General features: G+C 35.9%; 1 protein-coding gene across 1 annotated transcript; it reads right to left on the bottom strand.

Moving 5' to 3' along the window:
- Positions 1-671: 671 nt before the first annotated feature.
- Positions 672-31482, bottom strand: LOC109021866 (probable LRR receptor-like serine/threonine-protein kinase At1g56130). The gene is made up of 24 exons (XM_035688013.1): positions 31318-31482; positions 29774-29960; positions 28100-28171; positions 27882-27953; positions 25732-25803; positions 20660-20731; positions 20479-20550; positions 20299-20370; positions 20110-20181; positions 19895-19966; positions 19728-19799; positions 19550-19621; positions 19339-19404; positions 10513-10578; positions 10099-10143; positions 9591-9652; positions 7784-8166; positions 7452-7647; positions 7190-7351; positions 6734-6852; positions 6384-6594; positions 2989-3220; positions 1600-1750; positions 672-1484 (listed from the first exon to the last, which is right to left on the bottom strand). The coding sequence occupies exons 1-24, from the start codon at positions 31475-31477 to the stop codon at positions 1077-1079; spliced, it is 3168 nt and encodes a 1055-aa protein (XP_035543906.1). The 5' UTR covers positions 31478-31482; the 3' UTR covers positions 672-1076.
- Between the last annotated feature and the right edge of the window lie 29466 nt (positions 31483-60948).

Below are 60948 nucleotides of genomic sequence, written 5' to 3'. Positions count from 1 at the left end.
CCGACAAGTCGGAGTCGGAGTCGGATCGGATAATATACATCGCGGAGTCGGAGTCGGAGGTCGGATTCGACCTCCGACAAAGTCGGAGTCGGAGTCGGAGTCTGGGCCCTCCGACTCCGAATAGGTCGGTGCTCAGCCCTAAAATCAATGCATCTCTTTATGTAAAAGGAAGACATCAAAATTTTCTGGTAATCTGGCATAGGGTGTAGTGCAAAATGTTGATTCACATTGTATACCCATCCAGTGGGATTTCCCCAATAAAATCTGGGAAAATCAAGCTTAATAGAGTGAAACTGCATCCCCCTTGAAGCCCCAAAGCCTTAATGTAATTCTTCTTCATTGTTTCTGCTATGAGGGTGACATGAGTGGGTGTGTGTCCATTCAAGATTTCTATTAATAGATCCATTTTTTTTAGCAAGATCATCCAAAGATTTCTGGTGACTTTCGACTCTTTGTTTTTGCAGGTCTCTGTGTTGCCTCATTCCAAGCACCAGTTTCTCCAACTCCGTATACCTTGTGTCATCCGCCATTGTTGCTTCTATACGTCTAGGATCCAACTGCTCTGATACCAATTGAACCCAATTGATAATTTCAATTAAAAAAGAAGAAGAAGAGATTGTAATGGGAGATGAGATCTGATCGTTTGAGGAACCAGAAACCTTCAATTTCGGCAAATGCCTTTGTGTAATTCATTCATAGCAAATACTGGAACATTCTATTGGTACTAATATCCCATGCATAACTGAATTATCGAGAAATGATAGTAATGCCATTAATGGGCTGAAATACTACATATATACTAAGGGGCTAAATTAACTAAAATAACCTCATAACATAGGCCCACATCTGAAGTAAACCTAGGCCACTCGACCCTGACCCACGACAACAACACAACACAAGTAAAAAATCAACTAGGTCTTTAAAGTTATCCCTTCAACTCCATGCTGACAGCTTGAGATAGAGAGGGAGGAACCCTACATCATAACATACCTTTTGTAGAAACTTAAAGGCAACTGTGATTGGTTATGAGGCAAATTCAATACCACCAAGATTGACACAATTAGACAAGATACTGTTCATCTTCCTTCTCCAATAATATTAGTGATCATCGATTTGGTGACATTCATAGGTGAGGGTGTTGGATTAGTCGGGCTCACATCAATTGTGTTGCCATCTCGGTTTTTCTGCTGTCTCTTAGTACTACTCGAGGTAGTTAACATGGTGTCACCTTCATCTAAAAAGTTGCTTGTGATGTCTTTGAAATCCAAGTCTGTTAAATAACTTGGCTTTGTTGTAACAGTGCCCACTTCAATATCTCCAGCAAGCATGGCAACAACACGTGACATGGGGGGGCGCATCATTGGTGATGCCTGAGTGCACAAAAGAGCCACTCCTATCACTCTAGTTGCTTCATTTTCATCAAACTCCAATAATTTAGGATCCGCCAATTCCAAAGTTTGGTTATGTTCATGAAGAGTCCATGCCTAGAAAACATAATAGTGATTATCACAATAAGAAACGAATAAATATCAATTACATAGTAATTTGAGAGAGAGAGAGAGAGAGAGAGAGAGAGAGAGAGAGATTCATTTCCAATACCCATTCAAGTAGATAAATCTTTTCAGTATCCAAGCTACTGTCTGAGTTTGCCCTCCCACTAAGGATCTCCAGAGCAAAAACACCAAAACTGAAAACATCTGCCTTTTCTGTTAAGTGTCCACGCATTGCATACTCTGGAGCTAGATAGCCACTAAAAGAGTGAAAATGATATAAAAATAAATTGCTTAGTGAAGAACCCTAGACGATATCTCCATGACTGCTCAGTTTATCAGGAACAATAGGCTCACAAAAGAGAAAGTGTAATGACCAAATTAAAGAATATATGAACAAGTATGGTATAACTTTGACTTGGGGTCTAGTCAACAGATTATGTTGGCAAATTTTGTAGGCGTGGTTGGCACGACTAAAGGCTATGCTAACTACTTTTATTTATTTTTGTGTTTCTTGACATTAAGCTTCTGGGTAATTCTGATTATATTTCCTTGGGTTTAAGTGGCTGGATTATTTCCTCAATTTCTAAAATTTACCGGACATGGGCCGGCCATACTCGCCCAGGATCATATTTTAGTCATATTTTACTTTTAGCTTCTCTTTGTTGGATTATGGGAATTCTAGCATGAAATGTCAAAGAGGCTTCTGTTTGTAAGCCACTGTGAAGAAAATACATCCGCCACACAGTTAACAAGGCAGGATTTGATTTGCAAAAGAATTTAAAATCATACTCTCCTGCAAATCAAAATTCTGCCATGTCCGCAGTGTGGAGGATATGTCCTCTACGTTGACTTGCAAATATAGTTTTCAGCATAAGAACTAACACCCTAAACACTTAAAAAGGTGCTCACAATTTCAGAGAAGTACACAGACTAGTGTTGTTGCTCTCTTTCTTGCTTATTTCAAAGCCCAAACTATGCCCTCTCGGGCATCATAAAATAACCAACAAATACTCCCAACCCCCAATAAAATCTAACCTAGATATCCTAAAACCTAACTGCTAAAGTAGACAATTCCAACAAGCTCAAAGCTTTCTTTTTTTGAAAACCAAGGTTCAATACCTTTTCAATTCGTAAATATATATACTCACTTTTCTCGTGTTTAAAAGTTATAGTAACAATATCTTCCAATGTTATTGGCCACCATACAACAATTTGTTGGAACCTTAATAAATAACTAGTGTTGTCCAGCACCAGTCAGATTCTGCAGCGTCCTTTTCTTTTTTAAAAAAAAAACTCATGGAATTAAGACCAATGTGATAAGGCAATGGATCCAGCTAAAGTAGTCATTCTTATTCTCAATTCAATCTATTAGTAGCCTAGACATAATACTCCAAGCCCTTAAGTTTGTTTGTGATGGTTATATAATCATGCTTATAAGAAACTATTTTTCTTCTTCCTTCTCACATTTAGAAAGGAGTTGAAAGATATAGCTTACATGGTCCCAGCTACTCGGGTGCTGATGTGTGTTATCTTATCATCGTATAGCTTTGCCAATCCAAAATCTGAAATCTTGGGGCAAAGTTCTGCATCAAGCAAGATATTACTAGCCTTGACATCTCGATGTACGATTCTCGGCCTTGACTCCTCATGAAGATAAGCTAGGCCTCTTGCAGTTCCTATGCATATGCTGATCCGGGTAGGCCAATCAAGATTCAGGCCATTTTTTCCTGTATAAATAGCGGTTACCATCTTATAAAACTTAAACAGTTACAAAGTGGTGGTTAATATTCATAACCAAGAGTAATTTGGGGCAAAAAAATATATGTTAGCTACAATTTTCAACCACTAACTACAACTTATCATACACTTTGCATCCTAAACTACAAAGGTTTGAATTTGCACCCTACCAATAGTTTTCACTTTCTACCTTCTATTCAAATCTATCTGTTAAGATTGTGTTACGTTGCCAAACAAATTTAATTATTCACAGTTAGTGAGTAATGTGGATTGGCACAATCTTAATGGTCATATATTTGAATGGAAGGTCCAAAGGGAAACCTATTAAATAGTTTATGGTGCAACTAATTGTAGTTTAGGGTGCAAAATATATAATGGGTGGTATTTTATGGGTGAAAAGTGCAATTTCCCAAAACTTTATTGTTAATTAATTTCATCTGTGTATATTAAAAATCACTATAATTATCGTAGAGTCGAACTGCTTCAGATCACATGGAAATACTCCAGAATGTATAAAAAATGCCTACGATAGTTTAAAAATTTTGAACACCCTACAATGAAGGCTTATTCATCTTCAAATGGTTCAAAAATTTAATGAGATAACAATAAGACAATCAACACAAAGCAATGAAATAAGTATATATGATTAAAACTTTGGCCTGCATCCACGTTCAAAGCAAGAAATTTCACAATGAATTGATCGAGGTTACAACCTAACTCTCAAGAATTTCAATCATTAAACTCTAGATGATTCTGTGTTTCTCTCCAGGTTTAGCAAGAACACCACATCCGTCTCTGGAAATAAACCCAAAACTTGACCTGAATGAATCGAATCAAACTGTATAAAGTTCGGCAAGGCAAGAGCTTCATGACCCCACTAGTTATGAGGTGTATACATGACAAACGGGATTCAGTGCAAATGTTAGAACACAGTACGCTTCCAGCCATAGTATTGAATGATAGGTGGGTGACAAGATCTGAATATATGAATTAGTGTTGTCTTTTCCCACAAAACAAACTAGAAGGAGAAAGTTTGTATGTTAACAATTCAATGAAAGTAAAATACTTCTCCTTTATTGTGTATCGAAACCAATTTTAAGTGGCTTGTTCTTTTAAAAAGGTTGAAGACAGGTTCTCCTGAACTTTTGCAGGTGTTTATGGGCAAGAAAGTGATAGAGGGTATTCGTGGGAGGAGCTTACTAATATTTGTAGTTTTTAGTTCAAGGTAACTACTGCAAAGGTGGGATTTCAATCTCACTTGGTTTCTAAGTGAAAAATAGGGTGAAGCTCATGATTGTTTTGCCAAGGTGGATTTCTCGTACTTCATCTTTGAGAAGGATATCATGGACAACGGAGGGGAGGCCCTTTCATGTGGTCTATTAGCTGGGACACTTCTTGTTGGTTTGGAATTGATAGATTCCTTGCACAAACAGATTGGGAAGTGCACTTTCCTGATCTATATAAAAGGTTATCCCAACTTTGCTTGGAACATTTCCATGTTTTATTGACTGAGAAGGCATTCAAGGGGTAACATAAATGATTTTCAAAGCAATAGCTCTGCTCCTATTGAGTCATGTTTCCATTCAAGTGTTAAATGACTATAATTTAATATAGTTTGAAAGATCATGGAACTTTATTGGTTAGGAAACTTTGTTTGGTTAGGAACACTTAGTTTTCTTTCATTTGTTAAATTTCGTCTTCTTTCCTTTATATGTGATTTTTGAAGCAATAGTTTTCTTCTTGTTGGGCCAATTTTTTGTGTTAAATGATCTTAAATTTATTATAATTTGCAAGATCATGTAATTTTAAAAGTCAAGAAGAACATGTAGTCTTTCATCTATAACATTTGTCTTCTTTTCTCTATACATAATTCATTGCAATTAGTAATTTAAAAGAGCTAGTCAAACAACTTCACAATCAAGTTTTAAAAAAAATTTAAAATAAAATAGAACTAAAGACTAAACAATTTTTCCCATCGAATGTGTAGGTGCACAACTGGTTGTGGTTAAAAGTAGAAGATTTTGGTGATAGCATTAGACAGTGGTGGTTATCCTACCATTTCCAAAGAACTATAAGCTTTATCTTAGCTCACAAACTAAATGCTTTAAAGAATGTCCTAAGGGCTTGGAATGAGCAAGTCATTGGTAACATATAGCACTGGAGGAGTTACAAGGTCAGATTGGTATGGAAGAAGAGAGGGTACCATATGAAGAAGATAAGCTAAGAAAAACCTGTCAATCATTGATCTAGAAAGGGTCATTAAAATGGAGGAGTGGTCTTGGAGGTAAAAACCAAGGGCACTATGATTAAAAGAGGGCAATTGGTGTACAAAGTTGTTCCATCAAGTAGCTAACTGAGATTAGACATAACTATTGAGATTTGAAAGGGGAACAATGCTATTGAGATGCTTTTGGTAGATGGTTCAATCTCCTCTGATCAAAATGAGATTATAAATCATATTGTGAACAATCCTATTGAGATGCTTTTGGTTGATGGCTCAGTTTCCATTAGCGGTTTGCTTGGACGAGCTTGATGGATTAGCACTTGAGTCCATATATGAAGCAATGGTCACATTGGTTGAGAGACCATTTGAAGAGAGTTAGGTTCTCAATGTGGTAAAAAGTATGATTAGTGATAAAGCACCAAGACCAGGTGGTTTTGCAATGGTTTTCTTTAAGCTTGCTAGGTTGTGATCAAATAGTGTATGGGTATTCTGGGATTTTCATTGTGATAAATTGGTGTTGTATGTGCAGAAAGAGAGGGAAATTTGTAGGCCGCCTTTTTTTTATCAATAAACAAAATCTTATTGATCATAAGAATAGGGAAGAGCCCAAGTATAAGAGACATAAGAATAGGCAACCTTAACGCCATTGAGATTGCTAGTACCTTGTGGAATGTCGTTTTCGGTCAAGTTGGATTGGCAGGGGTTATGCCTAGAAGGATAGTGGGCCCTTTTTTATATGGCAGCCCACACATTGAAACAAAGTGGAAAATTGTCTCTGATCATATAGTGAGATGTATTTCATGTCTAACTTTCTATTTCTAGTCAGATGTTCCCTCTAGTACTATTTATTCTTTTGTGTTTTATTCAAAATTTTAGAATTCTGTTTCTATGGTAAAAAAAAAAAATGAGATGGTTATTTAGTATCATACCAAAGAGTGCTTGATCAAGACTTTTGTTCTCAAGATATTCATAAACGAGGAGACGCTTATCTCCTTCGATGCAGCATCCGTACAGTTTCACAAGATTGCGATGTTGTACAGCAGATATGGTAGCAATCTCAGCAATAAACTGACTCCTCCCCTGGTGAGATGCAACTGAAAGTTGCTTCACGGCCACTACCCTCCCATCAGAAAGCGTACCCTATAATGTACCACAGTTAGCAAAAGAAAAAAAGAAAAAAAACCCTCCTTTGGTGAAGAAAAGTTAGAATCACTTATTTATTTTTAATATTGAATCGTCATTGTGTATTAAATGGATATGTAGTATTAAGAAAGTTTACCTTGTAAACCGGTCCAAATCCTCCCTCTCCTAGCTTATTAGAAGGTATAAATTCTTCTGTGGCGGATCTGAGCTCAGCATAACTAAAAGTATTTGGTCTAGGACCAATACCAAGAAGCTCTGTAAAGTCAAGCAAGGATAGAGTAAGATATAAATTCTAGTATAAGATACAAAAAATAATATTTGTAGCACCCAAGAAGATTCAAAGACCAATATGTGGTTCACTTTAGCTTAATATTTAAAGAAGTTAGATATTGACTGGTACTTTTAGGAGATATCGGTGCCAATGCCATTATGAGGTTTTGTTAAAATAATAATTTCATACTTATCAAAACAAAAATGGTTTTGTTGAAATAACTTTTTTTGATCCGTAAATAAGAATTTTATTAATGAGAAATAATAGGCATAGCCCAAGTACACGGGATAGGCTTTGTTGAAAGAACTACAGTGCGCTTACCTTCCTCGTCATTGCTGTCTGATTTTCTTTTCATAAAACAAACTGCAACTATCAGCATTAAGCTAACAACTCCTACGGAGACAGAAATACCAACAACCAACCCTGTCCTGTTCTTCCCTTCTGAAGGACTTGGTGGAATCCAACTTACAGTAGGCTGGAAATCTGAGCAATAGAAGCCAATGATCAGTAGCAGTCAAAGGTAAAGAAGAACATTATGCCATTTGAAATTGAATCGAGACCTGTAAATCATTACAAATGGTACCTGAAACAGCGCGGAGGGCCGAAATCATTGGGCCATAGTGACCATGCACTGGTACGCAGCAGGTCCCTTTACCAGCCCAAAACAAATGAACTTCAAGGTAGTTCTCCGAGACAGTAGCATTGAAAACCTTTTCAAGTGCTCTTTCAACACCACCTGCCTCCTGTGATATGTCAAAGTCTTTCTGTCGGAGACTCCCCTAAAAAAGCAACAGAGAGGGCATAGTGATATATTCTATCTGAAAATAATGCACTGAAGGTTTAGCATGTAGAAACATTTTAGTGGTTCTACTTTAATGAGGGATAGTTTAGAGTTTTGCTTTATACAGTTCTTACCTGAATATAGATATCAAACACTCTCCTCCCTAGACTCTTCCATGTTTGTGAGCTTCGATCTCTAAAAACTGTTTCTGCAAATAGCATGCTTACAGTATAAGGTCCATTCTCAAGACCCAGGCCATAGTACCTAAGTGATCCAGGGGATATTCTTGATCTCTGGAAAAGCTCTGGCGTATTCGTCCTAGTTACTAGTGTCAAGGTAGTCTGTACATAAGATGGTTCAGTGCGGTCAAAGAACAACCCCACATTGCTCACTGCCCATTTGTCAAAACTGGTTACATAGAACGAAGCTGCACCAAGAGATGCATTTTCAGCCTCATACACTGTGCCATCAGCAGTTCTCATTGTTGTGCCACCGCATTTGATTGAGAAGTTTGCATCTGTAAGATTAAAAATGAAAGCATTTGTGTTGATGTATACATAGTAAACCGAGGGGGGGGGGGTCGACCCTCTAAGAACCGGATATAAGAAATCATTTCATTGACTGGGATACTCTTTTAAGATTAAAATAAATAATAAAAAACCTCATGTTCATGGTGGAGCCGAGATGATTGAAAATAATTCGAAGTGGTTCCAGTAAGGTTGTCCCTAGAGAAGGAACTAAATTTATCGGACTCAAGTTGGAAGTTGAAGGAATGCTATAACATATAGGCAAAACACTTAAAACTACTTTCTCAATAACGTGCTCCTCACTTCATTGTACATCTTCAGGCAGCAATGAGTATGTGGATAAATGTGTAATTTGAATCCCTTCCCATGTTCTTCTGAAGTTCCTTCATATCTCTTTTGCATTTTTTCATCCAAGCCCAATTTGGTTATAGACATGGTACAACTATATGCATTTTTTTTTCCCTCTCGTTTTCTCTCTCGCCTTCGTAAACAAATTGCCGCCTCTAGGAGTTTGCTCCGTTCGCTGGGGGGAGGAGGGTTGAAGCTTTGGCTTCACCCACCTCCCTCCCTTACCAGCCTTAGTCTCTGTTTAGGTTTTTCTTTCATTGGCTTTTATGTTAGCTTTTCACCGGTGGCACCGAAACTAGTCGATCTGCTGCTTTCCGGCAAGCAAAGTCCGACACGCGCCTCAGGCACCGATCTTCAAGATGGCAAAAGAAATCTGCCCATTCGAGTGGCGCGTAAACCTCACGCGTGGTCTATACCGTGAGCGAGTTTCACGCACCGCTACGCCTGCGGAAGCTTTCTGCTGCCATGCGCGGCACCGTCGGGATCAGCGGCGTCAGATCTTCCTGTTCCGTCCTTTCAACCCTCTCCAGGTGTGGCTCATGTACTGCACGCGCCACCACAGCCAGTGGTGGCCCCTAGCCGGCGATTCGTCTCAGTTTGGTTGCTACACTATGTTCCCGCTTTCCCTAATCGAAGATCAAGTGATAGTGGATGTGACAGTTCCTTCCAGCCTGTCCAGACCAACACGTTGCAGCACACCCCTTTGTACTGTGGCTTCTAGCTGCAGGTTAATAGTCTGTTCATTAGACTATTCAAAAACCGTCTTCAAGCGGTCTCCCCTTGTGGGAATTGGGTGGGAGTCAATTTTTTGACTCCGATCACCCCCTTTGTTTTCTTACTTTTGTGTTGTAATGTATATTGGCTTTGGGAAGACTGTAAGGGACTCCCACCCTACTGAACTTGTGTCTTGTATCCGTTAGTTTATCTATAAATGCTCATTGCTTACTTGCCGAGAAAAAAAAAAAAAAAAAGAGAAAAAAAAACTACAATAGAAATTCTTTTACTTTTTCCATGAGTTGGTGAAATTACCAAACAAAACAAGAAATCAGAGAACCAAAAAACTTACAACGTGGAGAATTCCTAAAGCACGGAAAGTTCTTCTGAAGACAAACCAACCCTGGCAAAGTACTGCAAGCACAGAAAATGATAGATGCTCAATCTAGACAGAAATTTTATCATCTGCAGGAGTAAAAAATTGCAGCTAATTTGGGCTGGTAGGGTTCTTGTTCTTAAAAGCAGTTTTTGTATGTCTTTAAAAACTATTTTCAGATAAATATTGTTGAAGACAGCTTATTCTCTTAGAATATCGATGCAATGTGTTCTATATTCTTTTCTTGTTTTGGAATTAGGATTGCTGGAATAAGTATGATGTATTTCTGAATCAGTGTGGAAATGTGCGTTACCATACATAAGGTGTATTATAAACACAGGCCTTCTAAACTTTCTTCTTGTTTTCTGAACACACAGAAGAAAGGCTTGCTCCTATTGTTTCTTTCTTTCTTTTTTTCTCATTCCTATATTCAATAATGGGTTTATAATGAATGAATAAGAGATACCATAATTCAATTACTCACCTTACGTTTGAGCTATCAAACGTGAAATTGTTGGCCACCAAGTTCCTGTATAATTCCATGAAAAGAACCTTATTATGTTTTTGTCTTCATGTACCACCCAAACCCAATGCGCCACACACACAGAATCACAGTAGGGATTCAAGAATTCAGAACAAGTGGAATGTTTAAAATAACTATCTGGAAACCCAATGATAGGCGGACAAGCAAGAGATGCTTTAATATTTGTATAATTGGTTAATTAAAATATGTAGTTGATTCTTTACATTTGTTCAAGAAAGATTATGCAAGTCATGTTTGAGAAAAGATAGAAAAGAAGCTCTATATGAGCACCAGAATATCTAATGTTTCAAAGCAAAATGTTAGAGCCAGCAAAATTTGAGTGAGAAAAGATGTATAAGAATATAAGAGACATACAGTTGTAAACCAGAGGTAGTTACCCAACTTGGAAAGCTTCCTGACATATCATTGTAAGATAAATCTCTGCATCCAAAATCATATTAACAGGAATGAATAAGTAATGCACCAAAAACTCACACTTGCAAAAAATTAGAAAAGCAATTAGATTGATTTCATGCTATCACATGGAAGATGTCCTCCTTCCATTTATTAAGGAGATATTCAATAGGTCATATAGGAAACTTAGCATGAGATGGATCTACTTATCCAAAGAAACAAAGGGATGGATTTATCCAAACTTAGCATGGGAATGCTCATGAGTGTCCAGTCACAGCAAACTACAACATTCTACATAGTTGTTGAACAGATTTTCCTTCCTGTGAAATATAGTTTTAAAACAGCCACATCGTCATGGTTTATACTGCAATATTGGAGAAAGAAAAGCATGCCTAGGACACTCATCATATTACAAGGATATTTAAATTGAAGATGAGATGGAAACACATTGATTGCCAATGAAATTCCCCAATAATGATCTCTCAGGACCTATTATAGACATGAAACCGATCAGAAATGTAGCAATGGAATCTCCAGCATTTTTATATCCTTGATAATCGAATAGAAATCAATGCCACAGTTTTTTTCTTTTATTTCTTGCTTTTTATTGTATCATAAGCAATTGAGTCACTCAGCCTGACTGCCTCTCTCTCTCTGTCTCTCTCTCTTCCTTCCTCCTTCTCTTCAGCTCTAATACACCAGTTATGACTTAGAGCGATGCCCCATGCTCTAGGTAACTGACCCCACCCTTGACAAGTCTCTTTCTCCCCCCAGCAGTCTCTCTCTCTCCCCCTCACACACACATGCACGCACACACACATTTCCCTCCCTTGTATATATATACCTCTCCATCCTTCACTTAAACACAATCATACACAACTTTCCCTTGTGCCAAATGGCAACCCACACAAGTACCAGCTGCCTCATACCCTGTGCTGTCATCAGAAGACGCAGAACTAACAGTTTTGGGAAAACCTCCAACAGAACTGCAAACAATGTCCCACTCCTTTCTCCAGTTTGCTCAGCAGCACCACCTAGACCCCAAAATGCAATCTGGATCATCTATAGATCAACCCACAGATGAGTTGGTCAGGAATGTCGTATAAACCACCGATATGATCTAAACCAGACTAATTATGATCTTGGTGATTCTAAATGAATTGAACCATATCAGGTACAAAGGCCAAAGTTTTCAGACTAAGGGGATGTTTAGTAATCATTCTCATCCTATCCAATCTCATTTCATCTCATCTCATCTTATTTCCTTCCCAAACATCACTCAAACACAAATACTTTCAAACTAATCATTCAACATTTCCAAACTTCCAAACAGAAAACAAAAACAATTCAACTTTTTCAAATCTCAAAACAAAAATAATATTAAAAAACTATATTCTAACAATATTTTAACTTTATAATATTTTTTATTCAACGTTTTCTCTCTCCTTTCCCAAAATCCATAACTCAAACTATCTCACTACTATTTACAAACCATCTTACTACTATTCACAAAATTCTCATCTCATCTTATTCTCCAAACATCCTCTAATTGAGCTAATTTTAGCTTCATTTCAATTATATTGAGGTGTGTAGAAGGAATATTAAAGTTAAAAAGTTTCAATTATGCATGATTCTGGGAACTTATTGGTCCAATCATGTTTTCTGCAAATTAATTGTGCAACTACAAGAAAACATCTAAAAATATAAGCTTGAATTCTCAATTAAATTTGGTTGTGATTGGATTGAGAATAGTCGAGAATTATGTTTTTGGCTTGCAAAATAATGTAGTGTTTACGAGATCACAGATTACATTGTAAATTACTATGAGAATGTGCTCTCAGTACAATTTTCTTGGAAACAAGATTAGATGGGCTTGCTTTTGACGTCCTTGATTCACAAGAAATGGAACTCCTCGAAAGGCCATTTGACAAGTTAGAGGTTAGGCAAGTATTAAAACGCATGGTGGGTGACAAAGCTCTAGTTTTGGACAGCTTCTCTATGGCTTTTTTTTTCAAACATGTTGGGAAGTGCTTAAAGAAGACATCATGGGGGTCTTCCATGAGTTTCATGAAAATGGAAGGTTTGAAAAAAGCCTAGATGCAACTTTCCTAGTGCTCATACCAAAAGAGTCTGGCGTTGTAGAGGTAAAAGATTATCGTCCCAATAGCTTGGTGAGTGGTTTGTACAAATGAATATCGAAGCATCAGAATGCCTTTGTCAAAGGTAGGCAATTCCTTGACTCGGTGCTTATTGCCAACGAATGTTTGGATAGTAGACTCAAGTTAGGAGAGCCGGGGCTTTTGTGCAAGTTGGATATGGAAAACACCTATGATCATGTCAACTGGAGATTCTTACTTTACATGCTTGAAAGATGTGGCTTTGGTAAGAAATGGTGTACATGGATCCATCATTGTATCTCTACGGCTTGTTTCTCTATATTGGTGAATGGCACACCAAAAGGCTTCTTTGAAAGTTCACGAGAATTGAGACAAGGTGACCCTCTATCTCCGTTACTATTTGTTTTTGTGATGGAAGCCTTTAGTAAGATGATTTTAGGTGTCGTGGAGGGTGGATTCATATCTGGATTCTTAGTGGGGGAGGCAACTAAGTTGAAAATAAGACAGAGAAATTAATTCTTACGGAATTATATTTCCTTCTCTTCAGCTTCTTATTTTTACTAAGGAGGGCAAATACATTAAATAAGTGGTACAGTAAATGCTATAGTACAACTAAGGAAATAAACAACTCTCAACAACCTACTGGCATGTTAATCTTTTGTGGGGCCAGCCATAATCAAACTCGAGCTTGGAGGGCTCTTCAATTATGCTTTGAAGTTGTATCAAGCTTGAAAGGAAAACTTGGCCAAATCAGAAGTAGTGTCAGTGGGGAATGTTCCTAATGTGGAAAGTATGGCTTCTATTTTTGGATGCAAGATATCTCAGTTGCTCATGAAATATCTTGGCCTCCCGTTGGGTGCTACAATCGAAATCTATTTGGAATGATGTTCTAGAAAAAATGGAGATGAAATTAGCTAGTTAGAAGACGATGTATTTATCCAAAGGTGGTAGGGTTGCCTTAACAAAAGTACTATTTCCAATCTGCCAACTTATTTCCTCTCATTATTTCCACTTCCCGCCGAGGTGGCTCATTGTATGGAGAAACTCCAACGTGACTTCTTACGGGGGGTATAAATCACAAGTTTTTGGGCCACAATATGCTCTCCCATCAAAGGAGGTTTGGGTATTTGGAACTTGAAATCTTTTAACATAGCATTGTTTGGTAAATGGCTATGGAGATATCACTACGAACAGGGGGCCTTGTGGAGAATCTTCATCGAATTGAAGCATGAGGAACCATGGGGAGGATGGTGCTCTAATGAGATGAATGGGACTTGTGTAGTGGGGCTGTGGAAACATATAAGAAGAGGTTGGGATACATATGCAAGTAATATCCGTTTTACTGTGGGTAACGGAGCCAAGGTCAAATTTTGGCATGATGTAGGGTGCAACGAGAGGTCACTCAAGGAAACCTATCCATAAGTTTATGGTATAATAAGAATGCAAGAAGCCTTGATTGCGGACCTATTAATCATCTCCAATGGTATTCCCTGATGGAATGTTACATTCCTCAGATATGCACAAGATTGGGAAACTGATTTTTTTTTGGCACTTTTTTACCTTGTGTATTCCACCCGTTTGTCGGGGGGAGTTGAAGACAAGATGTTTTGGGTCCCCTCTAAGAAAGGAATATTCACATTACGCTCTTTCTACCAAGCCATGGTCACGCACAACAGAAAGCCATTCTCATGGAAAAGCATTTGGAAGACAAAGGCAGCTCTAAAGGCAACATTTTTTTATGGACGGCTTCCTTAGAGAAGATCCTCACTCTAAAACATTTGAAGAAACGTCGAATCATAGTCATAAATTGGTGTTGTATGTGCAAAAAGAGAGGAGAGTTCGTTGACCATCTACTACATTGTGAGATTGCCAGGACTTTGTCGAACAAAGTCCTTGCTCGGTGGGGACTAGCTTGGGTGATGCCAAGAAGGGTAAGCAACCTCCTAGCTTCTTGGAGCGGCATTCGAGGCAACTCTCCAATTGCATCAATATGAAAGATGGTCCCAATATGCCTATGGTGGTGCAATTGAAGGAGGAGGACTGAATGATGTTTCGAGGATCAAGAGCGGTCAATGGATGGTTTAGAAACTTTTTTTTTTTTTTTTTTTATAAGTAAGAAATTTCATTGATTGAACAAAACTAGGCAAAGCCCATGTACACAGGAAGTATATAAAAGAGACACCTAGTTACATACTACATTGTGAGATTGCCACGACTTTGTCAAACAAAGTCCTTGCTTGGTGGGGACTAGCTTGGGTGATGCCGAGAAGGGTAAGCAACCTCCTAGCTTCTTGGAGAGGCATTCGAGGCAACTCTCCAATTGCATCAATATGGAAGATGGTCCCAATATGCCTATGGTGGTGCAATTGGAGGAGGAGGACTGAATGATGTTTCAAAGATCAAGAGCGGTCAATGGATAAGTTTAGAAACTTTTTTTTTTTTTTTATAAGTAAGAAATTTCATTGATTGAACAAAACTAGGCAAAGCCCATGTACACAGGAAGTATACAAAAGAGACACCTAGTTACATACTAGAAAGCTGAAAAGGAAGCAAAAACTCATGAACATTCCCTCCCTGTAAAACTATAGCAGAAAGCCAATGAACCAAAGAAAGTACAAAAAAATTCCATAATTCCCCCTAGCTCTCTCCTTCTTGTTGAAGCACCTCTCATTTCTTTCCATCCATATACACCACAATAAGCACAAATGAGCCATCCTCCACGTCGCAGCCAGTTGAGGACTCTGATGATGCCTATTTCAGCATGCTAAGAGCTCTGCCACACTCTTGGGCATAACCCAAGACAACCCGGCTCTACTAAGTAGGCCATCCCATAACTCCCTTGCCACCTCGCAATGTAGAAGAAGATGGTCAATCGATTCGCCATTGTTCATACACATATAACAACACTCTATTACGATTATCCCCCATTTCCTTAAGTTGTTAGCTGTCAAAATCTTTCCTAAAGCTGCTGTCCAAGTAAAAAAAGCAATTTTGGGAGGCACAAGAACTCTCCAAATACCCTTCCATGGAAACGCAATGGGCTGATAATTTGTCAGCACCTTGAACAAAGATTTAACAGAAAATTTTTTACTCCCCAAAGGTTTCGACAACATTCTATCGCTCCCATTACCTACTATCCTCTTGGACTAAAGCAAGCTGAAAAAACCTGCTATCTCCTCAACTTCCCAGTCCTGTGCATTTCTAGAAAAGATCACATTCCAATGCACTGAACCATTGGCTTGACACAGCATGTCTGAGACAACAGCCTGCTGATTTCCAGCCAATCTGAAAACACCTGGAAAAATAGAAGATAGAGCTCTCTCACCACACCACTCATCAAACCAGAACCTAATTCTTATATCCTCACTGACCTCAAAATTAATGTGTTGCAACCACCTTCTACCCCTTTCTAATAAATTTCCAAAGACTCACACCATATGAATCCCTACCTCCTTGGAACACCAACCCCCCCCCCCCAAATTCACAACCATACTTCCAATTGTAATCTCCACAACCACTTTCCTAGTAGGGATTTATTAAAAGTGATCAAGTTACGCAACCCCAAACCTCCCAACTTCTTCGGGCTGCACACTTTTTGCCAATTCACAAGATGAAATTTATTTTCCTCACCCAACTTCTTCAGGCTGCACACTTCTTCCAGCTTAGAAACTTATTTTTCAATACTTTACTTCATTGGTCGAGTGTAATTGATTTTCATGGCATGACCTTTCATGAATGCCTTGTATCACTAAATTAGCACGCTTAGGCGTTGCTCTATTATATATCCCGTAAACTTGGGCTCTTGCCTACTATTTTGATCAATAAAAAATAGTTTACAGATAAAAAAAATAATATAGCTGTAACAACCCGGCCCAATAATTCCATGGTCGAGATATTAATAATTTTTATTGGGTCTAAATTATACTTAATGGGTCATATTGGATAAGCTCACGAGTGATAAATTATTGAGGTTGATTAGCAGTTTTAATTAGACTCAATAACTAGATTAAATCTCATTTATTATTTATTAAACGAGTTAGACTCTTTTTAGAATTTAAAGATTGGCCATTAGAAATTTATTTCTATTTAAAATTATCACTGATTGCAGTCCCCTACGCAGTCTCAGTCACTGCCAATCCTATATTAAATGAACTACTAGATCATGTTTTTAGATTCAAACTCTCTTCTTGAATGATTGTGACTAAGTCCAACTCAAACTCGAACTTGTCGGCATCCTATTCCAACAGGAATACAACTACACAAGTCATTTTCACGTTAAAACTCTTTAACCGAGTCCAACTCAAACTGGTCGTCACCATCTCCCAAATCTCTCTATAAATATCACCTATCCACGTGTTATTTGAAAAAAATAAAAATAAACCTCTTAGTCCAGCAATGTGATTAATTGTGTCGGAAATTTTAGAAAGCAACACTACAAGGTAAGTAGCGTGATCATACCCTTACATGTATGTACGGTTAACGACATGTCTTAAAAATATTATGCATGTACACTCTCCATTGGAAGCCCCTTTTTACATACCCAAGTCAAGATAAAATTATGAAAATTCATGATTTTATGTGAACAATTATGCATTAAATTATTTATGAAAATTCTGATTTTATGAAAGGAGTTATGCATCAAAAGATTTATGAAAAGTCCTGATTTTATGTGAGAGTTATGCATTAAAATAATTTATAAAAAGCCATGCATGATTTTATGTGAAGATTTATGCATACAAATATTTATGAACAGTCATGATTTTATGCGAGGAAACATGTATCACGGAATTTTATGAAAGAATGTGATTTCATTTGAAATCTATGATATGACAAGTATGCAAGTATGATTATGATGAAGTATGAATGATAAGATATGTAACGGCCTATGTTATGATATAAAGACGGTACCATATGTTATGAGCATATTGCATTGTCAGGTTGTACATGTTGGTATTGCATCTAGTGTGTCTTTCTTATATATGGATTACACAACCTGCGGCCACGGACAGAATCGAAATCTACTTAGATTTGCTAACCCTAACGGCCTATGACAAGTGAAACATAAGTTCATGTTCATTTTATTTACGTATGTATTTTATGAGTATGCATATCATTCAAGAAACCTTATGTTTATTATGTTTACTGTATGATGTGTTATTTATTGAGTATTCGATTTATTTTTGTATGTTTTTATATTTTTAAACCACCCTAGGTGATGACATTTATGAGGATAGGACTGCAGGATAGGATTTGTCCTAGGGAGGCAAGGCAGAGGCCTAGATAGTTTATGCCATGCTCAGTTTTATGATTTAAAGTTTAATAAGTTATTTTGATAAGCACACGAGACTTTATTGAATTTAAAATAAGTGTTTCCTAAGACTCTCTTTTGGATTTTAAGTATTTAATAAATATTGACTTATTTATTATGAAATATTTCGTATATGGCGCTTCGTTAGAAGAAAAGTTTTTTAAGTTCAAGTTTAGTAGCACACCAGTTCTCCGAAACTTCTAAAAATGAATTTATTGGGGAGCGGGTTGTTACAGTAGCGTTTACAAAATAGGGCCAGTTGTTGTATCTTCAAATTCATATCACAGATATGTTCGATCTGAGATTTATATTATTAAAACTAAGGTTTAAGTGTAATTTAAGGCTTTCGTTTCTCTGGTTTTCGCCTTGTGCAATTGAGTGTGCAAGCTGTAATTGAGACCTCCCCATGAAAATAAAAATTAAAAAGTTCAGTCAAATAGGTGTCAATTGGGGGCTGAGTAGCATGACCCTTTAATTATTGTGTCAGTCTTGATAGGTCTATCCATTCTTTGTAAGTCCCTTTTGAGTTCATTTAAGACACTTGAAGAAAATCTTGGATCCTCTTGCAAGTTGCTAATTACGCAAGTAGCTAGCTAATGCATTTTAACAAATGTAGATATTTGTGGCATTGAAGGCATCTCTTTGTCTTTGGTTAACGGGCATTTTTGAAATCACGGGCATTTTTGAAATCTCCATAGAAACTAAGTTCTTTTTGTTTTAGTGCATAATGTATTAAGCAATTCATGAAATCAATCTTACTTTAAGAAGCTTAACTCTACATTGTTGCAACAACTCAAATTGGGTTCTCACCATGCAAAAGAAATTTACAATTGTTCTTTTGATAATTCACATATTATTTCATGTTTTCTAAATAGTTCCTATCACTAGTCTTGCATTGCCACTAATTCTATGATTAATGTTACTTGCAATTGAAGCTTATACTTGGCTGTTGTCTAATTGTGGATGACGAATAAATAACTAATTTGAGAGATACTACTTGTATGTTAGTTATCTGTCTTTTGGTGATTTACATTTCTACTGTATTTTGAGGTTTATCGGGCAGGATAAATTTTTTATGCACTTGCTTATTTTTGTTGGTAGTGTTTTTGACATTTGACATTTCTAGTACATTCTTTGGGATACATTATTTTGATAGCCTGATGTTCTTGAAAATGTATATAGAGCTATAACTAGTATTTTAAAATAGAACCACTGGATAAATACTACATTATGTTGATGAAATGAAGTTATGTGAAATATATTTTGGATAGATTTCTAACAAGCAAGGTTTTAGCATGCACCATGCCCATTGGGGTTTTGTGCCTGACAGCAGTAAACCACTTCTATGACATTGAGACTCACATATTCTGAAGCTTTTCACTTTTTTGGCTAGGAAGCGTTCCAGAAAGATTATTGTTTCCAAGAAACCTGGCCATTGCAATATGGTGGAAGAAAAGAAAAAGAAAAGGCAAAAAATCATGAAGTGAGAAAAGGGTCATACCAAAAAAATCAATTATAGCTGTATGAGTAAATATCTTAAAGCAAGGGAAGAAAGAGCTCGTATGGTTTTTACAAGTATGTAAGAGAACTCATATCGAATAAAGCACTGGGTATTTGGCCTGTTAAGTTGTTGAAACTCAAATCCCTGCAATTTAAAGAGAAAAATTAATGAAAGCTAACTCCAATAATTTTTTTTTATCAGTAACTCCAATAATGAAACTGACATTTCAATCAGAAACTCAGGAGCTTACAATATTTGTAGACTTTGGTATTCTCCAATATTAGAAGGAATAATTCCACTGATCAGGGCATTCCTCAGAACTCTTAGGTGTCAAAAAAGAAAATGGAGTAGCTAATGGTTAATACAATAAGACTAAATGCATATATTTGTAGTGCGTGGAGTAGCATGCTCACTTACAAATCTGTTAGTTTCTTCAAGCTAGTTATGAAATCAAGGGAAGAGCTCACATTGTATAAATCACTGATCTGTCTGGACAATTATACCCAAACATTACCGAAGTTAGTCTTTCTTCCCTTGTTAAAGTGGGAAGTGAGACAGAGACAGCAACAGAGAATGAGACGGAGACAGAGAAAAAGACAGAGAGCCTGAATCAGCAACAAATATTTACTCACAGAGAGTTCAGTGAGATCAACATAGAAAAACTAGATGGTATTGGACCTTCAAAGGAGTTCCCTCGAAATCTCCTACAGAAACAATTGGATGACTTGTCAAAAAGACCAATATCTATCACAGAAATACAGGTTACTTTCGTAATATATGAACTAGAAGATGAAATAAAAAGATCCTTTTTTATTGCTTACAATTTCTCAAGTCTTGTCCAATTACCAATAAATTCAGGTATTTTTCCACTCAAAGGAGTGTCAAATGCCGTCCTGAAATTCAAAAAGGTCACTAATAGTAAGGCAACCACAAGATGGTATAGGGAGGAGGGAAAGGGGGCAGCTTAAAACATATAGAGTGAGAGTAGCAGTCCTGCTTACAGAACTTGCATGTTTTGAAGCTTAGCAAATGTTGAGGGAAATTCACCACCCAACCCACAACTGCTTAGATAACTGTAATACCAAACAATGTATACACTATCATCATCTGACATGTTGAAACATGCAAAACATGCATTTATTTGAAGAAAAAAAATTAAAAAGAATAAGTGTTGGAACTTACAATTGCTCTAGTTTGACCAAATTACCAAGTTCTGGAGGGAGAGTTCCAGAGAAATTGTTATTAGAAATAGACCTGTATAACATATATACAAAGAGTTATTGGAATGAATGAGAAATGAAGTAAATTTCTTATACCGTTATTTCAAGTATAATTCATTTCTAAGTTATTAAAGCATAATGTCCTGTCATTAGGGAAGTTATAGCAATCCTCTCGTACATATGATGTTTCTTAATTGTACAGTGGAAAATTGAAAATCTACAAGTAGAATCATTAAATTCTTCGTTTTGTAAAATAATTGTTTTCATTGAACATTTTATAGAATGTTTGCTGGTAATTATCATTCAAAGATCTCTGGAAGTTATCTGCATCAGCATTAATTCATTTTAGTCTAAATAAAGCATCAATTCATTAATTGTCCGTGTACATCCCAGAGTCAAGAGATTCGAATCACTTGAACCTTTCCGAAACCCATCACCGTCCTATGTGGGCATGTCAAAAGGGAAGCGGAGTTAATTACCCCCAAGCAAAATAAAAAAAGTGAACCATCCTTTCAGGACTAGAAGCAAACTTGACTTAAGAGGCCATAAAGTAATTTATGTACATTTTGGGTGGTAGAAACATTTTCAAGTAAAGAAGTCTTTCCACTTCTTTTTTTTCCCCTTGTGGTGAGTGAGTTTGATTTACAACTATTATAAAGCAACTGGTCACTTGAGCAAGACCTGGCTGGCAAACATCCCCCTATCCCCTACCCCCTTTCCCATCTCCCAGGAGCAAACATCATTCTAGCAGTATAAATGCTACTGCCAACAGCTAGCATTAGAGAAAGCAGTGAGCATCAAAGACTGCACGGAAAAGTAAAGAAAACAAGCACCAAGGGATGCCATCAAGTAAGAGGAAGCATGCCTGAGCTAACACAAGGCAAGAGCAAAAGAAGTACATGTCTAAAAGGCAAACTGAAAGCATTTTCAGACAGGCAACTAGTTATAAAGACCTAGAGGACCAAGGAAAGTCTAGTTTATTTTTTTATTTTTAGATGAGTAAGGAAAACCTAGTTTACTCCTAATAATAAAAATGGCTTCTTCTGTTAGGATTAGGTTAAGCAACCAATGAAGTGGCTGTCAAAATATTGTGTGAATGGCTGAATCAATTGGCCTTTTAGTCATCTGTATATTATATATGAACTTTACAAGATAGCTATACATGGAAAGAAACTAATTTCCGAGTCATTCTAGCATTCTAGCCCTATATGGAAACTATATTCTATCAATATGCTAACAGTACAAGCCTAAGTAAATTAAGGAAAGGTGAAATAAGGAAAGAAGAATAGAAGGAAAGAAGAATGATTATGGACAGCAAAGCTGTCCATTGACAGTGGCAGGATAGGGTGGAGGTTCCGTAGGTTTTTATGAAAGGGTTGCTCTCATCATGTCATTGCTGAAAAGAAAACCAAATTCCCATTTGACTTTGAGTCATCAACACTAAAACTGTTTGAAGGGAAAGGTTAACTGTATGCTGGCAGAGAGCTGTATGAGCGGTAACATCCATGTAGGACTACGTGAGAAGGGTGGTGGACAGAAATGGCCTTCTTGTACCTCACCACCGTCGACCCTAAACTAGCAAGAAAGCTACCTGCCCAGATTTATACTTCAGTTTGGGAGGGAGCGGGATGGCTCTATCTATTCTAAGAATGGGCGGGAGTGGTTTGGGTATGAGCTGAGTCCTATTTTCGCGTTGCCTTCGGGACCAAACTGGGCAGGTCTCCATTCAGATTGGGTATTGCAAAAGGTGGATGAAATTCGAGACTATGGGGGGGGGGTTTCATGCGAAGATTTTGAAGAACAATTTAGAGCCCTTCAATTGCTATTGAGGTGGGCTAGCCTCTTTTGGCGAGATCTTTTTCCAAAAAAGAAAGGGAACCTCCCACGAGTATTGCTCCGATAGAAGCCTATCATATTTTCTTGTATCTCCCTCATGGGAGGTTCATTTTCCTGATTTATGTAAAAAACGATTTCCTAGGTTATATTCAGACCATTTCCCCCATCTTGTTGGATTGTGGAGGTCTTCATGAGGGACGCAAATACTTCAAATTTGAGAACATGTGGTTAAAAGTTGATGCCTTTGTGGACAAGGTGATTGTGGTGGTCTTCATATTAGTTCTCAGGCATCCCTAGTTTTGTGTTTTGGCTGGGAAACTTAAAACTTTGAAAAACGACTTAAAGATTGATGACCAAAGGAAGCGTCTCTCTTTTAGGAGCTTCAAAGCCTAGAGGAAAACGAGGTTTCGGGGATTCTTATGGTTGAGGAGAAGGCAAGAAAATGTAGTAATGCTGCTGATCTTGAAAAAATCACATTCATAGAGGAGATTTCGTGGAGACAAAACTCTCGGACCCTTTGGTTGAAGGAAGGGGACAAGTGCACCAGGTTTTTTCATAGGGTGGCTAATTCCAATTGAAGAAACAATGTCATAGAGGTGCTTCATTATAAGGGAAGTGTTCTTTCGGACATTTCTGAGATAAAGGATCATATTGTTCAATTCTATGATAGGCTTCTATTGGAGCAATACACTTGGAGACCTATGCTTGATGAGTTATTTTGTGATACGATTGATCAGTCTAGCGCTGCATGGTTGGAGAGAATTTTTTAAAAGGATGAGGTGCTTAATGTGATAAGAGGGATGGAAAAAGATAAAACTCTGGGTCTAGATGGCTTTTCTATGAATTTTTTTTAGGCCTTTTGGGACATTGTTAGGGAGGACGTCATGAAGGTCTTTCTTGAATTTCACTTGGGACATTGTTAACGCAACTTTTATACCCCTTTGGAAATTGGATATGGAAGGCTTATGTGTCAAAGTTGGTCTGAATGCCCTTTCCATAGGGTTTCCTTTGATTATATAGAAGAGATTTACATGATGAGAGCAAGGGTTGTACTCTTCTATATAATCGGACCTCCAGGTGAATTTGGGAAAGTCGGAATTGGTTCCGGTGGGGGAGGTGGTGCATATTAACTATCTAGCTAAGTTGTTGGGTTGTAAGGTGGCTGCACTTCCTATGAGTTACCTTGGACTTCCTTTGGGGCCCACCTTTAAAGCAAAATCTATTTGGGATGGAGTAGTAGAGAAGGTAGAAAAAAGATTGTCAGGTTGGAAGCGGCTATACCTTTCTAAAGGTGGGAGATTAACTCTCATCAAAAGTACTCTCTCCAATCTCCCTACGTATTATCTCTCTTTATTTCCTTTATCGGGGGCTAATCAGATTGAAAAACTTTTTAGGACCTTTTTGTGAGGCGGCATGGGTGAGGAAAACAAGTTTCATCTTGTGGGTTGGTCAAAAGTGTGCAGTCCAAAGGAGATGGGAGGCTTAGGGGTGCGTAACTTGATCACTTTCAATAAAGCCTTATTAGGTAAGTGGTTGTGGAGATTCCAATTGGAAGAGGATTCGTTGTGGAGAATGGTAGTGGCCGGGAAGTATGGTTGTGATCGGGGGGGATGGTGTTCTAAGATGGGTAGAGGGGCTTATGGTGTGAGTCTTTGGAGGTTTATTAGAAAGGGGTGGAAGGCGTTTGTAACACATACCAGTTTGGAGGTTGGTGAGGGCACAAGAATCAGTTTCTGGTTTGATAAATGGAGTGGTGAGAGAGCACTGTTTTCTGCATTTCCTAGAGTTTTCAGATTAGTCGGAAATCAACAGGCGGCTGTTTCAGAAGTGTTATGCTGAGCCAATGGCACAGTGTACTGGAATCTGACTTCTTCCAGGAATGTGCAGGATTGGGAAGTTGAGGAGATTGCAGGATTTTTCAGTTTTCCTTCCTCCAGGAAGCTAGGAGGAAGTGGGGGTGATAGGTAGTGGTTTATGCATCTTCATATGCAAAATCATCATTTTTGAAGAATGATTTTGCATATGAAAAAAAACTCCCACATTGGTTTATGCATCTTTGAACCAAATAATAATAAAATATTATTATTTTTTTTATTTTTTATTTGTTTCCTAAAATTATTTTTATATATATATTTTACAATTAATATCCACTTTATATTATCAACTTAATACAAATTTTATGTATCAAAATCATCTTAATATAAATTCTACAAAGTTGATTTTAATGGATAGGAGAGAGAAAAAAATAGTAAACTAATATTTGAAGAATGAATAGTACTTCTTCAAATTTGAATAAGCACTATTTATAGCTATGCAAAAATTTAGAGATGCATAAGCCAATGTAGATGAATTTAAAGACATATTCTTTAAATTTAAAGATGAAGATGAAGATAGAGAAGCCACTACCAATGCTCTAAGGTGCTGCAAGATAACCAGCCCATAGTGTTCCCATGGAACTTGGAAGGGTATATGGAGAGTTCCAGTGCCACCTAAAGTTGCCTTTTTTACTTGGACAGCTGCTTTAAGAAAAATTTTGACGGCAGACAATTTAAGAAAAAGAGGGTTGATTGTACCGGAATGGTGCTATTTGTGTAAGAAAGATGGCGAATCGATTGATCATATTTTTCTGCACTGTGAGGTGGCGAGGGAGTTAAGGGATGGCATTATCAGTGGGGTTGGGTTGACTTGGGTTATGCCCAAGAGTGTGGTGGATCTCCTAGCATGTTGGAATAGGCAACATCAAAGCTCACAGCTGGTTGCAACGTGGAGGATGGTCCCTTTGTGCTTACTGTGGTGTATTTGGTTGGAAAGAAATGAGAGATGCTTCAACAACAAGGAGAGAACAGTGGGGGAAATCTGGAACTTTTTTGTATCTTCTTTGGTCCAATGGTTTTCTGCAATTGTATTAAAGGGAGGGAATGTTCATGAGTTTTTGCTTTCTTTTCAACTTGCTAGAGTGTAATTAGGTGTCTCTTTTGTATACTTCCTGTGTACATGGGCTTTGCCTAGTTGCATTTGATCAATAAAGTTCATTAATTATAAAAAAAAAACATATATTGTATCTGCGATGTACTTTGATCTGAAAGGCAAGGCCTTACGCAGTATAAGCAAGTTTTACTACCAAAACAAGATCGCTATTGACAATGCCTGCTAACAACCAAATTACATTTAATTGTAGAGAATGCTCTGAATTCTTACAGCACTGTCAACTCCTTAAGGTTTCCAAGCTCCATTGGAATGGTCCCATAAAATGTATTATGGGCAATTGACCTAACAGATAGAACCAAAAAAAAAAAAAAAAACAGGAATCAGAATTAGAGCTAACCAGGAGACCTTATATTTCAGGTAACAACCATGATGTTGACTATTCCAACAGTAGAATGGTGCCCTATGCGAAACCATGAAAATTCACTATGTCAACTTTTTTGTACAAGGTACTCCATCGCAAACCATTTGAGGAATGGCATCCTGAATGATGATACAAACCTAAATTTAAATGCAACAATATATAAGATTTGATTGGATGAGTGGTAAAAAAAATACTAGTTTTCAAAATAGACAAAGCATATTTTTGTAAAATCATTTGTAGAGTAGTTTTTTATTAGTAATGCAATTTTATTGAACGTGCAGATGGACACAACCCTATTACATAGGAAATATATAAAAGGATACAGCCAACTAGGAAAAAAAAACAGCAAAAGCTTTTTAAAAATCTAGAAAGCTAAAAAGTTGGACTATAGTGAGCAGCCATCTAAACAATAGAGGGTGCAGAACATTGTGGCTTTTAGTTCTTTCACCATCCTATCATGGTCTCCAAAACTTTGGCCAATGTGTTTTCACCAAATGCACCACATTAAGCACAAAGGGGCTGTCTGTCAAACTTCTGATTTTTTACAATTTCCACAAGGACTTTGCCACCATGCCAACAACTCCACCACCTGCTAGAACATGACCCAATCAATCCCGGACATACTAACATTGCAGCCCATAATTCTCCAACCAATTCACAATGTAACAAAAGCTGATCGATTCTTTCCCCATTCTACTTGCACATTGGGCAACATTCTTTTATTAAAATGTGCCTCTTTCTTAACTTGTCCATAGAGACAATCTTTCCTAAGGTGGCCGCCAAAAACAATCTACCCTTGAAAGCATCTTGTATCTCCAACCTCTAACTGGAGGGATGGGTGCATTAAGGAAATATTTAACCTCAGATCCACCTTTTGGAGGGGATCCAATATATTTGATCTTTGCTGCCACTTTTCCACCTAAAGGAGAACTTGTCAAAGAACAAAGAGAACAATTCCATGCCCCAATCATGGGCTGATCTAATAACGTTAACATTCCAGTGGAGCACATTATGAAAAATCTCCATGTGTTCTGCAATAATTGGGATAGACCAAACAATTAAGGGAAGATAGTCCTCGAAGGATGGTCCCTAACCAAAATTTGATTTTAGAACAATCACCCACCTGATATCTAACAAAACAAGAGAAGTTCCCCCACCCTCTCCTAATGTTTTTCCACACACCAACCCCAAAAGGCCCACCGAATATATATATGAACACCATATACTCCACATGCTACCATATTTTGCATCAACCACCAAGTGCCACAAAGCGTACCTCATTGTTGCATAACACTATAACCAATTCCCTAGCGAAGCTTTGTTCAGTAAAAGCAAACTTCTGATCCTCAGAACTGCCTGACAAAGCTAGGGTGCAGACCTTTGATCACTTGACTAGGTGGAACTTGAACTCATCGCTAACTCCTCCCCATAGGAAATCCACTTAAGCTTCTCAAGTGGACAACTGGGTATAAGTTTAGAGAAAAATCCTGACAAACCTCAATCAGCCAAAGGGGGAGAGAGAGGGAAAAGAGAAAAATGAAGAAAGAAAAACTCGGCAATCCTTAGATCATTTTTATCTACTAATGTACTTTAGATATATAAAAAGAAACATAATATATAAATCAAATAGACTCAAAAGATGCAACCACATCCTGTATATGATAGTTAATGCCAACATTATTGGGTAACCTCTGTGATGGCTTTTGCAGTTACATTGTTTCATTTTGATCATTTCTTCATTTCTTCACTTACCTTACTGTTTTCTCTAGTCTTTTTGAAACTAAATAGAATATTGTTTTTGTAAGTAAATGTTTCCACTGAAGAAACAGCAATCTACCATTAAAAGTTATGAGAAAGATATAATAACTACATTAATGTGATGACTAGCTGCGTGATTAAGCAGCAACAAAAACTAAATTAATAATTTCTGCTGAACACAATTCAATTATCAAGCACAGAAAAACTTCCAATCACAAATGATAGCTTTTTCTGGACTTACAGAAGCTGCAATTTAGATAAGTTTCCAATAAATGCTGGCAAGGTACCCGTGAAGAAATTTTGATCAATCTTCCTAAAATTCCAAAGAAGAAACAATAATTATCACCGGCTCTAGTTCTTGTATCATGAAAAGATAATGTGTAGTTAAAAAAATATAAAACGACGAAGTTAATTTTCAGAAAATAAAGGCCAAGAGGAGAGGTACTGAGTAATCCATACAAAAAGGTCAGATATTTCAAAGCCACAATATCTTCTGGAATAACTCCACGTTTGTCCAGAGCAAGAACTCTACTGGAAAAACAAACAAACAAGCGGTTAGGATGCAATAAGTAATGGAGATGTTTCGATCACCGTGCGTGCAAATGTTATACTGAAAACTACAATGTTGACATACATCAAGCATATTTATCAAACCAACAGACTCTAGCCTGGATTAGAACGGAAGTAAATCCATTTCTTAATATGGATTGGGCAGTGAAGATAGTTGAGGAAATCTTAAAGCGCTGGTTTGGTCTTGACTCTGGAGAAGACGCCAAAGATACCTTTCTAAGTTGGCAGTGCCTGTTCAATGAATCAATCCTAAGAAGTGGACTTCGGGGGACTTCGAAGACGCAAGCACCAAAACTTTTTCCTTCCATTTTCTCCATTTGTTTGCGTGCAGTTGTTTTGGTTCAAGTTTTCTGGGTAATGCCAGTTTATTTTACACGCGCTAGATTTGGTGCAGTCGTTCAGCGAGGTTACATTGTTTAGATTTTAGAACCTCGTTGTCTTTCGAGACGGTAACGTTAACATTGTTCAGGACCTTTCTTGTACGGTTGTACCCGTAGGCCGTACTCCCTTTTAATTTTTAATTTTTAAAGTTTTGGTTTTTTTTTTTTACTGTTTAATTTCTACGAATTTTTAACTTTATTCATATGATTTTAGAATTTTTTAATATAAGAAAAAAAATTTGTTCACCAAAAGATTTATAAAAATAAGCTCACCTATATATATATATATATATATATGATTTAGCATGATTGATTAAATATACTTTACAATAATAAAAAAAAAAGATTTACATTCTAATATATCACAATTACTTTTGTGAAATATTTGTGCAGAACTAACACTTTTCACGTAGCTTAATAAGAAACACGTGTCGAAATACTAAAGAAGGTCATAGTTGAGGGTGATGCATGCTCTTCAAGTTGTTAAAAGGATCCAGAAACTAGATGTTCATATCAGAAATCATTGAGACTTTGGCTTCTTTTGATCAATGGTTAGTGAAACATGTAGAGAGGGACTGTAACAAGGCTGCTCATACTTTTAAGTAAAGATGCTTTTAAGTGTCACTGATGTTAGGATAAATCATACATCGAATTGTTGTTATATTAGTTTGTATCAGCTAAGTTCACGAGTTAGGAATAAGAGGACTCGAATCATCGGCATTAATTACAGTATTCTTACAAGCATATCACAAATTATATTTAGTAATAGCACAAAAACTTTATTAGATCATGTTAATTTAAGATTGACTGAACTATGTATGACTTTCGTTTGGTTATTAAACATCTCTCAACTTATCATTATAATTTTTTCAAATTTCAATATAAAATATAATAAACAATTCAACTTTTTCAAATCCTAAAATAATAATAATATTAAAAAATAATATTCTAACAATATTTTATCATCTCAACTCAACTCACTTCAACATCCAAACGCAACCTTAAATGTTAGAATTTTGAGACCAACTTTTCACATCTAAGGTGTTGTGCATGATCAATTTAGTTGATAAATCTAATAATTTATTTATCATAATCAATCTAGCTCGTTTGTCATTTGATACAATACATTAAGTGATTTTTTTCATTAAATATAAATAAATAATTAGAAGAGAGATGGACGTACAGTTGAGTGATGTGGCAAATTGAGCCATTGTCATAAGTACAATCGCAAAGGATGGATGGGTTATTACTGGAGTCTTCAAATATCGTTTCATCGAGGGCAGATCCGGTACATAGCTCTCCGCGGCTATTGTTCCATAATGCGTTAGCTTCCGCATCCCATTGTTGGAACATCGAGTTCAATGCCTTAGCTGTCTCGCATCATTCCAAAATTAACAAAAATTACTTTAGAAAACACCATCCGTACACAAAACTAAAGGCTTTTAATCCAAATACCTTAGAAGTTAATTAGTACATGAATTAACTAGAGGTGTTATCTGCATCATACAGTGCGGAGTCGCCCCCCGCCTCGGCATCGAAGGAGGGGGTAGACTCCCAATCTATCCCGCCTCCCACCCATTTCAATAATGGACTACAGTCCACTAGATCTAAAAATTATTTAAATCTAAAAGTAATTAAAAATACTTTTTTAGATTCAAATTATAAATTTAAATTTATAAATATGACTAAAATTTAAAAATTATATAATTTTTAAATTTGTTAGTGTATATTTTATGTAAGTTGTAGTATAATACAATAATCTCACATTGCTTAAATGTGAGACTTGTATTGTCAAAGCAATCTATAAAAATGTCATCCTATTACAGTACAACTTACACAAAATATTAAATAAAAATTTTACTTAATGTATATTAATGTATTTATCTATAATAAAAATAATAAATATTTATATAAAAAAAATTTAGGTGCGGGGCAGGGGACGAGCTGGTCCCCTCTGCCCACCCCTAGAATTATCTTACATTTTAACACTAGAATCATGTAAAGCTAATCAACTTATATTTTGATTGTATTTAAAACCTATCTAGATGCATTACTTCTACTATATATTATGTCACATATTATATACTTTGTAATTATTTATACAAGTTTTGTACAATCTCTTTATTAAAATAAATAGACCTTATCATTAACAAATATAAAAGAAATTACTTTTTTTCTAGGAAGATTCACCTGTTACAGAACGCCTATGCGAGAGTTGTATTTAACAATATTACTCTATATATATTGGGTATACAACATAGTATTTCGTCCCCTTTGAGGATCAATAGAGGGATCTCTCGTCAGTTCTGGCACCCTGGAAAGCCACCCCTCAAGCACTTTATACATCTTTAATTATTAGATTGTTTTTACCTTTCATTTCTCGTCACACTGTGAGATAAGTCAGCTAGTAAAAAAGATACATGTTTGAAAGGTTTATGGCTCTCCGTAATTCGATCTAATTAAAGCATGTAAATGCATGGTACGATCATGATGACCATCAAGATCATGCAGTTAACAACTCCAAGCTCATGAATTCTGGAGTGTAAACAAACAATAATAAGCATCTTACTGATCTAGAGCTCGGGGACTGAATAACAAGTACTACTCAAGGAGTTCATAGTGTTCACGAGAAAGGCAGGATATTGGTTCACCCGGCCCCCTCAGTTCTACTTGCATCCAACGTCATACCCACATGAGACACAGAGGAGAGAGAGAGAGAGAGAGAACCTTCAGATGGGTCGGTAGTAGCATTCTGAGCGCTGGAAATCTGAAACGAGAAGACGAAGAAGAATAAGGAGCAGCAGAAGCAGAAGCAGAGAAAGTGATACGGAGTGGGTGCTGAATATTGCTTCATTCTCGAACTGATCATCTTCTTCCCCCCGCACATACGAAACTGTCATGGGGTTGGTGAATGCTCTCTCTCTCTCTCTCTATATATATATATTATATATATTAAAGGGCCCGGAATAAGCGAGATGATTCGGAAAATATCTTACTTTCTAGAGAGATGAAAAACAAAATTACTGTTTCATGCACACGGGAAGATTGAATCCGTGGAATTCACAGCATGTATTAATAGTAAATCATTTTTTATTTTATTTTTTTCCTTTATCCCATTTTGAATTTCGAGTCCGTGGAACCCTCCCGTGTCTTTGTTAGGGCCAGGGGTGTAAATATTTCGGTTTGAAAAGGTCCGAACCAGATCAATCAGTCTCGATTAAGAAAGTGGTAAAATTCAGTATTTGATTTGGTCTTGGTGCAGGGTTTTCTCCCTCGAACCCACTGAATTTACAATGTAGACTTTTAAAGTGATTATGTAAATTGAAAGCAAATAATTATATAATTTTCTTCTCACCTAGCTTATAATTACTTATGCTTAGATAATATAAAACATTAAAGTATTTTAAGATATTTTGATAATATGCATTCTATTAACCTTATTAATTTATTATACTTAGTTAAGATACTTAATTAGTTAAGTATATTTTTAATTAGACAACTTAGACTCAATCATTCACTTAATTATATTTTTTATCATTTGATATAGCTTTTTTATTAAAAACTTGAAAAAACAAAAGAGAGAAAAATGATCCTACCAAAACAACCCGATAAGACCGATCGGACCAAACCAAAGTGATCAGGTTCAGTCCAAAGGCCTTATCGGTCCGATTTAGCCTGAACTTTTGGTGGATTGAAAGAATTAATCTAGTCCAAAAAATAATTTCTAAGATCGACCGAACCGAACCGTTTACCTCCCTAATCTCTATTAGGATTATTTCAATAAAGTAATGTAAGAGATAGTACAATATTTGTCATCTAGACTTTAAAAACTTGAGTTTTTCTCATAAGAGTTTATAGTAAGTTAAAATTAATATTTATTACATTTGTAATGTATTAAATTACAAATTGTGTGGAATTGTCACCTCAATTTGCAAGATTTTAGTAGTAAAATTTGTAGTAAATTAGAAAAACTCAATTTGCCACAATTTCCTTATTAATGAAAGGATTAGGATACGGTATATAAGTCATCTCTAAATATCATATATTAGGAATTGAGATAAATGTCATCAAGTTATACAACAAATTATGGTATATAAACTCAATTTTGAATAGTTTTAAGTGACAAGTATGCTTAGTGGTGATATGGAAACTAGAAATAGGTTTAACAAATGAGCCCTTATGCCGATTAGCTGATGTGGAGTATATATCTTTTATATTCTTAATATGGTAAGATGTTATGTCCAACATATCAACTTACAAATATAATCTTTCTTGACAAATACAAAAGTATATAAGTATAATGTTGATGTCATGTTTTGTAGTTCGAGCAACTTCGCAACGGGTCGATCTGTTCATGCGAATATGGAGAAATGAGGGGGAGGGGTGGTGAGAAACACCTCTGATGCCTAAGTCACCTTGGGTTCTCAGTGTATGATTTAAGAAAGCTCTAATGAGAGTGCTTAGAGAGTTTTCTACCCCATGGAAGGGGGTATATATACCTGGTCGAAGTGGTCTCTAGGCAAGCCGATCTTGACGATGTTGCTTCATACTCAGGTCATACCTTCTTCCCATATTTTGTCATGCGGCAGGTCGTCCATACCTAATCATGGCAACCGTTGATAGTCTAGGGTTCATGTCGGGGCATGCCTGTCCCTGTTCTTCATTAAATGCGGCGTGGTCTCTGCCTAGCACACCCCACCTTCCAAGTCTATCTAGCCGTCGATATCCAAGGGCCAGGGTTGTTCGTGATATTGTATATGTAGATTGTTGGCTAGTAGTAGTGTTAGTCCTTCTAACTTAGGGATCCATGTTCCACACGTCTTACTCCGCTGCTCTTCTCTGGTCTTCCTAGGCCGACCTTGTCCTTTTTGGCCTAACCCATCTTATCCTTTCATATTGATTTCTTACTGTTGGGCTACCCTTAGATCCATTGGTTCCTCATGGGTTGGGCACGTATGGTTTGATCCAACCCTGGGAATGACCTTCCTTACAATACCCCGCGAATTCCCACCATACACGTGTGGTGAGAATTCAAAACGTCTCCTTCCTCCTTTCTTTGGTCAATTCCCCTTGGCGCACGTCTGGCACCCTACGACTGTTCGGCTGCATCATCAATGACTTAATGGTGCCTTGAGTTCTTTCCATCACTTCATTATCCGACGGTTCGGGGCAGGGGGAGATCCGCCCATGTACTTGTCTGCGTATTGGAACGTGCCTCTCAGGCGCTCATTACTTGCTCCTCACACTCTTGTGGGTTCGCGTTGGTTAGGTTCCATGACACCACTCCGTGTGTATCTCGAGACCTACCACATCCCTTGGATTTTTGGTTTGGGATCGTTTTGTTGTTTGTAGAATGCCAACCGTTGTGTCATTCTCTATATAAAACCAAAACCCCCCTTTCTCACATTTTTTGTAGTTTCCACTTCTCATTCTTCTGCGATTTCCTTCGGGCTTATTTTCCTAGTTTCTCCCCTTTCATTATCTTGCTTCATTCCTCCTTCCTTTTAGTTTCCAATGGCTCTCAAAGAATCTTTAGATGCTCGCTATTTGTACTTCGCTGGGTGGAGCTGGGACTCGCTGGTCTTTGCCGATGACTTCTGTGTGCTGAGGAGGGCATACAACATCCCACAGTCGGTGGTTTTGGAGATCCCTGGGCGCCGTGTAGCCGCGGTGGATTCTGACAAGATGGCATCTCGGGTTGCGCTATACCCTTTGATGCTTACGAATGATCTTCATCTTCCGTTATGCTGCCCCATCTGGGATGTTCTCAACTTTCTGGGGTTGGCCCTTGCACAACTCCATCCGAATGCCTGGCGGCTTCTGGTTACAAACTGCAGGATGCTTAGCTTCGATTCGGAGGAGTACCCCAATTTGATAGTTCGGAAATTTCTTTCAGTGTATCGAGTGTTGGGTCTTGACGGAAGCTTGTGTAGCTTCCAGGCACGCTCATCCGAGAAGCGCATTGCCAATTGGAAAAACGATGCCACTGTTGATGTCGTATTTCGCAGTCCGAGCAACTCTGCAACGAGTCAATTTGTTTATGCAAATATGGGAAAATGAGAGCTCGGGGTGGTGAGAAATACCTTTGATGCCTAAGTCAGCTTGGGTTCTCAGTCTATGATTTAAGAAAGCTCAAATGAAAATACTTAGAGAGTTTTCTGCCCCAACGAGGGGGGTATATATACTTGGTCGGAGTGGTCCCCTGGCAAGCCGATCGTGACGATGTTGCTTTGTACTCAGGTCGTGCCTTCGTCCCACGTTCTACCACGAGACAAGTCGTTCATGTCTGATCGTGGCAACTGCTGACAGTCCAGGGTTCATGTTATGGCGTGCTTGTCCCCGTCCTTCATTAAATGCGGTGTGGTCTCGGCCTGTCGCGTCCACCTTCCAGGTCTGTCAAGTCATCAGTGTCCAGGGACTAGGGTTGTCCCTGTTGTATGTGGATTGTCAGCTAGGAGTGGTGTCAGTCCTTCTAACTCAGGGATCCACGTTCCACGTTGTCTAATTCCATTGTTTCTCTCTGGGCTTCCTGGGCCGACCTTGTCCTTTTCAACTCGGCCCATCCTATCCCTTCATACTAATTTCCTACTGTCAGGCTACCCTTAGACCCATTGGTGCCTTGTGCATTACGCCTTTGTGGTTCAGCCAGACCCTGGGAGTGGCCTTCCTCACATATAATATATATGTGTATGAGCATACAAAGCATTGGCATCATTGCAAGGCTTAATCAATCATCATATTCAAGCACTTAAAAATATCTACCAACACTTTGGAGTCCCGTAAAACTCTTCACTCTCTTGCTAGATTAAGTTAGGAGAACATAATTCTTCTCATATATTCTCAAACTATTTTACTACTATCTATAAATTATTCATTATTATTTATAAACTATTTCATTATTATTTACAAATATTCTGAAATATTCTTAAGCGGTTAAGCCTAGTTTGAATAGTGTGTTGAGATGAGATGAATTAATATAAAAGTTGAATAAAAATGTTATAAAATTAAAATATTGTTAGAATATAATTTTTGTTTTGAGATTTGTAATAGTTAAATTGTTTATTATATTTTATTTAAAATTTTAAAAAATTGTAATGATTAGATAATATAATATGAGATGATCTTTGAGACACCATGCATGCATTTGACCTCTAAGGGTAATCATATTATTAAAGAGACGAGACCCAAACTCATTATCCTTGTTTGTTAACTTTCTACTGTTATCTCGATCTCATTCAAGGGAATAATGCTAATAGTTGGTTCTTCACATTTATTGGTTTGTTTTTATAGATGATATGAGATAAATTGAGATTAAAGTTAAAAATTGATTAAAATATTTATTTTTTAATATTATTTTTATTTTAAGATTTGAAAAAATTGAATTGTTTATTTTATTTTATGTGAAAATTTGAAAAAATTTTAATAATTAAATAAGATGAGATGAGATGAGATAAATTGTAAAAATAAACGAGATAATCTTACATCGATCATTGGCCTGTACGTCCAAGTCTCCCTTGAGAGATCTAGATACTATTATGATCATGACATGATAAAAGAACAGAGAAATGATATTTATAAATTTTAAATAGATAAATCTCATATAAATTTTCGTAAAAACATAGCCCTTATTTTAAAAAAATATAAAAGAATGATTTTTTTTTAGTGGAATCTATATTTTTATAAAGAGTATGTACAAAATTTGTCTAGTAACATTATAAGAAGAATAATGTTCTCCATAGTTTTATCCTTTATACTCTTCTTTAAATGGTAATACAAAAAATACAGCGTTCGTCTGTACCAAAATCAAATAATAATGAAGTACCCCGACGAAAATTAAAGTAGATTGGCTATTTCAAACTCCATGTACTAACTACTACAGACGGCTATGTCGACTATGAATAGAGAACATTGACAATGGTTTAACTAAAATAAAAACTAAAATTTATCTAAAATTATAATATATTTTGTTTAAATGACTCCATAATTCCACATTAAATTATTTATATATTAGCCAAAATTTTAATATAATATTATTTTTTAATAATAATATTTTTTAAAAGTGTTTTTTTTTTCATATTTTACAACTATACTAACTATATGTTAATTAATAATTAGAGATAGTAATATTAATAACCATGCACAAAATAAATTAATTAATATTATCATTGACAAAGTTAATTGATAATTGAATAAAATATTTTAAAATAAAATTAATTTTTAGACGCAGTGGCATTTGCTTAATGTTTGGAAAAACCTAATTCCTAGCTACAAGCCTACATATATAAATTTATCTTACATATATAAATACTGAGGCACGTATGATCAGTTCAAAGTACTAATATATTTTATTAAAATAAAAATAAAGTACATATATCTTATTATTTTATTACTAATATATATCTTAAAAGATATTGAAAGATAGTATATTTGTAAATTATTATAATACTTTTCTATTATAATGAATACAAAAAGATAAATCTACATAAATCTGTTTTCCTATTATAACGTATTTTCAAATTGGAAATTAAATCTATCATTATTATTATAATAAATCTGTTTTATTAGCATATTTAAATTTATTAATAGTGGAATAGAAACCAATAAAAATCATAAAAGTAACCATAAATAGAATGTAAATGAAAATACAATTGTATCCTTATGTTCTGTAATTATTATAAACGGATGAAAAGTTAATAAAAACCAGCATATTCCGTTAAAATAAGAAATTTCTATTAAAACAAGAAAATTTCATTTCATAGATTCTTTATATATATAGAGATATATACATGAGATATCCTTTTGAGATATGAGTGGTGGTAGGTTATCACCAAGATCCACTACGATGTGTAGGTGGAGAACTTTGGACAATTATTTAGGGTTATTTTTCCAACAATCTTTATGATAAATTATTAATTTTATCCATTACCAAACCTTGCCAACTTATTAATTAGAGAGTAGAGTTATAAGTGCAAATAGGTCAAATAAAATATTATAAATTAACATAATTTTATATAATATATTAAATTTATTTTATAATAAAAATAATTTGAATGAAGGGAGGGGCATTCAAAGAGGTGGGGACAGTTTGATCTTATCTTTTTGTCGACGCACCATTACAGTGTACATTGATTTTATAAATTTTTGTGGACTTGTGCGGACGTGCGGGGTGCCTCTGGATGGAATCGATTTCGCTACGAAAGTTAACAGAAAAAAAAAAAAAAAAAAAAAACAACAATTGTATCTGCGTAATTAGTTTTGTTTAGTTTCATTTTATTTAATTATTATAATTTTTTTAAATTTTTAAATAAAAATAATATTAAAAAAAATTTAAATAATATTTTATTTTTATCTCATTTCTCCTATATAACCAAACGAGATTTTAATAGATCAGTCTCTTTTGCACAATGGTTGACATTAATGTTGTTGTTACTTTTGAAAGAAAATATCTATTTTCTCTCTCTTTGGTCTTTCCTAGAATCATCTAGGTGTTATTTCGATATAATCATAAATCCACTAATATATCATTGTAATATTGTTTATTGACGTATCAAATATATCATTGATGTGGAAGTCTACTATATCAATTTATTTAAAAAGGTATTGGTATTTGCTACTTTAATTTTTTTTTTTGAATATAATGAATTCTACATTAGGGATGTTTGGAAGTAGTTTTTATTAGAGGTGCTACCTGCACTATACGGTGCTGAGTAGCCCCCTCCCCGACTCCTGTCCCGCATGCCGGAGGCAGGGCGGACTCTCAATCTACCCCCTGTTTATTTTAATAATAGACTACAATCTACTAAGTTCAAAAATTATTTTTGTATCTAAAAAAGATCAAAAATATATTTTTTTAGACTTAAATTGTAAATTTAAATTTGTAAATATGACTATAATTTAACTATATAATTTTTAAACTTGTTAATGCATATTTTGTATAAATTGTAGTCTAGTAGGGTGACCTTTTTATAGATTGTCTTCACAATATAAGTCTCACACTTAAACAATGTGAGACTATTGTATTGCATTGTCAATCTATAAAATGATCACCCTATTATACCACAACTTATACAAAATATTAAGTAAAAATTCTACTTAATACATATTAATATATTTATATATATTACAAATAATAAATATTTTTATAAATATGTGTAATATAAATATATATTTATATAATAAATATATATAAGTGCAGGGTGTGATTGGGCCTCCCCGCCCCCGCTAAGGGGGCCAGATGCTGGGCAGGGCGAATGGGGACGGGGCAGTGGGGTGTGGGCCTTCGGTGCCCACCCTTAGTTTTCATCTCATCCATCTCATTTTATTTTCTTCACAAACATCATTTAAACTGATCATTACAACTTTTATGATACTTAAGCAACAATGAAGTTGTGGGTTCTAATCACTCCAAATGGCTTTTTATTTTACAAAAATAAAAAAAAGAGAGAAGCTTGGGTGGGATGAAATTTGAAATACAAATTGTGTGCTTTATTTATTTATTTATTATTATTATTATTATTATTATTGTTGTTGTTGTTGTAATAATGAAAGATAGGAGAAAAAGAGGAAAGGAAAGGAAAACTTATGAATAATGTCCGCTTAAGGCTTTGTTTGGATACTAAGGGATGTCTGGTAATGTTTTTTTATCTTATCTCAACTCGTCTTGTATTTTTTTTCATCTTATTTCATTTCTAAATATCACTAAAAGATATACACTTTCAACCTAATCATTATAATTTTTTCAAACTTTCAAATAAAATATAAAAAATAATTTAATTTTTTTAAATTTCAAAATAAATATAATATTAAAAAAATTATATTCTAACAATATTTTAACTTTATAATATTTTAACTTAAATTTTTCTTCTTCATTTTCCAAAACTTCATAAAACATTAGAAAATGCTTTTCCCATAGAAGGTAGTCACCGATGGTGGCCACCGATTGAATTTTTTATTTTTATTTTTTTTTACTTAATTGTTAAGTAAGGAGTTTAAAATGAATTTCTGATTTTTATTTTATTTTAAAAAAATATTTAATGAATTTAAAAAAAAATGTTTGAAAAAAAGGGACAATTTTTCTTTTGCCTATTCGGTGGCTGTTTTAGTGGCCTCTCTGTATGGAGTAGCACCCTCCTAAAATATTAACTTAAATTATTTTATTATTATTCATAAACTATTTCAATATTATTCATAAATTTTTCATCTCATTTAATTCTTTAAGCCACCCTTAAGAATTTCTTAAATAATATATGAATAATAATAAATAATTTATAAATAATAATAAAATAATATAAAAATATTTATAAATAATTATATTCTCAAACAAACCCTTAAACTCTCAACATTAAGAAGGGAGGACGAGTTGAGGCTCACGTATACTCGGTGGAATTTTTGATTAGGTGGATGAGTTTTGTTTTTTAATCTCAGAAAAACATTATATTCACAATGTTTGTAGTTTACTTTTCAATAAACGCATGCTTCATTAGGGTGAAATAATCGAAGTTGGTATGAGTTGAAAAGTCAAGCTGAGGTAATTTGTAGACCACGTGGGGGGAGTTGGGAGAGTCCATTATGAGTGGGGTCTCAGGTTGAACGTAGAGGGTCATTGCGCCGTGACGTCATGGAGGTGGTAAAAGCACGTGCAATGTGGTTGTTTTTACAAAGTGGGAGGACTTACAACCCATTATTCGAAACTCATATTAATTTATTATTATAATTTTTTTAAATTTTTATATAAAATATAATAAATAATTTAATTTTTTTTAAATATTAAAACAAGAATAATATTAAAAATAATATTATAATAATATTTAATTTAACTCATCTAAAACTATCTAAAACTATCTCAATTTAGTTTCATGAAAATGATCTCTAAAATTTAGTTAAAATTATATTTTTTGCATAAAATTAAAATCATTCAAGATATTATTCCACATTAGATTAATCCAAATAGTAATATAATATTATTTTTTTAATAATAAATTTTTTTAATTTTGTTCACATTTTGTAACTACATTAATCATTTATTAATTAACAGTTCCGCTGCGGAGCGGTTTGTCTGTAAAATTGAGAAGAGTAGCCCTCCATTCACATAATGACATGTAGACAAAAATACAATAAATTAATTAAGCCTCACTGCAAACAATTCATAGAAATCAGTTTCCAAGCTGAAAATAATTTCTTCCTCCTCGTCTCCAAGCACTTCCATCTCACCTCAGTGCACCGCCACCAAGTCCGCCTCCCACCGCCCAAGACTTTCAAGGTTCCACCACTACCATCTAATTCCGACGTCGATATCTGTTACCATTGCAGTAAATTTTCAGACCACCTGACGAATTGAGCATCACCGTCGGCCACAGATTCACACCACCCCATCGGCAACTTACGGCCATAACTCTTCCATTTATACCTTCACCATCCAGAGAAAAAAAAAAAAAACAAAAACAAAAAGGAAGGCGAAGAAGTGTAACTCGAACACAACAAAGAGTCTCTTCCTTGCTCTCAACTCTTGACACTACTCTCACTCTCAATACGGCTATATCTTCCTGAAGCATTACACGGCTGGCTCAAGCGAATTCAACTTCTAAAAATTCAACTCGCTTCCAGAAAAATATCTACAAGGGTCTTTAACCACAAGTAATATACAGTCACTGCTTATCATGATTTCTTCTTTCACCAAGCTAGTTCAGTTACTGCTCACTGCTCTGGTCCCTCCTCCACAGCCGCCGGTTATCCATGGATTTTCTATTTCAAATAAAACAACCACCTCTCAGTAATCATCAACTTCTTATAATTTTGTTTAAAACTAAAACCTCACCAGTTCTTCACTCTGTTGCTACTCTGTTTTTAATCGCTCGTTTCAAAACAAAAATCTAAACAATCGAATGCAGGATATAAAGAGAACTTTCCATTCAATATTTAATTTCCTTTTTGTAATGCGTTAAAGCTTTAGGATTCACCGTTTTAATTTATATAAAAAATTTCTCAGGGCAAATATTATTCAATTTTCAAAACTTGTTTGGTTATGAGGAAAACAAAAGGGAAGCTTCTACGACAACCGAACAGAGCATAAGACGAAACAAGAAAACGAGAGGCACTTAACAAGAAGACGGTCGAGCTCTGCATCCGTCTAGGTTGAGCACCGTGCGGGATGAGTGTGTTGAGATCTTGAGCCCGTCGGGGATGGAGTGGAAAAAGTGAGGAGGGAGGCATACGAGTGAGGAAGGGGTGATGAATGGATTTTCTAATCTAGTGCATGAAGATGCAAAATAATACAATAAACTACCTACATGTCACCGTGTGAATGGAGGGCTACTATTATCAGTTTAATAGACGGTCCGCTTCGCAGGTATTCTCATTAATTAATAATTTAATTTTTACTTAAAGTATTTATTTTTTGACTATTATTTTTCCTCAATCTAAAATTTTCATCTACAGAAAATGTGTAGAAACCTTACCTCTTGCTTTTATAGTAGTTTGCACAGAACTAATATACAAAAAATGTATATATACATGAAAAAGGTGCAGAGGTTCTCCTGCTCATTATATTGCACAAAAATGTACATGCTACTCTTGCACATGTACATGAACCTTACTTTTTGCCTGTATATTTTTAATTAAATAATTCTTTTGAACAATACATCTCCAAATTTGAAGAAAATTTTGGTAGAATTGTAACTCATATATAGAGGTTCCTTATTTTGACTACTCCAATGCAAACAATTTTATTGTTATTTAGCCAAACTTTGGAAATGCACTAAGCCAATGCCATTTCTCTAAGAGATAAATAAGTATAGTAGGAAGTGGGCCGAGATTTGGATATTTATGGAAGGAGAAATTCTCGTGAGAAATACTTCATTTATAAAAGAATTTTATTAAAATAAATTAACTTAATTTAATACAATACATTTTATATATATATTTTACAATCTGACATATTACATCAAATTAAATCAATTTATGGCATTATTTTATAAGATCCATTTGTATACCTAGTGCTTCTCAATTCACTTTATTTTTTAAGAATGGAGAGCAATCAGCCGTTCAAGCGATGCAATGTTCCAATCATGACTTCCCTTGATGCGTTGGCTTTATGTGATGGTGCTCATCATGAAAACAGAGTGGGGAGATGAATTTTAAATTTCTATGGCCTCTTTGAAAATTCTAGATTTATCATTTACTCTATCATATTGGCAATAACTATACTGCAGTTATTGATCCATATGCATTGTAGTTTAGCTTATTTGGAATGTTCTTTTCGTTGCACTTGGACCAAAAGGCTTTGATGTTACAGGGAAATGTTGAATCACACACACACACACACACAGAAATTTTAGTTTTGTCGGATGGTTCTCTCCTCTATTTGAGGTGAAGGGGCAAATGTCTTTCAAAGAATTTGAAAACTCTACGTTTCTAGTGTACTGGAGGGTCCATTTGTTGCAATGATTACGTCAAAGAAAAATTATATTCTCAAACTAGTGTGTGAAGCATACCTAATAAAATATTTATATAATATAATTCATTTAAAAAATAAATATTAGAATTTGAATCTTATAAATCAAATTGTATTATTTAAATGATGTGGATTGTCTGTTTTACACATCGACTCAAGAATAGAATAACTCTTACGTCAAATATATTGAAACCCCTTTTTGCAGCTCCTGGTTTGTGTTGTTTTCTTTTCTTTCTTCCTCTTCTACAACATATCCACTGTTGGGTCTAAATACACGTTGTGGGTGAGGAAAGAGCCATAGGCGACTAATTAGAAAACTTGAGTGCATAGCTGCAAGGAAAGAATAGCGGGCAAGCAAAGATGTAGTCACAAAAGATCCACATGAGGTAAGGCGGCTAAAGGATTAGAAACCAAGATTCACGGAGATAAGTTCGGACGTGATACTCGAGATGGAAGGGCACTATTAATGATAGAATCATGCTTTGAAAGGAAGGTTACCATATCGGGTCCTTTGAACTGAACTCTCAGAAGGATTATACTATACTGAGCTTCTCAATCTCTATAAATGGGTTACCAGGTACATTTTGGGCATGGACTCTCTCTCCCTTATATTTCTATTATCAAGAAAAGTCTTATTTCTGCTAACTTAACCATTAGAGGTATCCCTCTCTAGACCCCTGAGGTTTTTGTTGTGGTTGTAGGTTAATTGGACATGTTACAGGCATTGCCAAAAATTGCATCAACAATTTGACACCGTTTGTAGAATTAATTTGCTGGTAAAGTAAGATCTGGATGCTTGCTACCACACACTCTCATAGAATTTGTGACTAGAAAGTTACTACCACGAATGGCCGCCATGCCGAGTTGGATAGCATATTTACTTAAATGGAAGAAAGATTGCGAAGATGGCATTGGAAAATGGAAACCTCACAAAGAGAGAACGAAGTCCTAGAGAAGTTGGATTTGAATGAGGTGAAGACCAAGGACAGGACGAGCAGCGTGATAAGGAATCCTAAAGTGAAGCTGGGCCATCCCAAAGCTCGAAGGGTTAAGGAAGCAGCTCCTCATCAAGCATAGAGATGTGTTCGCATGGAATCACAAGAATATGGTTGGATTAGACACATAAATAATAGAGTATCGCCTCTATGTTGATCCCAAGGCCAAAAAGATATGGCAGAAGCGGAGAAACTTCAATGCTGTAAAATATGCGGTGATAGTAGAGGAAATGGATCGGCTACTAGAATTAGAACTTCATTAGCGAGTCACATTACCCAGAGTGGCTTTCCAACATAGTTATGGTGAAGAAGGAGAACACAAAGTGAAAAATGTGTGTAGACTTCACAAATTTGAACAAAGCATGTCCCAAGGATAGCTTCCCTTTGCCATAGACAAACTTAATAGTTGGTTCGATGGTAGAACACTGAATGTTGAGCTTCATTGACGCCTACTCGTGGCACAACCAGATAAAACTCTGTGAGAGCAACCAAGAAAGTTGTCCTTTATAGCAGATAGAGGGCTTTACTGTTACCAGGTAGTGCCATTCTGTTTGAAGAATGCAGAACTGACATATCAATAGTTGGTGAATTGCATGTTCAAAGAACAAATTAGATGCAATATGGAGGTATATGTAGATGACCTCTTGGTCAAAAGTAAGGAGGAAGACCATCACTTGGTGGACCTAAAAAAGGCCTTTGCCGTTTTGCAAAGTACAACTTGAAGTTCAACCCGACTAAGTGTGCATTTGGCGTAGGTTCAAGGAAATTCGTAGGTTTCATGGTATCAGAAAGAGTGATCGAGGCCAATATGTAAACAATCAAGGTGATAATGGAGATGAAATCACCCCAAAATTCGAATGAAGTACAGAAATTGACCAGTAGGATAGCATCACTGAATACATTAAAAGCCTTCGAGTGTTAGGAAGACCCAAGAGTGAGATACCTATCTAGCCCTATCTTCCTTAGCCAAACCAAGCAGGAGGAGACATTGTATCTATATTTATTGGTTGCATCAAAAGCAGGAATTGTTGTGCTGGTAAGGGAAGAAGGAAGAATTTAGAAGATCGTATATAAGGTGAGTGAAGACGCGCTACCTATGAATGGAGTTATAGGCATTCGCGCTGGTGGTAGCAACACGCCAGTTAAGGCCCTACTTAAAGGATCATGTTGCAACGGTACTGACAGAAGTCTCTCTAAAGAAAGTCCTACACAGGCCTAACACGTTAGGTAGAATGGTGAACTGGTCAATCGAGCTTAGTGAGTTCAATCTCAGTTACCTCGCAAGAAGTGGCATGAAAGGACAAATCCTAGCAAGTTTTGTTGTTGAATTTACCAACTTCCTAGAAGAATTGTAGATGGCACTAAAGGGAACACCCAGAAAAGTATACGTATATGGCTCCTCTTGCCGCAATGGTGTGGGAGTAGGCCTCCTTGTTATGGAACATAATGAAGAAATTCACTACGCCATAAAGTTGGCATTCGAAGCTGTAGCACTATTGGCAGGACTTACCATGGCCAAAGGGAGGCGCGAGTGAAGTTGAAGTACAAGAAAATTCCCAGCTAGTAGTGAACTAGGTGACGAGGGTGTACTTGGCGAAATGGGATAGTTGAAGTTGTGCCTACCGTTGGTATAGGAATGGTGCAAGTACTTCAATGATACCACATGAAGAAAATTGATAAGCTGCCAAGCACACATTCGTCACTTTAGGTATTGGAGACCCGTCTATTGGAATCAAAGTATCGATAATAGGATCAGGTATACCATAGTGTGCATAAGATGTGGCAAAATACCTAACCACAGGGAAAATTCCAAGAAGACAAACAAAGGCTAGAAAGATAAGATCCAGGGCAACTAGATCCACCATAGTGGAAGGGGTGTTGTATAGAAGAAGTTTCTCCACACCACTCTTGTGCTACATATCCAAAGAGGGAGTGCAATATGTGATGGCAAAAATACTTGAGGGAGTCTATGGAATCATTTTGGCGGTAGAGCCTTAGCATAGAAGGCCATGAATGCAAGATACTATTGGCCCCACGCACTCAAAGATGCAAAGAAAGTTTTTAAGAAATGTGTGAAGTGCCAATAACAAGCAATTGTGCCTCACAACCCGCAAAAGGAGTTAATTGTGATAGTGGTACCATGGCTTTTCACACAATGGGGAATATATATCGTAGGACTCATGCCACCAGGAAAGGGAGATGTCAACTTCATAGTGGTTGCCATCAACTACTTCATGATGTGGGGGAATGCGGAGACATTAGCGACAATTATGGTGAGCTAGATCATAAAAGTTTTCTAGAAATTCATGTTGTGTCGATTCGACATACTGCGGTCCTTTGTCTCAGACAACGGGCTATAGTTCGATTGCTACAAATATAGGAATTGGTGCTCAAAGTTGGAAATTAAGGTTAGATATTCCTCCCTCTACCATTTGTAGGCTAATAGACAAGTTGGAACGACAAATAAAACTGTGTTCCACATGTAGAAAAGAGGCTTGATGATCGAAATGGAGCATGGGTTAAAGAGCTACTAAGAATACCATTGGCATACATGATGATCGTGACGACCCCAATGGGAGAGACCCCATTTATGACATAAGACAGTGAAGCAAAATGACAAAGGCGCGAGGAAACAAACAACAAAGGCTTGAAAGGAAATCTAGACCTACTGGAAGAAAAAAAGAGAGGAGGCAAAAGCACTAGCAATAGCCTACATGAGGAGAACAACATAATATTTCAACAAGAGACAAACACCGGGTGTTTAAAGTTGGAGACCTCTTGCTAAGAGAAATCAGGATGGTCACCAGAAGACAAGAAGACATAAAGCTTGGGTCCAGTTGGGAAGGGTCATATGTCGTCGTAGCAAACAACAATTGGGCTTATACCACATGGGAGACATGAACGGGAAGAGGCTACCACACCTATGGAATACGATGCACTCGAGAAACTATTTTATTTAGCCAATTGTATGTAATTTGAATATGGAATAAAGAATCTTCTTATGAGTATACAAACGAACAAGCAATTTTTGCCAAGGTAAAAACATGCACGCATACTTCTAAAATAGTGGTCGAGCAAGTCTCCTGCTCCCTTAGCACGCCCCTCGAGTAAGAAACCAAATGTTAGCAATGCACATGCGACTAGAGTTCACTCACTCCATTGGTTTGCGACTAAGATTAGCCTTCGCCTAAATAGCAGTTGAGATAATCTCCCACTCCCTTAGGGGTGAAAAAAACTGGAAAATGGGTTTAACAGGCTAAACCAAACCAAACCGGTGGGTTTGGTCCGTTAAATATATATATATATATATATTGAAAACCAATTCGGACTGAACTAGACCAGAATATATATGTTTTAATTTTTTATATTATATATAATTTTTTATGTTCTATTTTTATTCCAATATATATATATATATATATGTTGAAGCTTTATGTATTGGTTAACTTTTAAGCAAGTATCATTCAGTTACTCTCGTTTTTATGTTTTGTTCTATGTGCTTTGAATTTTTGAAAACTTAATAACCAATAAAAAGGCTTTTATGCTCATATGATAAATTTAAAGAATCTCGAGTATGATTGTTGCGACCCAATGACAATGGAAATAATGCGTTGAAAATCATTAAAAATTCATGTAACTTGACTTTCCAATGCAAGTCAATTCTAAATAAATTTATTGTCATCTTTATATTATGTCCAGGGGGAACTTTCATCATGTTCTAGATGCTTAGAATGACATGTGTTGTTATTTTGATAAGTGCCCATAAAGGGAAAAAAAAGAAAAGAAAAACACATTTGAAAAGAAAAATTTTCATTGCACCAAAAAGGGGTGATACGGAAATATCAATGGATTTTTAATGGAGTTGGACAATTTAAAACAGAATCACACCTATAAATCGAACTGGACTGGACTAAAATCAAAAAAACTAAAAATTTCAATTTTTGTGATGAATCGGTTCACCCGTACAACTGAGTGCTAACAACGCACATCCTATTAGGATTAAAACTCACACCAATGGTTGGCGACCAAGGCTAAAGCATGCCTTGCAACTGGGGTTATCCTTTGCCTAAATTGTGGTTTTGGTCCCTTAGCAAGCCTCTCAGGCAAACAATCGAGTGTTAACGCATGAGATTGTGCTTAACACTCACACAAATGATTCACAACTAAGGTTAAAGTACGAACATGCGACCTAGATTAGCCTTCACCTAAATAGCAGTTGAGAGAATCTATTGAGAATCTTAGCAGGCCCCTTAGATGAGCAATCGAGTGTTAACACATGTGCAAGTGATTGGAGTTAACACTCACACCATTGGTTGGTGACTAAGCTAATGCACACACATACAACTAGAGTTAACACTTGGGCCAATGGTTGGCGACTAAGACTAATGCACGTGCATGCGACCATGGTTAGCCTTTGCCTCAACAAAGATCGAGAAAGTCTCCAGCTCACAAGTGTTTACGCATGTGTATGTGACTTAAGTGAGCAATCAAATGTTTACGCACTTGTATGTGGCTTGAGTTAACACTCGCGCTAATGGTTGGTGACTAAGGCTAACACACATGGATACAACCTCGGTTAACACTCGCGCCAATGGTTGGTGAGCAAGGCTAACGCACGCCTAAACTACGGTGGGCAACAAGATTCAACTTTGTACTCCAATAACAAGGAAGCAAACAACTAAGGCGGCGTAAACCCCTCGAAAGCATGGATTCTAAAGTATGCAGGAATGCAGCATCGGCTACTGGGTAGTAGCTAATGTGTAATGATAGAAGTAAAGACATACCTATGGTGCCTTATTCCTCCTATAAAGTCCTGAAGAAGTTTCATGGTGCCAAGATTGTCAGTCAAATAGTCAACACCCAAGGATTGTTCGGGTTAGGCGTGACTCATTCAGGTGGAAGTGCACGTGTTGGATACATATAGGGGTGTAACGGGTCCAGTTTTGGACAAATTTTGGAACTGAACTGGTATACACCGATTTTGTATTTTCAAGAATCGATACCGCACCGGTTACCCTACTAAATCGATACTTCCGGTTTTACCGGTTCCAGTCCAGCTCGGTCCGGTTTTTAATATATATTAAATCTCTAATATTTTATACTTATATATATATATTAATATATATAAATATTAATAATACACTAATACTATTAGTATATAGTATTATTATTGGTATAGTACTATTACTATATGTTAGTGATAATATAGTAATTAATATACTAACGTATATTAGTATTACAAATATATTTATCAAAAAGAATATGTTGAGAATTTATTAAGCCATAAAATGTAATTAATATATATTTTATATTTTAAACATATGATCAAATAAATTTTAATGTTTAAGATTAAAATTTTATGTTATAAATTATATGTTAACATTATTTCATATATAATTATAATTTATAAAAATTATATATAATATAAAAAATATTATATATAATATTAAAAATTAATTAAAATATATAAATATGCAAACAGGTTTGGTCCTAAAAAACATAAAACTAAGACCGGACCGGTTATGATCGGTTCTTAAAATCGAGGAACCGGTCCTGGACCAAATCGAACCGAACCAACCGTTCCGGGCCGGTTTTCTAGTTCTTCGGTTTATTTTTACAGCCCTAGATACATATATAAAATCGGGATTAATTACACTTTGCTCCCTCGAACTTTCACTCAATTCACAATTTGCCACCGAAACTAATAATTGCATCAAAGTTGACCTGCTTAGTTTCAAAACTTAGCAATCACCCTCTTCTGTCTACTAGCAGCGTTAAATCTAACGGAAAGTGCCTCCACGTGCTGCTCATGTGCATAACATTCAATGCAAATATGTAATTTTCATCTAATTTATTATCATTGACCATATAAAATATAAAATAATATATGCTATCAATTAATAATAAATTATAAATTATGTGATAATTTATGTCATTATATGTAAATAGTTAATATATCATACATGAATAACCATATATAAAATTATTTGATACCTAAGTTGCAAGCAAGTATGAATAATCTATGTACACAATAATTATGCATACTAAAGAGTAAAGTTTAAGTTAGTAAGTAGTAATTATCAACATCATAAATATAATTATAGTAAAATATGTTTTTAACGAGTTAGTTACATAATCTATATTAATAATTCACTTAATTTTAATTTAATAATTTACATTTATTTATTTGAAAAACAAAAGATGAAAAAAATAATAAAATAATTAGGCCGAAACAGACCGATCGGACTAGACCGGACAATAATTAGGTCGAGGAAAAATGATGGATATTTACTACCTTTTTTTTTAATTTTTTTACTTTTTATCGAAGAGCTGAAGATCATATGTTCAATAGTGACTTTGTCCCAAATTTATTAAAGACTCTCACTATGGTGGAGGAAACCATATCTACAAACCATCACCTGAAGATAGGGGTGAGTTCGGTCCGGTCCGGTCCAGTCTTGGGCCATTTTGTGGACCAGACTGGACCTATTCGGTCCAAGAATTGTCCACCCTAGACCGGACCGAGTCACATATAGGACCGGTCCGGTCCGGTCCATTTTGGTCCGGTCCGGTCTAGGGTCGGTCCAGTCGGTCTGGACATGCCTAAAATGGGCCATTCAGCCCATCTAAATCTGATTTTTTTTGGCCCAATTTCAATTTTTTTCGGCCCACTTCAAATTTTGTACATTTTTTTTTAGCTAAAACTACTAAAAAAAGCTTGATCTTGAAAAATACAATGATAAAAAAAAAAAACTATTCTATATAAAAAACTAAAAAAATCCAAAAAAGAAAAAAAAAATCCAAAAGTTATTATAAATTACAAATTACAAATTATAATCTAAAACTTAACAACTTAAGTACTTAACATATAATGGGTAATTTACAAAGCCATAAAGGATAATATCTTCCTGATAGTACAATAGCTTTCCTCAAGACACTTGTTTGCAACTTCAAGTTCAGCACATGTATTCCGCTTACTAGGGTGCAAGGCTGAAAGAGATGCTTTAAGATTATATGGAAGCTGCATGTTACAAATTTACAATCTTAATCAGCTAATATATGGAAGCTGCATGTCACTTCATTATAATAAATTTTAATTTTATAAAATTACCCTTCATGTAATATGAAATTATAAAATAATTATAAAGCAGTCGTAAGTATTTTTTTAAATACTTACGATAGTTATGACTTTATAAATTATAGAACAAGGAAATAAAACCTGCACATGTGATTACAACTAAGGACAATACAAGTCTGACAATCAACTCAACAATTGTCTAAAGGTTCGTTATAATATGTCATATCCACATACTGAATACAAATTTACACGCAACAAAAATGAGATCCATGTGGAATGAGCAAAGTTTTCTGAATCAATCATGTCCATAAATAAGTCATTTATATGGCAACAAATTGAAAATTTTTTATTCCATCGTTATGAATAGGGCTATTAAAGATTAAGGACCGACTACTACAACTAATATCATCAAATCAATTGAAGGAACTGATCAAATGAAGAACTTGAAACTCTATCATCTTTTTTGTTTCCACTTATTAATTTAAAGTAGTTAAAATCTGATAAAATCCCACATGAAGATCAAGAAATAATTTAAGAGCCTAGCTTACCTCACATCTTTAGTCTTTAATCAACATTGGGTGTAGAAGTAGGGCCAATAGACATTGAATTTGACGCCTCCACAGAATCAGCAAAGTTCAAATCCCCAACAAGTTCTATCCATAAAAATTTTAAACAAAACAAGTGAAATAAAGTTACATAACAATAATAACATAGAAGATAAAACAAAATAAACCACAAAAGATATCAAAGGTAATTTTATTACATACTCACATCCAGCTGTTTCTCAAATTCTTCCACTTCATCCATTAAAGTCCTAAGGCTTATTGGACTAGAAGAAGAACGAAGCCAGTTTTGTGCACATATGAGACCCTCAACACTCATTGAATTTAAACTACTTCGAAAAGGGTCAAGTACACGACCCGCAGTGCTAAATGTAGATTCAGAGGCCACAGTAGATACCGGTATTGCAAGTACATCGCGTGCAATCTTTGAAAGTACGCGATATCTAGCTGAATTCACCTTCCACCAAATTAGAAGGTCAAAACTATCATCTTCATCCTCACATTTTTCAGCTAGATATCTATCAACCTCTGACTTACTTTCCAAACTGTCTTCAGACTGCAACTGTTGCTTAAATTTGGCCATCAAATTTGCCTTTCTACTCGCCGCCTTGTCAGCTGAAGGAGCTACATCTTCATTTTGGAAACTTGTGCGCTGAGGAGAATGCTCTTCTTCATTTTCCTTGTATGCCTCATACATGCGGATAAATGCATTTTTCACCTTCCAACTGAAATCAATTTTTTTTGTATGATCATGTGCATACATTTTTCCCAACTCAAAGTCAAGATATCGCATCTTGTAACGAGGATCAAGAAGAACACCAACATATAGCAACATATTCTGATTTTCCAAGTTCTCCCAATACTTGTCAAACTTTCTCTTCATATTTGTGGCCATTAATCCCACCACGAGGTTTCGTTCTTCACACTCCATGTTAATGGCATCTTTAATAATAACCAACTCCGGGAAAAAAATATTACAAGTTACATATTCACCCCCAGAGAATTTTAAAGTTGCATCATGAAATAATTGAAGAAACCTCACAAACAACTGAACCTTCTCCCAATCGGATGCATTGGGAGGCCCTAACTTCTTTGACTTTCTCGTATTCACCACATGGTCCACATTTTCATCATCGACATCGTCATCATCGTCATCTCCAATACTACTAAGGAAGCACGGATCTTCCTCCTCCAACCGATCAAAAGCCCTTTTAAATTTTGAAGCCCTCTCCAACATAAGATAGGTGGAATTCCACCTAGTCGGTACATCTAGGCAAACTAGGCCTTTAGATTGAATATCTTCCAACTCCACACATTTCTTAAATGTACTCCACCTTTGAGGGGAGGATTTAACATACTTCACAATACCTCTCACATTCGCAATAGACTCATCATACTCTTTTAACCCATCACGAACAATTAAGTTCAAAATGTGGGCACAACATCGAACATGCAAGAATTCATGTTCCAAGATCGTCTCTCTCCTATACTTTGTTTTTTTTTTCAAATAAGAAACAGCCCCATTATTAGAACTTGCATTATCAAGTGTGAGTGCAAGTATTTTTGGTCGCCCCCAATCATGCAAGCACATCTCTATGCCCTTACCAAGGGTATCACCCTTGTGATTTTCAACCAAACAAAAGGAAAGAATCCTCTTGTGTAACTTCCAGTCATCATCAATAAAATGTGCTGTGAGACACATATAGTTTAGGTTTTGCACGGATGTCCATGTATCAGTAGTGAGGGAAACTCGCTGCCCTCGAAGAGTATTTCTCAACTTTTATTTTTCCTTCAAAAACAAATTAAAACAATCCTTGGCAACCGTCATACGAGATGGAATCCCTACCCACTTAGGGCAAACCACAAGCATAAACTTCCTAAAACCCTCCCCTTCAGCATGCCTAAAGGGCAACTCATCAAGAATAATCATCTCTGCTATGGCTTGTCGGCAAGCCTCAACACTAAATGCAATAGACACAAGTCCCCCACTTCCACTACCACTTCCACTTCCTCCCTCCACCTTCCAACGTAGAGTGGTCTGGGATTTATCCGTCTTCTTAAAAGGACATTTCTTACATTGATGCTCAATGTGATACTTCATGTTTTTCGTACCATTGGTCTTCGTATCACATGCATACGAAGCACCACAATAATTACATGCAGCCCTAGGTTTACTTGGATCACCTTTTAGTATTTTTGTAAAGTGATCCCAAACAATAGACCTAACTCTACCTCTTTGTGACCCACCAACTGATTGATCACTTACATTGGATGGGGGTGGGCGTGGGCATGGGGGTGGGCATGGGGGTGGATGCATGTTTGGTGTTGACTCTTGCACATCATTTGTAGAAGACTCCATCTATAAAAAGGACAAAATGAAAAAATAATTAGAAAACAAATATTAATAGTAAAGGAGGTTCAATAAACAATGGACAGTTTCAAGTTTCAACCAATAAAATAAAATAAACTTAAACATATATTCAATTGAGTTATAACACCCAATATAAAACTTAAACCCAATAATTTATTGTATTTTACTTTCAACTTATTTTTATGATTTAACATTATCCATCAATAATTTATTTTATCACCTCGGTATATAAGATGAGAACATGATGAAATTGCAATGCATGGATAGCCTAACGAGTAATGTTTTTTTTTTAGAAGAAATGAATTATTTGAGAATTGATAGACTAAATCCCATTAATATTTAAATTGTAAATGAAGTAATATTATAAAGTATAGGATAACTCTTGTATGACATAGAGTGGCAGGCTAACAGATTAACAATGTAAGAGTTTGTGTTATAGTTCATCTTTAAACAATATAAGAGAATTGATAACTCTTGTATGAAATTCCAAGTTCAACCGTCAGATATTGGGCTTGGCTCAAGCTCGTTTGCCAACCCTATTCAGCATACAAGCCCTTGAAAAAGGCTTGTGATTCTAGTTAATACAGCTAATCAAGCTTTATGGGAGAAAAAGGTTGAGCAATTTAAACATGGATATGTTCAAAGAATGTGGATAACAAAAAATTAAGATTTTTTTCACTTAGAAATCACTTAATAATGGCAAAATGGCATGCCACACCATGTAGGAACAAAATTGAGGCTAGGAAGCAGGGGGAGTTGCGGATGATTTTATGGTTAACAGCTCCATGGAACAAAAATCATCTAGCAGGACAAGTGATTTTTTTTTTTCAGCATGTACGCACTAAATTGATGTCCTGCAGGAAATATTAGCATTTTTTCTACAGCAAAAACAGTTTTAAATAGATGGGAAGTAACCAAGCAGATGTTCCCTAGAGGCTAGAGCAAAACAAAACCATTTTTATCACAAATTTCACAAGGAAATGAATTTAAGTTTTGGGAGAGAGAGAGAGAGAGAGAGAGAGAGAGAGAGAGAGAGAGAGAGAGAGAGAGAGAGAGAGAGAGAGAGTACCAACTAGGCAATCGGGGCCTGCTACAGTGCTGAGACAGAGGGTGGATCGCAGGGCTGCGGGAGGGCGCTTACGGTTGGCAGGACGGCGGGGCTGCGGGAGGGTGGTTAGGGTTTGCGGGAGCTGGGCTGCGGGATGAGAATTGGGGAAAAAGAAAGCGGACGGGGTTTCTGGGGAAGACGAACGCAATACGCAAGCAGCTTGAGTTATATTCCCTGAAACGGAGCCGTTTGGGTCCAATTTGGACCCCAAACGGCGTCGTTTTAGGGAAGTTAAGTTGAAAAAAAATAACTGGGTTGCGCGAAACGACGCCGTTTCGCGCAACCCAGTTATTGTTTTCGCCTGCAGTGACTAAAACGGCACCGCTTGGGTGCCATTTTGATCAATTTGTGATTCTTTTATCTTTTTAGCACATAAATTAATTAAAAAAATTATTTAAATTAGTAAAATTAAAATTAAATAAACTACTTAATGTGGATTATTTAATTAACTCTTTAAAAAAATAATTAATAATAATTATATTTATGATGTTAAATGTTAATTGCTATATTATTCTAATAATAATAATAATAAATTCTTTCATCTATTAAACTTTTAAGTTTTTACATTTTGTATATGTAAATTTGTAATGTGATTAACAAATCATTGTATTTTGTATATCATTATATGATGAATAAATCATTGTATTAGGCTATTAGCCTATTAGGTATATATAGTTATAACTTTTAACTTATAGTGATATTAATAATATACTATTATACAAATATTATGCTATAATACTATAACTTTTATAATATGCTATTAAATTATTAATACTATTATACTATAACTCTTATATGAGTAAAGTTATTATAACTTATAATAGTTATATAGTTGGTAACTTGGTACTTACTACTTTGTATAATATATTATATAATACTTATATTATAGTAAATAACTATTGACTATACCAATACTAAATTACTAATAGTAATAGTAATATATATTATAATGATATAGTGATACTAATACTATATATTATATAATAATACATTAATACTATAGACTTATAGTAATTAGTTATTATGAATCATGAATCCATGATTACTTGATTAGTATAAGTTATAACTATATAATATTATTAGTATTAGACTATTAGTAAATAGTAATATACTAATATTAGTTATAGTGATTTAGTAATTAGTACAAGTTATAACTATATTATAATATTTATATTATAATGATATAGTGATACTAATACTAGATATTATATAATAAATAATAATACATTAATACTATAGGCTTATAGTGATTAGTTATTATGAATCATGAATCTATGATTAGTATAAGTTATAACTATATTATAATATTAGTATAACTATAACTATAGTCTTAGACTCTTACTCTATATTAGACTATTAGTATTTTTTTTTATATACCATATTAGAGTATAGAAGACTAGATGTAAAGTCTAGACTATTAGTATAAATATTAATATTAGTATAAAATTATAAATATTAGTATTAGTATAAAATTATAAATATTAGTATTAGACTATTAGTTAATAATTATTTAATGGTGAGTTAGTGATAGGTTAAATGAGAATTATATAATTAATATATATATATTTTTTCAATTTTAATTCGGTCCGGTCCGAAAAACCCATAGACCGTGGATCGGACCGAATTAAGTCGGTCCAATAAAATTCGGACCGAGACCGACTAGTACCATTCTCAGTCCGGTCCGGTCCAGACCGAATTGGTCGGTCCGGTCGATTTTTCCGGTCCGGACCGACCGAATATCACCCCTACCTGAAGACTAGACATCATAAGGACATCAAACCAGAAAAAAAAAAAAAAAACCCAACATAGCACAAACAACCTTACTTCCTCTGTAAATGAATATATGGAAACCCCCCCTTTTCCAATTTAATGATACCTCTAATAAGAGAAGAAACATCCGATAATGAAGACCAAACTCCAGAGGAACCTAGAGCTCCATGCTTTGCAAATCCATCTGCCGCTGAATTTGCCTCTCTAAAATAATGAGTTAAAGAAAAACTGAGCCCACCTAAATGCCTTTGAATTGCTTCCCAAAAATCTTCCATATACCAAAGTCCACATCTTTTATTCCTTAGCCAGTGAATAACAAGCAAAGAATCCAATTCGATTTCCACATTCGTAAACCCCAACCTATCAATGTTCTGAAGACCATGCAATAATCCCATTACTTCTGCAAAATTATTCGAGTGATGGCCTAGAGTGACAGAAAACCCGCTTATAAACTCACCATTTGAACTTCTTATAATCCCTCCAGCCCTTGCATCACCAGGATTCCCTAAAGAACACCCATCAATGTTCAGTTTCACCCAACCCTCCTTCGGCGGATTCCACTTGACAGTAGATGCAACTTTCTCTTGAGTCGAAGGACAAGGCAACTGGAAGCAGTGTAGCACATCTTCATCTCTCCGACTTAGATGTTTGACTTCCTTTATTTTCAAAGTAGCCTAAGAGATCTAGAACCTGATAGAGCACCAAATTGACTGAGAAGAGTCTGCCACTCCCTCCATTCTCGCCTTGCACTGATGAACCAAGTAACTGCCCACTAAAGGAAGAATTACTTGCTCTTCGATGCCAACAAGCAACCCCCTCTTTCCATGGCTTACCTTCCAACCTCGGTACACCTAGGACTAATGAGCACCTCCTCCACATATCTTCTACGAAGCCACCTTTGGCTAATACATGATATGCATCTTCACAAGCCCGAACACGACAACAATCACAGCCTGATACTATTGGAATGCCAATCCTCCTCACACGATCGTCCAACGGGAGACATTCATGCATTGCTTTCCACATAGTCACTGATATTTTCCTTGGAAGAGCCGGATTCCAAACCCATTTCGCCCATGGAAATGTCTGCCCCTTAATTCTTATGCAGTTCCAAGCACTCTGTGTCGTGAACATTCCATCAGAATTCGGCAACCAAAGTATTTGATCTTTCCCAACTTTGACACTTCCATCAGATTTACTACTTACTAACTTAGACTTTACTCTTTAGTATGCATAATTATTAATAATATCATATATTTTATATATGGTTAATGAATATCAAATAATTTCATTGTGTACATAGATTATTCATATTTGCTTGCAACTTAAGTATCAAATAATTTTATATATGGTTATTCATGTATGATTTATTATTAATTGATAGCATATATTATTTTATATGGTCAATGATAATGAATTAGATAAAAATTATATCATTGCAGTGAATGTTATGCACATGAGCAGTACAGAGGCATTTTTCGTTAGATTTGACACTACTGATAGACGGAAGGGGGGATTGGTAAGTTTTGACAATAAGTGGGTCCACTTTGATACAGTTATTAGTTTCGGGGGCATATTATGAATTGAGTGAAAGTTCGATGGGTCAAAATGTAATTAACCCATAAAATCACATTGGAAAAGACATACGTATAGTCGATAAACTAGACCTTATAGTATCAGAAGTCTAAAACACAATCTTAGAAATGATTATTGTCATTCCTTATAAGTATTATCATAGAGTTACATACAACCCAAACAGTATGTTTATTATCTAACGGGCGGCAAACTATATACAATTGGTCGCTCCTAGAAAGTACTAAGTGCAACTCAAAATGATGCGTGACCCCTACGACAGAAACAAGCCTCCATCCTCAATGTTCGGGTGTGGTCGGCTTTTCTTCCTCGGGCATCACTCTTGGTTCTAACTATGCATCAAAGTCTATGGTTCCAAAAATGAAACCATAGGGTTAGACAGCCATGACAAGAAACTGCTAATAAGAGATAATACTCTGGAAGATGCAATAAACATCTCATGTAAATCAGGAAATGACACATATATGTATGCTTTGGCAAGGAATCACCCTATGTGGCATAAAGATATGAGTAAGTAAACATGGCGATAAATCACCCTCTTAGTGAAACACACACACACACACACACACACACACACGTAAGAGTTAACCTCTTATGCAACGTAATTTAAAGCACAAATATTATTTAGGCGATGAGTCACCCTTTGCTCGAATAGGAAAGAAATCTATAAAATCACATTAATACCAATGGTACAGTCACCATCACATGGATGCTCACCACATAAATATCCATAACATAGACATACGTCACCTAATAGGAAAATAGGGGATGGGCCACTCAACAGTTGGAACGGGGGAAATCCCTTCTGCCCATCAAACCTGGTGTAAGTCAGCTCGCATGTACCCCAACACGGGTCAACTTCTCACACAAAGACAATATGTTGTAGCCACAAAATGTCTATTTGGCCAACCAACTTGAATACAACCAACACGTGACATGCCAAGATACCACTCCATCCTAATCATTCATGGGGAATCACCCGTTTGAAACTCGTGGCGACGTATCGCAGGAATGGTCTGGAGAACTCCATTTCGTCCCATGGAAATAACACACGTTACACATACTCACACAAAGATATAGATACTCACCGGAATATAGTAAATCACTGAAAAATAGAAAACACATTCAAAGTCTCGAAAAATAAGAAATGAATATAAGATAAACATAGTGAGAAAAACATATTTATTCATGTTCAAGAAAGTGGAAGGTTATAGAATATGCAAATGCATCTTACATATAACATTCACCCCACATTTCTTAGTCCAGTATTAGAAGCTAATCTACCTCACAACGTCAGGTTCACTACTCCGTTGCACTGCTCCTCCCTTGCCTCATCTAAAGAATCTTTCTCTACAAGATTTCAGGCGATTAGGATATCAAAAGTGAGATTTTGTACCATATCCAAATATCTTTTATAGGGCAGGACTCTCCATTGGTCTTTCTGACATACTTCTGACTCCATATATGCTTGGATATGAGTAATTTAGCCTCATCTATTGTACAACATGATGACAAAGAGACACGACTAAGGCATGGTCTGCACTCCCTTACAGCTTATCAAGTCCTCAATCCTTCCTTGAATAAGGGCCTTCCATACAGTGTCGGGTCATACCTCTGGGTTAAGATGTTTTGACTTCCCGAGTCGTAACCCTTCAACAGACCCATTTCAGACGTGACCCTTTAGGTGGAGTTTGGGCTCCTGCGTATGACATTACTACTTTTCTAAGCATATCTGCTCTAGTATGTCCTAGACCATTGTTCTTCTTTAGCGGGTAGCTCTTGTCTCATTAGAGCCACCAGCCTCTTTAACTCTTCATTCTCACCTTCACGGGGGTGACTTTCTACCTCGCCTACCATAAGGCAAGGCCTTTATCTCTACCTCGCACTGAGATGTATTTGCCAGGCTTTCTGTAAGGTGCTTACTCGCTCACATGTTAGATTTGCTGCACTTTGCAACACCCTCAACTATTTTCTTTACCGAACCAATGGAGCGTTTCTCATATTTATTTCCATTCAACTCCATTGATGGCACGTCCTCTTGCTTTGGTAGGACCCTTACAATAACAACAAAATTGACCATCAATAAGTCCAATAAAGATGCATCAATACAAAGAATACTAGCAACCTTCGACCACTATAAAAAATCTAATACATAAAAAAAATATTTAAGGCTTTAAGCCACTGTCGGGTGGAGGAAGCTGTTGTTGGACAAAGAACGTGTCTGAAATTATGTTGGCCCCCAAAGTATGGCCACAGCCGCCACATCAGGAATGGCACTACACAAGTCCACTCCAGACTTAACCAGTTAACCAGTAGGAACCTACTCAACGTCGGGAGATCGAGGTTTTACTTGATTCACCATGCCCCATTGCGACTCGAAGAGCTGCCAAAAATTATGGAGAAAGACGGATACGTCATTCCTAGCTTCTTG

Source organism: Juglans regia, chromosome 3 (genome assembly GCF_001411555.2).
Source record: "Juglans regia cultivar Chandler chromosome 3, Walnut 2.0, whole genome shotgun sequence".
Classification (NCBI taxonomy): domain Eukaryota; kingdom Viridiplantae; phylum Streptophyta; class Magnoliopsida; order Fagales; family Juglandaceae; genus Juglans; species Juglans regia.
This window is presented reverse-complemented; position numbering and strand designations above follow the sequence as displayed.

Coding starts and splice junctions, on each gene's coding strand:
- LOC109021866 (XM_035688013.1), bottom strand. CDS start 31,477: ATGTGCGGGGGGAAGAAGATGATCAGTTCGAGAATGAAGCAATATTCA. Junction 20,182..20,298: donor TGGACAAGACTTGAGAAATT/GTAAGCAATAAA, acceptor TTGTTTCTGTAG/GAGATTTCGAGGGAACTCCT. Junction 19,405..19,549: donor ATGAGTTCTCTTACATACTT/GTAAAAACCATA, acceptor TGCAATGGCCAG/GTTTCTTGGAAACAATAATC.